Source organism: Elgaria multicarinata, chromosome 5 (assembly GCF_023053635.1).
Source record: "Elgaria multicarinata webbii isolate HBS135686 ecotype San Diego chromosome 5, rElgMul1.1.pri, whole genome shotgun sequence".
NCBI lineage: Eukaryota > Metazoa > Chordata > Lepidosauria > Squamata > Anguidae > Elgaria > Elgaria multicarinata.
This window is the reverse complement of record NC_086175.1, coordinates 127,912,506-127,984,594: the sequence shown is the minus strand read 5'-3', so window position 1 is coordinate 127,984,594 and position 72,089 is coordinate 127,912,506.

The following is a 72,089-nucleotide window of genomic DNA, read 5'->3' as shown; positions in this document are numbered from 1 at the left end:
TTTTAAATGGATACTGTTGTTTTTATGTTTCTGATGGTATTAAAATTTTGTATATTTTAAATATTTACTGTTTTTAACTTTTGTAAACTGCCCTGAGAGCTTTGGCTATGGGGCGGAATATAAATTTAATAATAAAAATAATAATAATACTGTAACATCTTGTTATTTGGCCCACTGGCACATGCTAATAGCAAACTCAGGTGCTGAGTTCTGATGACTATAAAGACCAAACAAAGCTACTGAGAAATAAGAGGGAGGTATCAGCATGTTTAATTAATGGAAGAATTAATTTTATTTGAGCTGATTTGGATGAGAAATGAATTGGTTGGCTTTGCCTTTTGTGAAATTTAAATACATTCTAATAGTAATGTCAAATTTGCCTATAAATTAGCACATAGATTTTTTAATGCGGATTTGCATCCTTTTGGCTTGGGTCCCGTGTGGCGCAGAGTGGTAAGCGGCAGTTACTGCAGCCGAAACTCTCTCCACAGTCTGAGTTCGATCCCAGCGGAAGCTGGTTCTCAGGCAGCGAGCTCAGGTCCACTCAACCTTCCATCCTTCCGAGGTAAAATGAGTACTCAGCTAGCTGGGGGAAAGGTAACTGCGACTGGGGAAGGCAATGGCAAACCACCCCACTACAAAGTCTGCCAAGAAAATGTCAGCGAAAGCAGGCGTCCCTCTAGGAGTCAGCAATGACTCAAGTGCTTGCACGAGAGGTTCCTTTCCTTTTCCTTTTTTCCTGGCTTGGGTCCCATATGTTTTAAGTGCCTAGCAATGCTTCCAAAAGTATACAGCATTAGAAAAATTATAACACTCAAAAGGAGCACTCTGTACTGCGACATTTTGTCGCACGTCCAGCTGGTTTTTCTAAAATGGCCAATAGCAATTTGGTTCTCTAGAGATGGGGAAATTCTGAGTGGCATATATATATATATATATATATATATATATTGTCAGATTTTTTTTTTAACATGGAGCCAGATAATGTGTCTTCGATTCCCACAGCTTACTGCTTGAATGCCACTCCAAAGTTCTCTAGAAACCCATGAACGCTATGAATTTTAATGCAAGCTGCAACCACCCCTGTGTCATCCCGAGCTGTGTACGGCAGAAACAGTTTTCTGGCTGTTATTTTCACAGATTTTTCTTTGCTTGAATAGATTATAACAGGATTAAGAGCTTTTCGCATCCCGGTCAACTATTTATGAGCTTGGAAATGCAGAGAATAGATTTCCTTACAAGTTTGCACAAATGCCTTTCAAGATGTAATTCGACAAATCTCGGAGGTCGGGCAGGAGAAAGACAAAATTGGCATCAAATTCAACCCAAATGGAAGTACCTCAACACGTCCAGTGGAGACACCAGAAATTTTTTTAGGGTGGGCACAGAAGGGGCAAAGCATATTTCTAGGTGGGCAGGCTGTATCCCACATGTTCAGATCTCTGAAAGAAAAATAATGGTATATCTCACACTAAAACTGCTATCTCCTCGACTACAAGGGCTGGTTTAGGGTCAGCAAGTTCCTCCCTCACCCATCTCACTACTGTATGAACCAAGATCCCATGATTTCCACCACCCCAGAGGGGTGCAGTTAAGTAATGCGAGATTACATTGGGAAGAAAAACCAGTCATCGTAGCTACAGTGGCCTTCCAGAAACTCTCAATCCGAGGGCGAAAAAAAGCCATGAATTCATTCACACAATGAGAACAGGATATTGATTTATTAAAGGTTTTTATATATTGCTGTATAGACTGACCTCACAAAGCAGTTTACATGACATTTTTAAAGCAATGAAATCAATAAAATGGTGCAATAATAATAATAATAATAATAATAATAATAATAATAATAAAAAGTCGAACAACTCTTTGTCTTGGAAAAGCTGATTCTGTTTCTTCTCTACTCAGGGCAAGATGGGACTCTGCATGCCAGTGCTGCCACTCTCCACTGGGTCTTGGGTACTGGTGTAGGTCTACAGGGCCCATAAGGTGCCTCATCAGGACACAATCCCTGTGGCTCATTGAGCCTGCAATGGCTCAGAGAGAGGTCTTAACCCCACACATGTCCTTCGAACAACCTGTGCCAGAGGAGTGAAAAAGGCTATGTCACATCAAATTGGAAGCCCTGCAACTTATTTTAATGGGCAAGGTGGTTAACTCCGCCCCTGCTGGAAGTCCCATCCCATCGCTGGAAGTCCCACTTCCGGAGTCCTGCCCCGGAAGGAGGGATCACTGGATGGGGGTCATATGACTCCTAGATGAAGTCATCATACCTCCATGGACCAATAGGATGGGGATGGAGACCCCTGCTGTACATGTGGGGGACTGGAAGTGACCCTATAGGGGCCATTTTCAACCCCATGTCCAGAAGTCCAACCCTGGAGGAAGGGATCACCTGATGAGGTCATGTGACCTTCCTACAAACTCATCCTGCCACCTCGTCGTCTTCAGCCACCATAGCATGAGGAGTTTGTAGAGGGGTCACACGATCTCATTAGGTAAACACTCCATCCAGGCCAGGACTTTTGAAACTGGGAATTCTTGGGATGGGTTGGAAATGATCCCGCGTCTGCTAAGAAAGGCATCGGCAGCGACCACTCACTGAGGCGGCTCTTTGTTTGGGAAGCCTCAACCTGGCCTGCTTGGCACGTGCTCGCCCTCCTCTTCCTCACTCACTCCTTCCTAACCTTCCCACCCTGCTCTACCTCTTTCTAAAACAAGCCACAATTAATCTCCATGACAACGAGGCCTCGAAGCCCCCAGAACTGGCTTGGAAGCAGAACAACCGCTCATCCTCACTGCCACTGTCTTCTTGGCTGTCCCAGAATGCCCCAGCTCCTTGTTTGGGGGGGGCACTTGCCCCCCTCCACCCCGCCCCCCCAGTGCCGCCACTGAACATGTCAGAGGGTTGTCAAGGGAGGCATATTCTTGCAGGAACATTTCCTGGTAGGTGTCATTAATGGCCTGCTGTTGTTGACATGCAGTAGAACCATGGTTTTCAAACATCCTGTATCAGCCTTTTCCAACGTGATGTCCTCCAGATGAGTTAGACTGCAACTCCCATAATTTCTAGCCAGTGGGCATGCCGGCTAGGAATTGTGGGAATTGGAGTCCAGTACATCTGGGAGCCATCAGGTTTGTTTGTTTGTTTATTAAATTTATATCCCGCCCCTTAGCCGAAGCTCTCTGGGCGGTTTACGGAAGTTAAAAACAGTGAACATTAAAAGTATACAAAATTTAAAACCATCAAAAATATAAAAAACAACAGTATAAAACAACGGTATCCATTTAAACAACAACAGTTCTGGGGTCCATTAAAAAACAAGCAAACTTAGCATATGTTGTGAAATGCTGTTAAATGCCTGGGAGAAGAGAAAAAACTTGACCTGGTGCTGAAAAGATAACAATGTTGGTGCCAGGCGAGCCTCATCGGGGAGATCATTCCAAAATTGGGGGGCCACCACTGAAAAGGCCCTCTCCCTTGGGGAAGACGATTTTATAAGAACTGGTGTCTTTTCCACTTTGCCTATTTGCTCTTCCAACATGGTGAGAAGAAGACTTAGAACCTAATGGGTCCAGGTTAATTAGTCCCATTCTGCTATTTGACTGGAGGATGTGAACCGTTTTTTTTGTGAACCGCCCAGAGAGCTTTGGCTATCGGGTGGTATAAAAATGAAATAAATAAATAAAGTATTTTATGAGCCAGTGGTTATGACTAAGTATGTATTCCTGTTATAACTCTGGTTTTATGGTGAGTATATCTAGAGTGAGAATGGGATGAGTGAAAGGAGGAATGGTGGATTTGCATATGCGAGATGATTGGTGTGGGTGGCCGTCCTGGTTTTGTCCCGGCTCCTCGTGAGTAAACGCGAAGAGCCAGGAACTGTGCACAGAGCTCTTCAGGTGCTCCGTGCCCATCGGGGGTGGAGTGGGGTGAGCGGGTTTTTTTTTAAAAAAAAACTGACCTTTTCGTTGTGCTCATCTTCAGTAAAAAAAAAACCCAAAAAACAAAATGGCGGGTGCGAGGTCCTCCTTCCTTCTTGGATGTCACGCGCTGCGTGTGGACAAAGGGGAGGCTCTCGTGATCAGCATATCATGAGATCCTTCCTCCTTCCCTCCCCAGTGAAGACATGCCCTTAGTTGTTGGCAATAAGAGCTTTAAGGGAAAATATGTTGGTATTTTGGCTACATCCCTTTTTCCTTCGATCCCGCCCCCCTCTGGAACGTGACCCCCCTCTCCGAGAGCGCCTCTGAAACTGAATTAAGCCCTTTGGACTAAAAGAGGTTGGTTGGGCACCGCTGCTTCTAATTTCTTTGACCCAGAGGGTTTTCCGAGCATCTGGGCCTCACAAGAAAACTTATCTTCGACAGCTAAAGTCTTTCAAAAGTCATTCAAAGTCCTGCCCCGTCTCCCGCGGTAAAAAACCGTCTCAAAGGAACACTTGACAAATTAAAACCCAGCTCAACACAGCGGATCGAGGCTGTGTGTTTACACAGCGTATCTCTTGCCTTTTGCACGACGCAGCAGAAAAAACAAAAAACCACACAAAAAAAGGTTCTTTGTGCATCTGTGTGCCAACACTGGGCTTGAGGAAAGTGTGCTTGAAATCCTACGGGAAGCCCGCCTGGATCCACTCATCCTTGTCAAAACATATGAGCTTCTAACCTACGGTCTGCTGTGGTTTACCTCAGCAACATTTGCCAACTTTACCCTAATTTTTTTTCTGCAACGGTACTAGATGTTCAGGGCACGTTCAAAACTCAAATGTGAATGCATTTTGTCCCCAAGTTTTTTAATCATCTAAAGCAAGTGCTAATTTGGGCTGCATTAATAGAAGTATAGCTTCCAAATCACGTGAGGTACTGGTTCCTCTCTATTCGGCCCTGGTTAGGCCTCATCTGGAGTATTGCGTCCAGTTCTGGGCTCCACAATTCAAGAAGGACGCAGACAAGCTGGAGCGTGTTCAGAGGAGGGCAACCAGGATGATCAGGGGTCTGGAAACAAAGCCCTATGAGGAGAGACTGAAAGAACTGGGTCCGTTTAGCCTGGAGAAGAGAAGACTGAAGGGAGACATGATAGCACTCTTCAATACTTGAAAGGTTGTCACACAGAGGAGGGCCAGGATCTCTTCTCGATCATCTCAGATGGCCAGACATGGAATAATGGGCTCAAGTTACAGGAAGACAGATTCTTGGCTGGACATCAGGAAAAACTTCCTGACTGTAAGAGCAGTACGACAATGGAACCAATGACCTAGGGAGGTTGTGGGCTCTCCCACCCTAGAGGCCTTCAAGAGGCAGCTGGACAGCCATCTGTCAGGGATGTTTTAAAGTGGATTCTTGTATGGAGCAGGGGGTTGGACATGATGGCCTTATAGGCCCCTTCTAATTCTACTATTGTGTGATTCTATGATTCATTTAATGTAGCATGTAGTTTAGCCCTAAATAAGCTATGTTCTTGTTTCTTTTATTTTGGATGTTTATTGATTTTTGCAAGCAACAAAGAATCTCTCATGGAAGCTTAAATGTAGGGTGACCATATGACCTGATTTGACTGGATCTGTCCGGGTTTTTGATCACAAACCCGGGAGGGGGAGGGGAAATCCGGATTTTTCCAAAGAGCAGCTCTAATGGGAATTAACAAAAATGCTCATAACTCCATCATTTTTTAAGATAAAGACATGAAACTTGGCACGATGGTAGCGCTTAGGAAGGGCTTTAGTCATACCAAATTTGAAACAGATCCGTTCATCCATTGATTTTTTATGATTTTTTTTAAAATTGAGGTTTTAAAATTATTATTTTTAAAATCGTCATTTTTAAAGATAAAGAGCTGAAAGTTGGCACCATGAAAGCTTTTAGGTAGAGCTTTAGCCATACCAAATTTGAAGCAGATCTGTTCATCCATTGATTTTTAGGAATTTTTTAAAATTTGAGTATTTAATTTTTAAAAAAAAATATTTTTAAAGATAAAGAGATGAAACTTGGCACCGTGATTGCTCTTAACAAGGACTTTAGCTATGCCAAGTTTGAAACAGATCTGTCCATCCATTGAGTTTTAGGTGTTTTTTTTAAAGTTTGAGGTTTTAAAATTATTATTTTTAAATGACATTTTTAAAAGATAAAGGGCTGAAAGTTGGCACCATGATAGCTCTTAAGGAGAGATTTAGCCATGCCAGGTTTGAATCAGATCTGTTCATCCATTTTTTTAAAGGATTTTTTTAAAAGTTCAAAGTTTTAAAATTATTGTGTTTTAAAACTGCTGGAGCCATATCCTTCAAACTCAGGTTATCAAACCTCTTCTTTGGGGTTTTGCATATTGAGCAGTTTCAGCCCTTGGCATTAAGGGGATCTCCAGTCTTTAGGTAAACTGCCACAACACCCACCCTAATGTTAGAGGAAAGAAACTTGTGACAATTATAAACAAGCTTTTTAAAAAAATTGAAATTAACAAAAGCCAGCCATCCGGCCGGCCAGTAACAAACCCTGTGAACAACAACAGCAGCTTGCAATGAGTGAAGATACAGTCAGAAAAGATATTTGAGGGAAGGGGAGACTGTATCACACAAAGCATAGCAAAAGCTTGAAAGTACAGTAAAACCTACAAAAGTAGGAGTGAGTGAAGTTAATTTCAGATACATTGAATCTCTCACTTGTTCTTTATTTCAGTGATTTTAACATTAAGATGCTATGTAGAACAGATTTGTCTTAAATGTGTGCTGTAAAATCAGACATGTGACCAAGGTTATGTTCGGGTGGGCACGCCCCCTTGGTGTTGGACACGCCCCCTTGGGGGCGACCATGTTGTCCTCCTTTTTGGTTTCCAAAATATGGTCACCCTATTTAAATGGAACAATGAGGTGAGGTATGAGCCTACCCTTCAGTGCCCCAATTCCCTTTCCTCGTTAGGGCACAATGATTGCAGTGTTAATGGCCTTGCCCATCTCCCATTTGCAAAGCGCATCTAATTGCTAGCTTCTATTTCCTCTGGGAAATGAAAGAGCCATCCCAGGCTAATGGGATTCATTGAGCCTCCTTCTGATCGGATCGATAGGGGCTGTTCGCCATTGATCTGGCCATGGATATGAAACAGTAGCCAGGGTGGCTAATTTATAATAATGCCCTGCTAAAAAAACGGGCTGAAAGACCTTCGGTGCAAATGACAGGTTGCAGGGGGAGGTGGGCGGAGGCTGCCATATGCAGCTGGACAACCATCTGTCAGGAATGCTTTAGGGTGGATTCCTGCATTGAGCAGGGGGTTGGACTCGATGGCCTTGTAGGCCCCTTCCAACTCTGCTATTCTATGATTCTATGCTAATCAGCAAGACGGAGTCCCATGTTTCATATTGGCGAAAGGGAGCATCACTTTTCAAGAGGGATCATGCCTTACTGGTAGTGCAGTTAAAACAATCGAGTAGCCAGGCTTGGCCCTAGGATAATTAGTGCTCTGGGCGAGGAGTTCCTTTGGTGCTCCCCCTTCATAGTCAGTCACTACTAGTCCTGATGGCTATGCACTACCTCCAGTATCAGAGGCAGTAAGTCTATATACACCAGTTGCTGGGGAACATGCACTTCCCCAGCAACTGGGAGGGTGGGAGGGTGCACTGTATCCTGTTGGTGGATCCCTGGTTGACAGCTGGTTGGCCACTGTGTGAACAGAGTCCTGGACTAGATGGACCCTTGGTCTGATCTTGGTCAAACTGGGGAGAGGCAACGAGTGGGGTGCCGCAGGGCTCAGTCCTGGGCCCAGTGCTCTTCAACATTTTTATTAATGATTTGGACGACAAGGTGCAGGGAACGCTTATCAAATTTGCAGATGACACAAAATTGGGTGGGATACCTAATACCCTGGAAGACAGAAACAAACTTCAAAGTGATCTTGGTAGGCTGGAGTGCTGGGCTGAAAACAACAGGATGAAATTTAATAGGGATAAATGCCAAGTTCTACATTTAGGAAATAGAAACCAAAGGCACAGTTACAAGATGGGGGATACTTGACTCAGCAATACTACAAACAAGAAAGATCTTGGAATTGTTGTAGATCACAAGCTGAATATGAGCCAACAGTGCGATATGGCTGCAAGAAAGGCCAATGCTATTTTGGGCTGCATTAATAGAAGTATAGCTTCCAAATCACGTGAGGTACTGGTTCCTCTTTATTCGGCCCTGGTTAGGCTCCCCCCTTATTTTATTTTTCACTTTGTAATTTGTTGTACCCTCACAACTTTTGGGATTCCCTGCCTTTTTGGCTACTATTCGGTTAGGCCTCATCTAGAGTATTGCATCCAGTTCTGGGCTCCATAATTCAAGAAGGACACAGACAAGCTGGAGTGTGTTCAGAGGAGGGCAACCAGGATGATCAGGAGTCTGGAAACAAAGCCCTATGAAGAGAGACTGAAAGAACTGGGCCTGTTTAGGCTGGAGAAGAGAAGATTGAGGGGAGACATGGGAGCACTCTTCAAAGACTTAAAAGGTTGTCACACAGAGGAGGGCCAGGATCTCTTCTCGATCCTCCCAGAGTGCAGGACACGGAATAACGGAATAACTTGGCTCAAGTTAAAGGAAGCCAGATTCCAGCTGGACATCAGGAAAAACTTCCTGACTGTTAGAGCAGTACGACAATGGAGCCAGTTCCCTAGGGAGGTTGTGGGCTCTCCCACACTAGAGGCCTTCAAGAGACAGCTGGACAAGCATCTGTCAGGGATGCTGTAGGGTGGATTCCTGCATTGAGCTGGGGGTTGGACTGGATGGCCTTGTAGGCCCCTTCCAGCTCTACTATTCTATGATTCTACAACATCAAGACATTAGTTGGAAAGACAGCGGTCTCAACCAACTAGCAGCCAGAAATTAGTGTCCATTTTTCCCTATATTTATTGAAATTTACTCTGCTATTCTATGATTCTATGATCCAGCATGGTTCTCTCATGTTCTTATGTTCAGTTTTGCAGGGACACCCAGGGGATTTATGGGGCCTGGTGCAAGTGTGATGTCCATGAAGAATGTCTTTGCTCAAAACCTTGATTTCTCAGCCATTGTGCCAGAATTTGCACAAGCCAAATCATGCAAATTCTAGCACAATTTGCACAATACTCCCGTTGGGCGGGAGGGTGCTGCTGCAATTCCCATCAGCTGCAGTCAGTACAGGCCACGGGGAGAAACATCTGAAAACAGGGCTGTGCAAGGACCCCCTGATCCACCTTGGAGGCCGATCTGGAGCCCCCAAAACAGACCCGATCCACCTCGGGGCTGCCTCGGGGGTTCCCGACCTGACTCGGCACCAAAGCTGAGGCAAAATTCGGGCCCTCTGAGGCGACTCGGGAGTTTTCTGGGTGCCGGGCTGTGCAGCCCGGCACCCAGAAAACTGTCCCCACTTACCTGCTCTGCCGTCCGCTGCTGCCGCGGTCTTTGCATCTGGCAGCTTCCACTGCCACTGCCGCATAAGTCCGGAAGTAGGCCGTGCCCTTCAGCTTGGCTTGCCTACCCCTAAGGCCGGCCCTGCAAGTAGTAAGTGAAAGGAAAACCCTCTGAACTTGGAATCCTGGTGAGCTGTTAGCGATATAACAGAAGAACATAAGACGAGCCTTGCTGGGCCAGATCTACACTACTGCTTTAAAGCGCTTTATAACAGTTTTAAAGCAGAAGTGTAGATCCGGCCCAGGATCAGACCAAAGGTCCATCTAATCCAACTTCCATTTTTTCCCCAGTGGCCAGCAGTGGTGTGGTGGATGCAGGGCTCACAAGGATGCAGGGCAGGGGTTTTTTGATTAGCAGAGATGATGACATAGGCTTCCTTCTGAGCTCAGCAGCAATTAGCTGGGGCTGGGGTGGGGGTTAATTTTCCCAGTAGCATTATATTGATGCCTGTTGATTGCCTGTAGAATGACCAGATACAAAAGAGGGCAGGGTTCCTGCAGCTTTAACTGTTGCGACGAAGAGGGAATTCCACCAGATGCTGCATGCATACAAATGACGCCTGCTGAAATTCCCTTTTCTATACAACTGTTCAAGATACAGGGGCCCTGTCCTCCTTTTCATAGGGTCACCCTCATTTAGATATGGTCATAGAAATGTATGGGCTTTTTTTTTATTATTCTGCTCTCTTAATTAATTGCCTTTCCCTGTAAATTAACATGAAAGAAGCAGTTGCTTATCGCAAAGTGAATGGAGAGTGAGGAGCGAAGAGATAATCACGCTGATGGGTAAAATTCGTTTTGAGTCTTTGCCAGATGGCAAGTGTTGAAACCAATCCCAAAATAAGGACCGTTCTCTTCATCTTGTCATTCTGACAAGTCGGTTGAATTAACTTCCTGCACTGGGGTGTCAGGTGGTATCCTGCCCACCGTGTTTCCACTTCTTTTCTACTAATCTATTCCTTTCTTCAAGGAGGTTTGCTTGTTTAATTGAGCTACACCTGTCTTTCGTTTCTAAGGCACCATCCTCAAATGCAACGCCTGCGTAAAAATACGACCTGTTTTCAATGTTGCCAAATCTAATCTAATTGGCCCATGTTTCTTTACACACTTACCCAGGAGTAAGTCTTGCTGAATTCAGTAGGCATTTACTTACTTCTGAGTAAGGCATGCACAGCATTGCACTGTAACACTGAAATCCTATGCACACCCACCTGGGGGTAAATGGTTTTAATTCAGTGGAAGAGGGAGGCGGGCAGGTTACTTCTCAGTAGACTGGACAGGATTGCATTGCAAAATCACAAAGAACCTACTGAAATTTCCTCTTCATCACAACAGTTAAAGCTGCAGGTGCCCTGCCCTCTTTTGTATCTGGTCACTCTAGTATAGCTCCTGCAGCTTTAACTGTGGTGATGAAGAGGGAATTTCACCAGGTTCTCCATATATACAAATGACACCTGCTGAAATTCCCTTTTCTATGCAACTGTTAAAGATACACGAGCCCAGGCCTCCTTTTCATAGGGTCACCCTACCCTGAATACATGCCTCCATTTTTTTGTACACAATTTTGGCTCCCATAAACTAGAACCCAGGGTCATCCCATGAAGCTGATTGGTGGGAGATTCAGGAAAAACACTTCTTCACACCATCCATACTTAAACTATGGAATTCACTACCACAAGGTGTAGTGATGGCGACCAATTTGGATGGCTTTAAAGGAAGATGGGGCAAATTCCTGGCGGAGAAGGCTATCCATGGCTACTAGTCCTCATGGCTATGTGGTACCTCCAGGATCAGAATAAGTCGCAGAGAAATTTATTATTTATCAAATAAATGTTATAAACATTATTCACGGACCCGAGCAAGGCCGGGCATATCAGTTGTCTACACGCATGATTAGCACCAAGAGCATTTTTTCAAATGTTATGTTGCTCTCTCGCCCAAGAGTCTCTGTCTCTCTTGCCCGGCTTCGCCCATTCTCTCTGGCTGCCCTGTTTACTTGCAGTGCTCTTCCAGAGCATCTACGTACCACGAGTTCCATTGTAGATTTTAAAACGCATTTGAAAACTCATTTGTTTTCAATAGCTTTTGGTATTTTAGCTTGATTTACTGTTCTTATTACTATGATTATTCTCTTATTTCTGTTTTGTGAACCCCTTCCCCCCCTTCATATGTTTTAATGTGATTTTAGGTTGTAAGCCTCTAGGTAGGGTATCACTGCTTTATTTGTATATTTTGTACAGCACCAAGTACATTGTTGGTGCTACATAAATAAATAAATAATCATAATCATAATCATAATCATAATAAGGTTATAAAATTGGGCTTAGATTTGCAGGGCCTTAAACTGGTAGTTCAAATCCTACTTCCATAGAGTGACCATATGAAAAGGAGAACAGGGCTCCTGTATCTTTAACAGCTATATTGAAAGGGGAATTTCAGCAGGCATCATCTGTATGCATGCAACACCTGGTGAAATTCCCTCTTTATCACAACAGTTAAAACTGCAGGAGCCCTGCCCTCTTTTGTATCTGATCAAGAGGGCAGGGCTACTGCAGCTTTAGCTGTTGTGATGAAGGGGGAATTTCCCCAGGTGCTGCATGCATACAAATGACACCTGCTGAAATTCCTATTTCATAGAATCATAGAACCATAGAATAGCAGAGTTGGAAGGGGCCTACAAGTCCATCGAGTCCAACCCCCTGCTCAATGCAGGAATCCACCTGTTAAAGATACAGGAGCCCTGTCCTCCTTTCTATGTGGTCACCCTAACTTCCATCAATATCTTGTTGTTAATGGTGAAACACCTATTTCTTGGACATGTGTCATGAAATCAGAAAGTGTTACTGCAAAATCTTTTTTCTTTTTTCTAAAGTGCGGAAAATCCTAAAAAAAAAAGAGCTCAGCCTTCTGGGAATTGCTACCATCAGCACAAGTCAGCTAATGCTTTGTTCAATTTCCTGCCCATTGTGCAATTCGTATGAAGTGTTGGTGCTCTCATTAAAAAAATGTCACATTTCATCAACCCAAGTCTCCTGTGCGGTACATGCATTCGATTCTTGATACGGCTTAAAAGTCCCTTTGGGACTTTGGATGTCGGAATTTTTTGTTTTTGTTTGTTTTTGTTTCAAATGCTGAATTGGTAACTGCAAATTTTATATGACCGTTTCATGGCATGGTATTAAAACACAGGGATGCTTAAGCAATTTCTCACACTCGATAACGGAACTTGCCTGTAAAGAAAACACTTGACTTTGGACCAAAGTAGATGTCATGCAGGAGGTAGATCTGTGATTAGGAACGTCTGTCATTTGGCGTGTGTATGTTTGCGTGTGAAATAATTAGCAGTCCCAGGTAGGGTTGCCATATTCTGAATCCACAAAACTGGGACAATGGTTTTTTTTTGGGGGGGGGGCTTTTCTTTTATTTCTCCCCTCTCTCCTTTCCTCTCCTTCACCCCCTCTCCTCCCACTCACCCCCCAAAACTCTCTTTCTTCCCCCACAAATAACCCAGCAGCTCTGCCCGGCGCGTACCCTAAAGCTGTGACCGCAACCAGCCAAGCTCACCAAACTCCTTTGCATTGCATGGGACTCCCGCAGGCAGCCTGAGGAGAGCACGTGCGCCTTTCCTCACTGTTGCTGTTCTTCTACGCAGCCGCAGGCGCAAAAAGGTGAGTCGCAGTGAGTGACTTGACTGAGCCTGAAGAGGAGCGGGGGCGCTCTGGAAAAGGCGCCAGATTGATGCCTATTTTTCTCTGCTGCTGCCACTCCACTGAGCAGGCTCAAGGCACCATTTCGGAGGTTGGGATTTCTCTGGCCGGCTGGACCACGAATCCGGGATTCTTAATTGACTGGTCGGGACATTTTGGAAATGCTTGGAAACTGTGACATTCCCAGTTTTCTGGGATGTATGGCAACCCTAGAGCTTTATCACACCAGCGTTATACTGTGCAATCACTGCAAATTGCATGCAAAGGACTCAGAGGTTTTCCACCTTATAATCTGCTTCGATTGTGAAGTACTCCCATGCATCCTGCCTTAATTGTGCTATAAAGCAAAAAGATTCGCCGTATTTACCCGCTACTTTTTGAGCGTATTTTCCGAGCCGCCGCTGGGGTGCAGGAGCAGGATTTTAAACAAATGCTTACATCTGTGTAAGCTTTAAAGATAAAGACACCAAAATTGGCACAGTAATAGATATTAGGGAGAGCTTTAAGCATACCAAATTTGAATTGAATTTGGTCATCCGTTGATTTTTTATGATTTTTTTATATTTCCCCCCTTAAAGTCACTTCCTGGTATGCAAAGGATCGCTGTTGCCCGGTAGCAAAAAATACAACAAGCACGAAAGCTTAGCGCTACGGGGATAATCCAAGGGAAGCAAGTATGTGGGATGAAGCTTGTAGTCCCAGGTTGCTAGTTTGAAGATTAGGAAAGAGTAGCCCTCAGAAAAGCATTTAAATCTTTCTGCCTTTACCCATTATAAATTGCCCAAGCCCCACCCACAGCTGCTGCTTGCCCCACAGAGGAAAAGAAAAAGGACTGGAACAGCATCTGTACTAGGGTGACCATATGATGGAAAGGAGGACAGGGCTCCTGTATCTTTAACAGTTGTGTAGAAAAGGGAATTTCAGCAGGTGTCCTTGGTATGCATGCAGCACCTGGTGAAATGCCCTCTTCATCACAACAGTTAAAACTGCAGGAACCCTGCCCTCTTTTGTATCTGGTCACTCTAATATAGCTCCTGAGACTTTAACGGTTGTGATGAAGCAGGAATTTCACCAGGTGCTGCATGCATACAAACGACACCTGCTGAAATTCCCCTTTCAATACAACTGTTAAAGATACAGGAGCCCTGCCCTCCTTTCCATAGGGTCACCCTAATCTGTACCTGTCTTTCCCCCTGCACAAATTAGTAAAAGCTTTAAGCCTGCAATCTTATACATGCTTACTTTGGAGTAAGCTCCATTGAACCCATGGTCACTTACTTCTGAGCATACATGTTTAGGATTGCATGGTTAGGCCCTTTCTATAACTAAGGGTGCAGAGGGACACAGGGGAGATGTTCCCTGGATTTCTGGCTTCGTTGCCCTGTGTCCAGACGGCCGCTTGATGTCCCAGAAGTGTAGAGGGACGTCGTGCCCATTGTGGCCGCCATTTTTTTTTAAAAAAAGCACAGGAGCTGGAGTGTACTTGCACTCTAGTGCAAAAGTGAGTAAACCAACCAACCAACCAACCCCCACCCCCACTCCCCACCCTACCTCTGATGCCCCTGGAGTTCCCCCGGCCTGGCTCCTTCACTTTGCTGACCCGCACTATGCAAAAACAAGAATTCGGAGAGGGAGAGGCAGCAGATGATGTCATCATCCCTTCTAACCAACCCCTACCCCACTGCTTTGACCCTACAAGACCCAACTTTACTATTCCTGACTGTAACACACTCATTCACCCATCCTGCACACAATACAGACTTATTCAGTCCAGTAGTTGCATCAATTTTCTTGACCATTCCCAACTTGGGACCAGGAAACCCGAGAGATTGCCTTTCCTCTTACAAACCTGCCCACCTGCTGATGTAATCTGAGGGCATGTTCCTGATGGTTCCACATAGACCTGTAGTCTGATTGGAGTCCACCAGGAGAAGAGCCTTCACTGTGGTGGCCCCCTTCCTATGGGATTCCCTGCCATTGGTGGTCAGTCAGGCACCAACGATGTGTTGCTTCTGGTGCTTCTTGAAAAAGTCATTGTTTCAGGAAGCTTTCCTTGAATAACCAGCCATGGTTATACCAGAACTTGGGTTTTACCAGAAAAAATGGTTACTTTCAAAAATAGTGATTTTAATATCATGTTTTTATTCTTTTATTCTATCTGTTGTTCACTGCTTCGAAATCTTTTAGATGTGGAGCATTATATAAACATTGTAAAAAACAAATAAATAAACATCCAGGAGTAAAGTATGAAATGGAAACTTGAAAAAGTTCTAGACACTTTTAAGAGGAAAAAACACACACAAGAAATAAAGGCACAGTCATTCACTGTTCAGATTTATAGAGATGGAGCCTGTACTCTGAAATCCACAGGGACTGGCAAACATCAACTCTGTAACCTAAATTGTAAGGGCAGCTTCTAAATAATTGAATGGCAAAGAAAGCCAGACAATCTCATGCTCCCAAGTTTTGTTTTGTTTTTTGTCAGGTAAGACAAGTTAGCACCAAATTCAACCCTGGTAGAAGTAGATGCAAATCCATTAACCTCAATAATTCAAAGATCTTGACTGTTCTCTGTGAAATAACCTTTTTAGCCTAACGTTCATCTCCTGGACTGGGAGCCAATCAGTCAAAAGTATCACAGGAGAGCAAAGCCATGGAGCGCTGGCATAGTGAGTTGAAGAAGTCCCCAGTTCAAATCCTACCACACCCATTCTCTCTCTCAATTTCCCTTTCTCCTTATCTGCAGGTTAAAGAATAAGGTTGGGTGTGGTCAAGGAGATAGTTTATAATCACTTCACTGGCTGCCAATTCGTTTCCGGGCGAAGTATAAAGTATTGGTTATTACCTTTAAAGCCCTACATGGTTTAGGTCTAGGTTACCTGCGGGATCACCTTCTCCCATACAATCCACCCTGCACACTCAGGTCCTCTGGGAAGGGTTTATTCCAGTCAGCCACAACTAGGCTGACAACTGTTACCCACAGGACCATGTCTTCTGCCGCCCCCAGACCGTGGCATGGCCTGCCAGAGGAGATTCGTCAGCGTAATGCTCTCTCTGACTTTAAGACAGCCGTAAAGACTAGTCTCTTCTGGTAGGCCTATCCAGATGAAATTTAAACCTAAGCATTTTAAGATGCTGTGATTGTTATTTTAATATTGTATTGGTTTTATATGCTCTTTTAACTAGTTTTATGTATTATATTGTATTTAATGTTGTTCCCCGCCTCGATCTAGAGGGAGAGGCGGGTAAGCAATAATAATAATAATAATGATAATAATAATAATAATAGTTATTATTAGTGTTGTGGCAGAAAACTCAGGAGAAACACAACTGACCATGTCTTTCTTAGGCTGCTAAACTTTGGTTATACTAGGGTGACGATATGAAAAGGAGGACAGGGCTTCTATATCTTTAACAGTTGCATAGAAAAGGGAATTTCAGCAGGTGTCATTTGTATATATGGAGAACCTGGTGAAATTCCCTCTTTGTTACAACAGTTAAAGTGCAGGAGCTATACTTAAGTGACCAGATTTAAAAGAGGGCAGGGCACCTGCAGCTTTAACTGTTGTGATGAAGAGGAAATTCTACAGGGTTCTCCATATATACAAATGACACCTGCTGAAATTCCCTTTTCTATTCAACTGTTAAAGATAAAGGAGCCCTGTCCTCCTTTCCATATGGTCACCCTAGCAGAAAATTGCTCCCATCTGGTTGTCTATTTCCTGCCAAAGTGCTGTTTACTGCTAACAGTACCTTCAGGGGCAAACAGCAACCAGGTGTGATTTTTCAGTTGGAGCAACTAATTTTTCTCAAAACTAAAAGTGGACAGGATTGGCACACTAACTCAGTCCTGAGACTAACATAATGTGTTGTCTCTCCCTGAGTCTCCATGATTGTCTTCTACCCCCCCTTTAAAGCCATCCATGCCACTGCCCATCGCCACATCTTGTGGCAGTGAAATCCCACAAACGAATGATGTGTCACGTGAAGAACAGCAGATACCTGCCCTGAATCTCCTGTCAATTGTCAATTTCACTGGATGATCCTGAGATCTTGACAATGTCTGAGAACCCCTGAGATGATAGGATGAGATCTACTGCGTGCTTTTGCACGATCATCTTAAATTATATAAATGCATGAAGCAAGTCCTTTTCCGAGGCTCATCTTGAATCACATAAAGGCACAGAGCGTGTTCTTTTTAAGAAGTCAGTGCTGGGTCTGCGGCTCTCAAAACATGCCCATGGCTGAAAGCTGCCTGGTTCATTCTCCTTGTCTCCGGAGTGGATGTTCTAAACACAGACTTTAGCTCAAAGGTCTCTCCCACTCTTTCCTGGCAGAGATTCCTCCCAGTCATGCGCTTCGCTCCGTTGTCTGATCAATGAACTCCCTATCCGTTAAATCTGGCCTCTGCCCATTGACCCCTTAGCTAGGATGTCAAAATCCTTCTGACATTTATCTTCGGCAAATATTTCAAAGTGGTGAAACACTGACTTGAAGAAACCTTGCCTTTGGTCCTCTCTGCAGCTACGGTTCTCTCAATAACGATTCCCTGCGCCCCGGATCTCATTTACGTTGCCTTGATCCCAGAATGCTGCTTTTATCGGCACAGCAGCAGGAACTATGACTCAGCCAAAGCTAAGCATTTTTAAATCCCATTGATTTCAAGGGGAGAGTTCAGCACATGCTTAAGACTCCAGTCCTGTACTCCAGGGTTGTGGAAACTCAGGCCTGCAGGCCAAATCTGGATCAATTGTGGTCTCAGTCTGACCTTCTGGGATGCCCCCAATAGCCATGCTCCCTTCTCTGGGCCTTTCCCCTGACCACTGAATATTCATTGGTTTTCTGCCCCCCCACCCCATTCAAAAAGGTTGGCTAAAAAATATGCTGGTCCTTTTGTTGAAAATACTTCCTGACTGTTAGAGCAGTACGACAATGGAACCAATGACCTAGGGAGGCCTTCCCACACTAGAGGCCTTCAAGAGGCAGCTGGACAGCCATCTGTCAGGGATGCTTTAAGGTGGATTCCTGCATGGAGCAGGGGGTGTTGGACTCGTTGGCCTTGTAGGCCCCTTCCAACTCTACCAGTCTATGGTTATTATTATTATTATTATTATTATTATTATTTATATAGCACCATCAATGTACATGGTGCTGTACAGCGTAAAACAGTAAATAGCGAGACCCTGCCGCATAGGCTTACATTCTACTAAAATCATAGTAAATCAATAAGGAGGGGAAGAGAATGCAAACAGGCACTGGGTAGGGTAAACAGGCACAGGGTAGGGTAAAACTAACAGTATAAAGTCCGAGCAACATCAAGTTTTAAAAGCTTTAGGAAAAAGAAAAGTTTTTAGCTGAGCTTTAAAAGCTGTGATTGAGCTTGTAGATCTCAAATGTCCTGGAAGAGCGTTCCAGGCGTAAGGGGCAGCAGAAGAGAAGGGACGAAGCCGAGCAAGGGAAGTAGAGACCCTTGGGCAGGCGAGAAACATGGCATCAGAGGAGCGAAGAGCACGAGGGGGGCAATAGTATGAGATGAGAGAGGAGAGATAGGAAGGAGCTAGACCGTGAAATGCTTTGAAGGTCAACAGGAGAAGTTTATATTGGATTCTGAAGTGGATTGGAAGCCAATGAAGAAATTTCAGAAGTGGAGTGACATGGTCAGAGCGGCGAGCCAAGAAGATGATCTTAGCGGCAGAGTGGTGGACAGAGACCAACGGACTGATGTGAGAAGAAGGAAGGCCAGAGAGAAGAAGGTTGCAGTAGTCCAACCGTGAAATAACCAGTTCTATGATCCCTCCTGTTGCACCCATGTAACTAGGAATAGCTCCCCTTGAATTTTGTGGGATTGTGATGTCTGAGTAGACATGTATAAGATGGCATTGTAAAAACCTCTCCCATGGAAAGCAAGAAAGTTGAATTTGACTTGCGGGTGGGAACTTCACTTTCATAGGCCTTTTGAACCACCAAAAAAGAGGAAATGCACCCCCTCAAAAGGACACAAGTGAATAGCAATTTGCAGTGAACGTGCACATGATGCGTGTAGATGCAAATTTTGAAATAAGTATGATAATTTAAATAGAAATACAGTTCATCTCACCGCAGTGCAGAAGACTGTGACCAGGGCTAGATCTACACTACTGATAACTGTTGGGGCTCATTAGAGCTTCTCTAAAAGAGCGATTTATTGTATGCTCTTGATTGGCCATTCATGGAAGTTTGCAGGTCCATTGCATGACATCATCTACCGCCAGGTTGACTCTCACACTTTCCCCCAGAAATATCACTAACCCCCCTCCAGAGATAATCTAGTATCTAAAATAATAACGGGATTAATTCTGCCACTAGATGGTGCTGTTTCATTGAGCTTTCATTGGCTAGAGTGGAAGGTTTCAATTACAAATCACATTGTCAGGTCTAAAGAAGCCCATAGTGAACGTGGAGAGGCACAAGGGGGAAAAAAGGCCTGGTAAAGGGGCGTTCTCTCCCCCCCCTTAATGTAGAGACACTCTCACACATTCTATATACTGCTATCATAGTGTTATTTCCTGATTTCTATTCCACATTATCCAAAATGCCACAACAAATGTCATTGTGTGACCTACAAGGTATAAATGCACAAGAGGGATAAAGCGTTGCCATCATGAGATTGTAATGATATGACAAAAGGTGTACATTTGGCCCAGGTGACTTGTATGTCCATGTTGAGGAAATGAGTGAATGGTCTATTTTATCTGTGCCCACTCTGTTTTGATGTAAGCCCCTTCTATTAGAAATTAAGTTCTATAGCAATTTGATCCACACTGTAACTGAAAATATATTGAGTAACACTTGCTCAACTAACAAGAAGTGTTGACACATTAGTCAGAGTGTGAGCCTCCCGGAGAGGACAGGAAGAGTAGCAACCACAAAGGAACAGATGTTCCAGGATTGCAATACCCATCTACGTATTGTTTTTCTAGTCTTAGAATTATCTGCACTCTGCACATGCATAAATGCCTTATCTGTCATTGGTTACTGTATTACAAAACTGTATTATGATTAGTTTATTATATGAGGAAGTTCTGTTGTTGCTTCTGAGGATGTTACCCTATAAGTACGTCAGCTTTGCCTGCAACTAGTGGGCAGTCCTTCAGATCCTCTAGGGTTTGCCACTTTGCAGCACTGTAGGCTGCTCATAATAAAACTTTTCCAAGATGAGAGAAATTGTGTCTTGAGAGTCTTTGACCGCTACTCAGCGAACCAAGAGAACTCGCCCTTTCGGGTTCCACCACACCCACCTGTGGCAACAGTTAATGGGCAACTGTTCTTTATCTTTAAACCAGATTTAGATGAGACTGCCTTTCAAATAGAGGATGCCTTCAAATAGAGGATTGTCCTCTTAAAAGGAGACACACAGTCACCTTAAATAGGCAAGGTAAATAGAGGTGGTTCTTGTCACTTCTTGCCTGAGTGGAGATTGCAGATGGGCAGGCATAAACAGTGAGGAGGAGGAGGAGGAGGAGGAGGACAAGGAGGAGGAGGACAAGGAGGAGGAGGAGAAGGGGGAGGAAGACGAGGAGGAGAAGGAGGAGAAGGAGGAGGAGGAGGAGAAGGAGGAGAAGGACGACAAGGAGGAGGAGGAGGAGGAGGAGGAGGAGGACAAGGACGAGGAGGACAAGGAGGAGGAGGAGGACAAGAAGGAGGAGGACAAGGAGGAGGACAAAGAGGAGGAGGACAAGGAGGAGAAGGAGGAGGACAAGGAGGAGGAGGAGGACAAGGAGGAGGAGGACAAGGAGGAGGAGGAGGAGGAGGAGTAGAAGGAGGAGGAGAAGTAGAAGGAGGAAGAGGAGGACGAGGAGGACAAGAAGGAGGAGGACAAGGAGGAGGAAGAGTAGAAGGAGGAGGAGGAGGAGGAGGAGGAGGAGGAGGAGGAGGAGGAGGAGAGATCTCTGTGTGTGTGTTTGTGTGTCAAATGTGTCCCCCCTCAATTGGGGTGTGGGCCTTAACTTGATGACTCCAAGCTCAGATGAAGACTCTGGCAGGATGCTTTCACCTGGACACAACCTATGAATTGCATCCTTGGCCAATGCGCATCCCATGCCTACTGCTGAGATCTCCCTGAGACACCTTTTAGAAATTCTTCCCACTGAAACTCTGTACGGACGCGAGGATCAGGAAAGGAGCTGGCAGCAAGTTGTCTCCTTTTTGTTCTTGCATTTTGAGAACCCCTGCTAAGGAGGAAAAGAGACACACACACACACATGAAAGAGATAAAACCAGCAGGCTGCAAGCAGCATGTGAAGGGAAGTGGAAAATGCAATTTGGCATCGTTGTTTTTCCCTCTATCCTTTAATTCATTCTTGTTACCTTCAGGTTTTTGGAATGTCAAAAAGGAACAAAACTAAAGAATAACCAACAGACAAAACAGAAGAAAAAAATACTCTCTAGTCTCTTTAAAAAAATTATTGGAGGGTACATAATTTTCTTTATATCTACACAAATACTGGCATATGCCTTCTTTCTGCCTGTCCCCAGGTCTAGGGAAGGGCATTAGCGGCCATGGGAGATCCACATGGCCTATAAAAGAAGACGCACCGTCCTATGAAACCAGCTTGCACTGAGTCAGGCAATCAGTCCATCTAAATACTTAGGAATTGCCCAAAAAAGAGGAAATGCATCACCAAAAACGTGGACAAAAGAGGACACCATTTTTTAAAAAAGGATTGGGGCATGGAATCCAGGAAATTAGAGGCCAGTTAGCTTAATGTCTGTTCACGGTAAATTGATTGAAAACATTATTAAAGATAATATCAGAAGCATATAGAAGGACAAGCCCTGCTGAAAAAGAATCAACATGGCTTCCACAAAGGCAAGTCCTGCGTCACTATCCTTTTAGAGTTCTTTGAGAGTGTCAATAAACATGTGGTCAGAGTGATCCAGTAGACATTGTTTACTTGGACTTCCAAAAGTCTTTTGACAAAGTCCCCCACCAAAGGCTCCTGGGCAAACTTATACAAAAGAGAGGGAAAAAAGCACCACTGAACCAAGAGAAAAAAAGACAGCCATGTATTTTACCTTTTGATCCAGTCACCATCAAAGAACTACAAATGCATATACGCTCAAATTGGCATCTGCTTCAGAATCTACCAGGCCTGACTATGAAACCCGTGGTGATATTTAAGAGAACAAAACTTTTTAAAGGTTGGATATCCACACAAATTATACTAGGCATAATAATCAACAAACAAATGTGTTTATCGTAATCAACAAATGTGTTTATTGTGAATTGACCCAAAAAAGGTGCCCTCATTCACTCATCTGATCAGTGGCAAATCCACATGGATCGTAGATTTTCTGAGCTGTAACACCCATGATCACCTGTCCCTGCAATAGGATTTATGTAGGAAAAACATCAAGACCACTGAAGATGAGGATAGGTGAACATTTACACAATTTAAGACATAAAAAAAAAGGGGGGGGCACCGTTGGTAAAACATTTTTTGGACAAAATCCTTGGTGTTTGGGGCAATAGAAAAAGTGAGAGGGGACAAGGCCTTACTCAATGCAAGAGAACTGTTCTGGATTCTTTTCTTAAAAAGCCTGGAACCCAGGGGATTGAACGATTCTTTGGACCTGACCTCATATAAACAATAAAAGAATCTAAAACAAGTTTGCAGCACTGGGAGTAGTAGAAAAGTTGAATCTCCTCGCCCCCCCCAAAAAGCCCCCTAAAAATAGTAAAATATAGTTTAAAAATATAGTGGAAATAGAAAACAACACTTGAAATGATAATGACGTGCAGCTACAGCTAAGTGTTGACAGGATCAGCCAGAGACAAGGCAAATAAGGCTGCTGGCTGTTTATGGATTAACATAAATTGCTCCCAACTGACCCTGGTTTCCCAGTAGAAGGAGGAGAGTTTTGAGATACTACAGACCTTGGCAGGGACGCCTAACAAGCCAAGAGATGCTTTCTTTGCATTTAGGTTTTATTGTTTTTAATATTGTACTAAGATTTGTGAAATCACAGTCAAGTGCTTTCTCCCCTCAGGTTAGTTCATTCGTTGTGTTTCCGGGTGAATGGGTTAATTTTAAGTTTTTTTTGTGTTTGATGTTAGCAACGGATTTTAAAAAGGTCATTTATCTGCTATGGCTGTTGTTTAGTGTTTTGTCATTAAGTTGTTGCATGTCTAATTTGTAGTTATACTTGTTTTACATGTAGCTCCTGATGAAGGGTGTGTTTCCAAAATGCGTAGAGCAGATTGAAGAAATCATTCTTCAATGATTTGAAGAATCAATGATTTGAAGAATCATTGAAGATTCATTGAAGAATCATTGAATCATTGAATCATTGAATCATTTGAAGATTGAAGAAACCCTTCCTATCTCTCCTCTTCCTTCCTATCTCTCCTCTCTCATCTCACACTATTGCCCCGCTCGTGCTCTTCGCTCCTCTGATGCCATGTTTCTCGCCTGCCCAAGGGCCTCTACTTCCCTTGCTCGGCTTCGTCCATTTTCGTCTGCTGCCCCTTACGCCTGGAACGCTCTTCCAGAACATTTGAGAACTACAAGTTCAACCACAGCTTTTAAAGCTCAACTAAAAACTTTTCTTTTTCCTAAAGCTTTTAAAACTTGATGTTGTGCAGACTTCTACTGTTACTTTCTACTGTTAGTTTTTCCCTACCCTGTGCCTGCTTACCCTTCCCTGTACCTGTTGGCATTCTCTTCCCCTCCTTATTGTTTTACTATGATTTTATTAGATTGTAAGCCTATGCGGCTGGGTCTTGCTATTTACTGTTTTACTCTGTACAGCACCATGTACATTGATGGTGCTATATAAATAAATAATAATAATAATAATAATAATCATTAAAGATGAAAGAAAAAGATAGTTTCATAGCACCAGAGCTTGGCTCTCTCCTTTTTTTCCCCCTCCTGAGCAAGCTTAGCAATAATGGAACGAGAAGAGAGGTCCTCTTTTGGATCAGTAACTGGTTAATGAACCAAAAGGAATAAAGTTGGAATAAATGGTAAATTCTCCCAACAGAGGGATGCAAACAGTGGGGTCCCACAGGGCTCTGTATTGGGACCAATGCTTTCCAACTTGTTCATAAATGATCTGGTATGAGGAGGGAGTAGTGTAAAATTTGGCGAAGTCTTCTGATGGCATCAAATTATTTAAGGTGGTTAAAACAAAAAGGGATTGTAAAGACTTCCAAAAGCATATCTCAGAATTGGGACGATGGGTATCAAAATGGCAAATGCAGTTCAATGTAAGCAAATACAATGTGATGAATTTTGGAGCAAAAAGACCTTACTTCAAGTATAAGCTGACGGGATCTGAGTTAACCGTGACTGACCAAGAATCATAGAATAGCAGAGTTGGAAGGGGCCTACAAGGCCATCGAGTCCAACACCCTGCTCAATGCAGGAATCCAGCCTAAAGCATCCCTGACAGATGGTTGTCCAGCTGCCTCTTGAAGGCCTCTAGTGTGAGAGAGCCCACAACCTCCCTAGGTAACTGATTCCATAGTCATACTGCTCAAACAGTCAGGAAGTTTTTCCTGATGTCCAGCTGGAATCTGGCTTCTTTTAACTTGAGCCCGTTATTCCATGTCCTGCACTCTGGGAGGATCGAGAAGAGATCCTGGCCCTCCTTTGTGTGACAACCTTTTGAGTCTTTGAAGAGTGCTATCATGTCTCCCCTCCATCTTCTCTTCTCCAGGCTAAACATGCCCAGTTCTTTCATTCTCTCTTCATAGGGCTTTGTTTCCAGAGCCCTGATCATCCTGGTTGCCCTCCTCTGAACACGCTCCAGCTTGATTGGTTGCCCTCCAGAAAGAGATCTTGGGGTTGTGGTGGACAGTTCGATGAAAATGTTGACTGTCAGTGTACAGTTTCTGAGAAGAGGACAAATGCCATTTTAGGCATAATTAGGAAAGGAACTGAAAAGCCAAGTGCCCATGGTCTCCTTATTCAAATCTATGGTGCAACCGAATTTAGAATACTGTATACAGTTCTGATCACTGCACCTAAAAAAGAACATTGTAGAGTTGGAAAAAGGGCAACTGAAATGATTGAGGGGCTGGAGCATCTCCCCTATGAGGAAACAACAACTGGGACTGTTTTGCTTACAAAAAGGTGAGTAAGGGGAGACATGTTTGAAGTGTACAAAATTATGCACGGTGTGGAGAAAGTGGATAGAGAGACATTTTTCTTCCGCTCCCATGATACCAGAACCCAATGGGGTCATCCCATGAAGCTCATTGGGTGGAAAATACAGGGCAGATCAAAGGAAGCAGTTCTTTGCACAGTGCATTGTTAAACTATGGAATTTTCTTCTACGATATGTAAAGATGGCCACCACTTGGGATAGTTTGGGAATGGACAAATTCCTGGAGGAGGAGGCTATCGATGGCTACCAGTCCTGATGGATATGTGCTACCTCCACTATCAGAGGCAGTAAGCCTCTATGCACCAATTGCTGGGGAAGATGGGTGGGAGGGTGCTGCTGCACTTTTGTCCTGCTTGTGGGTTCCTGGTCATCAGCTGATTGGCCACTGTGTGAACAGAGTGCTGGACTAGATGGACCCTTGGTCTGATCCAGCAGGGCTCTTCTTATGTTCTTAGAGTTCCTTTGAAGTTCTTTAAGATATCAGTCATAGTTTTCTCCCACTCTCCTACTGCTGTGATTTTTTTAAAAATTTAATTGCAAGGAACCAGAGACTGAACTTACGTTGGCACGAAAGCCACAATGCTGGCCAGGGTTGTTTAGAGGGGGAGGAAGAGAAACCCTCCTAATCTCTCTGATGACCCAGAAGCACTCAATAGTGTTTTTTCTGTGTAGTGATGCCCATTAGGGTCTCTGGGAGAAGGCATAAATTTCCCTCTCCCTCAGTGACCCCCGCAAGCAACCCCCCCAGCCTCTTGTGTGTGTACAAGCCTGTGTGTGCACAGCTGCAGACCCCAGTCATCTAGTACACTACTCTCTCACTATTTGGGAAAGTGAGCAGCATGGGACATTATCATCACCATCATCAGTATTATTATTCACTACTGTGGTGTAGTGGCTAAAGTGTTGGACTGGGAGTCAGGTGATCTGGGTTCTGGTCCCCACTCAACTATGGAAGCTCACTGGGTGACTTTGGGCCAGTCACAGACCCTCAGCTCGGCCTACCTCACAGAGTTGTTGTTGTGAGGATAAAATGGAGAGGAGGAGGAGGAGGAGGAGGAGGAGGAGGATTATGTGCGCCACTTTGGGTTCCTTGGAGGAAAAAAAGGAAGGATATAAAGGCAATACATAATAATAATAATAATAATAATGATTATAAATAGCAACAGGAAACTAGTATGCATGCATGCACAAGCATAAATAAATGAGATGTTGCACCAGATGTGTAAGGTTTTATGGCTGACATTCCGGCTCCTTCTTCGCTTTCTTCTATATGTTGCTCTTATTCTGGACTGTTGGACAACGTCAGATATTATAAACTACAATCAAATCAGGCCTACTTGGCCCTTTTACATCACACACAGCGTTGATGTAAGAAAAGATTGCAAAGGTCTTGGCTGCGTCTGTGTACTTGTCTTTTGTTAGGTAAGTTGAAAATCTTCGGGTGCCATTTTTGTTGCTGCAAAAGAAAATGTAAGAAACCAACTGAATGAAAAATTATAACCTGCATATGTGGGATTATGTAGCCAGGAACAGGCCCAATGAACACCTACCTACCACCCAGCCACCTACCTATTTCATCCCATGCCTCATTTTTATTAAAATATGGCCATTTCAGTCACAGTTAAAAGTCATCTCTTACTCAATTCAGCTTCTGTAAGATTTTTGTTTAAAGCCACTTTAATTTCATTAGCAAAGAGGAACATATTAACAAGCAAAACACCACAGGCATAAGCAGCTTATTTTGTTAAAATCTGAAAAAATAATGGGGATGGAACAGCTTTTTGCACGGTTGACGAGTATATTCCACAGGGCCTGATTAATCTTTGTAAATCACAATGGTGCTTCACTTTCGGTTCTGACTTTTACCGTTCTGAGCTTCTTTCCCCCTTTTATATATTGCCTTCACTGTGGGTAACAGATCAACCCAACACAAGAGATAATTTCCCCCCAGGGAATGGCAATTGTGTTTGCTTTTACCTAATTATTATAAATTACCAGATACTAATCATTTTTCATAAACACAGTTGGTGGCTCAAAGCTTTCAAGCCTATTGTGGGTTTTTTTAGGCTTTTGGAGATTATGATTCAGAATTTTCCAGAAGGACTTCAAAATAAGCACCTTTAAAGTCATTCTAATTGCAAACAGGAATCACTGGGTGTGTAGGCAGAGGTAGCATTGCCTACATTATTATTATTATTATTATTATTATTATTATTATTATTATTATTATTATTTACATTTATATACCACCCCGTAACCGAAGCTCTCTGGGCGCTTTACAAAAGTTAAAAACAGTGAACATTAAAAAGAAATATACAAAATTTAAAACCATAAAAAACAAACAGAAACAGACAATATCCATTTAAAAGCAACTGTTTCCGTGGATTGCCCCCAATTTGAATATCTGAAAATACTTACAGTTTTTGCCTTTTCTAGGATGCATGCTAAAGCAACAGCTCTGTTGATGGGAGAAGTTCTTCTGGAAAATTCTGGAACATGCTCTTCAGAGCAGTTGTGGGAGGTATGAGAAAGGCGTGGAAGCATTTATGAGCAGTTTGACAGTGGAAAAGTCAAACTTTTGCTACCTTCGCTGGAGGTATTTAAGCAGAAACTGGACTGCCATTAGCCCCAGTTAGCATGGCCAATAGTTAGGGACTATTGTATGCGTGTTGTAGTCCAAAATATCTGGAGTGTACCAGTTTGGGGCAGGATGGACTAGATGACCTTCATGGTCCCTTCCAACTCAATGTGTCTGTTCAGACGACATGCTAAACCTTGCTGGTTAACCAAATTTGGGGTTTAGTGTGTTGTGTGCAATGTGTTTGTGTAACCGTGGTCCATTTGTAACCACATTCGAACCATCCTCACCATGTGCTGCAATAGGGTTAGAGCCAGTGTGGCGTAGTGGCTAAAGTGTTGGACTGGGAGTCGGGAGATCTGGGTTCTAGTCCCCACTCAGCCATGGAAACCCACTGGGTGACTTTGGGCCAGTCGCAGACTCTCAGCCCAACCCACCTCACAGGGTTGTTGTTGTGAGGATAAACATGGACAGGAGGAGGATTATGTATGCCGCCTTGGGTTCCTTGGAGGAAAAAAGGCAGGCTATAAAAGCAATAATAAAATAAATAAATAAAAAAATAGCGTCCCTAACTGTGGCTTATCATGTCATATGTGATTCCCCCCCTGTGGTTTAGAGTCCTAAATCTCCACGGCAAGAGCAGCCGAAATTAGCTAGGTTTTGCTAACTATAGTCCCTGAAATGCCGTCTGAACAGGCCCAATGATTCAATGACACGTTAAGCCACCATGATGAAGCTTTTTGAGCAAAACATGATGGCTTTGAGTGTCATGTGAACAATGACTTCTTGTGTTTTATGAACCATTCCTAACCATAGTGGCTACATAACCACAGTTTAAACACACTCACTAATCATTTGCTGCAACAGGGTTAGCAGCCTAACCATGGCTTAGCATGTTGTCTGAGCAAGCCCAAAGAATATCTTATGACTTTGACCCTAGTTCTTAAGTTTTGCTTTTCCTATTACAGGCTGGATCTACACTGCTGCTTTAAAGCGCTTTATAACAGTTTTGTAGCACTTTAAAGCAGTTAAAGCGCTTCATAACTGTTATAAAGCGCTTTAAAGCAGTAGTGTAGATCCAGCCACAGTCAACAAGACTGTTTTCTCTGCCTTTCCTAAATCCTTTGTTAATGCCACTAATGGTATTATGGGGCCTGGATTAATGACATTTTGCCACAATCAATCACTTCATTTAAAAGGATGAGTAGAACTCAACTGTGACATGAATGGTCAAAACTAGATTTTTGGAAAATCTGCCAGGCTGGATCTCACTCAATGTAAACAAAGCAGTTGTTGACCGAGTGCTTCTTTGGACAATTTGTCTTTTAACTAGGGGTGTGCACGGCCCCCCCCGCTCCGCGGGCTGATCTGAAAATTTTGGATTGGCCTGCGCTGCTCCGCCCATACTCCGCTCCTCTTCGCCGCAGAGCTCCGGCTCCGAATCGGAGCTCCGCAGTGGAGGGGAGTGGTGCCAGGTAAGGCTGGGAGGGGGGGTGTTACCGGGCCCTGCCGCCGTCACTGCCCATGCGGTGACGGCGGCAGAGCCCGGTGAGGGACCAAGGGGGAGGGGGGGCCTTACCTGCCTCTGTCCGTGGTCCGTCGGCTTCTTCAATTGAGCCCACAGTTCAGCCAGGAAGTCTGGGCCGCAAGCGTGGCCTAGACTTCCTGGTTGAACTGGGGGGCTCAATTGAAGAAGCCAAGGGACTGCGGACGGAGGCAGGTAAGGGAGAGGAGGGGTTTTTTTTACCGGACCCTGCCGCTGTCGCCACATGGGCGACAGCGGCAGGGCCCGGTAAACCCCACTTACCTTTCTGGCGGAGCTCCGGATCGAGGCGAAGGATCCGCCTTCACCTCGAACCTCTTCGCCATGCTCCGCCGGCCCCCCAATCCTCTTCGCCTCCGCCTTAAGGGGAGGCGAAGCACCCCGCTCCGCTTCTAATTCGCCGGTCCGATTAGAAGCGGAGCACATCCCTACTTTTAACTTTCTACACAAGTCATGCTATACGAGGAAACATAATTGTATTGAGCTGTCTGGGAAGCTGAACTGTTAAGTGGAAAAGTTTGCTAAAAACTGGACTGGAACTTCCCCTTTAACCCCTTTTGCAAGGTTAACCAGAGTTCATTCTAACAAAAGGTTTCTTCAGTTTGAACTCAGGACACAGCTTCATATTGATCTGCTTCGCACATAATGGCAAATTTTGGTTTTTCAGTTTCTCTTTTCATTTTGGCATTGTATTTTCAGTCTTTGGACTGCTGCTAGATTCTGTTTGGTTATTATTTTTATACAGTAGTTTTTGAACTTTTATATTTTGATGCAGTATTTTATAATCTTTTATTTTATGGCTTTAATTGTTGTGAACTGCCCAGAGATCTTCAGCTATTGGGCAGTATAAAAATTGGTTTTTGCTAGGTGCAGATCCAGAACTATGGGTCGTTAACCACAAATAACTCACAAAGAGAAATCATGGCTTGCTATTGGGTTCAGAACTGTGTATTGTTTAAACCATGAGTTATCATTACATGCAAACCCAGAATCATGGGTTGTTTATGGGGTGTTTTGTCAGGCTATAGAGGCAGTGGGCAAGAGTGGGCCAAAAAAACGCTAGTACTGCAGCACTGCAAAGGCATCTGGGAGACAGGGAGGGAGCAGGTGAAGGAGGGGAACAAACAACACAGGCTGAGAAAACAAACCATGGTTTGCTTGACCATCTGCCAGAGGAACTCTAGTTAGGGCAGAAAACCATGGTTTAAATAAACCATGGGTTAGCATTCATAAATGATTTGGAATTAGGAGTGAGCAGTGAAGTGGCCAAGTTTGCCGATGACACCAAATTATTTAAGGTTGTTAAAACACAAAGGGTATGTGAAGAGCTCCAAAGGGATCTCTCCAAGATGGAAGAGCGAGCATCCAAATGGTAGATGCGGTTCAATGTAAACAAGTGTAAGGTGATGCACGTTGGGGCAAAAAAACCCAACTTCAAGTATAACCTAATGGGATCTGAGCTGGTGGTGACCGAACAAGAAAGAGATCTTGGGATTGTGGTGGACAGCTCGATGAAAATGTCCATCCAGTGTGCGCCTGCTGTAAAGAAGGCAAACTCCATGTTAGGCATTATAAGAAAAGGAATTGAGAATAAAACAGCCAGTATCGTACTGCCTTTATACAAATCTATGGTGCGACCACACTTAGAATACTGTGTACAATTCTGGTCACCACACCTAAAAAAGATATTATGGAGCTGGAAAAAGTGCAGGAAAGGACAACTCAAATGATTAAGGGGCTGGAACATCTCCCCAATGAAGGAAGGTTACATTAACTGGGATTGTTTAGCTTGGAAAAAGGAGGCTAAGGGGAGACATGATAGAGGTGTACAAAATGATGCATGGTATGGAGAATGTGGATATTTATTTATTTATTTAAATAAATAAATATTTTATTTAAATATGAAATATTTATTTATTTAAATAAATAAATATTTTATTTAAATATGAAATATTTATATAGGGAGACATTTTTCTGAAGTCCCTTCCCCTATGAGGATTCCTGAGTTCCCACAGACTCTGAGGGCAAATCTACACCAAGCAGGATATTCCTCTGATGGAAGGAGTTATTAATGTTTTCACTGATAAGGTCCAGTAAAGATTCATCCCAGGCAGGTGAAGAGCATGGGAGAATCACCTCCCCTACTACCTGTGTAAGCTGGGACATTTCTAGTCCTGTTTCTTAAGCTTCAGAATCTGATTCTGATTGATCGCCTGAAACTCCTTCCCCCACATCAAGGGGAACAGGAATGACCATGACAACGCCAGAGGCATTTGGTGACCACAACAAGTATTCAGCACAAGCTCAATGTTTATTATTTATTTATTTATTTATTTATTTATTTATTTATTTATTTATTACATTTCTATACTGCCCAATAGCCGGAGCTCTCTGGGCGGTTCACAAAAATTAAAAACATTCAAAGTATAAAACAACAGTATGAATGTTACCATGGAAGAACAGAAACGTCTTCAACCGGCAACCGAATGACATCAGTGAAAGTGCCTGTTGAGTCTCCTTGGGGAGAGACCTCTACACATGAGATGGCACCGCTGAGAAGGCCCTTTCCCCAGATGCCTCCTGCCATATCTCCCAACTTCAGGGAAACCAGATGGAGGGGCTCTAAAGATGGTCTCAGTGTACAAGCAGCCCTAACGTTTATGATTCGAGAATTGCAAATTCTCAGCATGACTTCAGAAAAGTACCAAATGTTATATCTGGTCCAGCCATTAATAAAAACCCAGGAGCAGAAAGATACAACTTTTTACAATGTTAAGTGGAAAGTTTTTCTTGACCCAGTTACTTTGGTTACTTGAGGTAAAGCTGAGGTTGTCGAAGGACTGAACTGCAGAACGGAAGGAAAACAGCTTGCACTGACCACTAGAGGCTTCACGGGTCAGGAAAAGAAGCGTAAAAAAGAAATAAATCAGGCCACAGCTCCTGAGGGAGAACTACAGGACTGGGATATCAGACTGTGTGAGAAAATCCAAGCAACTCCATCCTGTTCTTGCAAAAAATATCTTTTGTGCAGACACATTTCATCAGCCTCGCCTGTACGTATTTCATTTGTCGGTGAGGAAAAACTGGTACTTCAGTCAGGAACGAATATCAGAAGCATAGTCTTAATGTCATTGCTGGAGATCATTGGGTGGAGTCCTGTTATTTAGCAACAACAAAGATTACTTTCCCCGTTGTGGCAGGAAATCTCGAGTTGGAGTCAACTTCACTGTTGGGAGTCACGGAAACGACACCGCTGGCAGAACGGGACTTCTGCGTCTTCTCCTCCACCCTGCAGCCCCTGGCTTGCCTTCAAAATCTCCTCTGGAGGGACCCTCAACCCTCTGGAGTGGATTTGGAGGGCAAGAGGGGTTTTGCTGCGTGGAGGAGAAGAAGAGTGGGAAGTCCAACCAGTGGTCTCTGTTTTACAGGTGGGAGGATGAAGTTGGAATCGGCTCTAAGTTTGTCTCTTTCCCAAACCTTAAAACAAGACAACTTTAGGATACCCAAGGCCTATTTTTGCCCTGGACCTCCTCACCCCCTGACAGTCACACTCCATAGGACACCATGCAGTCTGCGTGGCACCCCCAAAAAGAGAAGGGGAAAAAAGAGAAATTACTGATTTCCTCCAAATTTTGGCAGTGAACTACTCTGCAGCACAACAAATGTCGTAGCCTGGCATCTAAGAAAAATGAAATAAAATAAAATGGAAACAAAGTGGGAAGATCTGGAGTTGTGCCACTGGTGAAATGGAAGGTGGATTCCTGCATTGAGCAGGGGGTTGGACTTGATGGCCTTATTAACCCCTTCCAACTCTACTATTCTATGAAAGTAAAGCAGGAGGCAGGATCAAAGAGCAGGCAAGACATCAGGACTGAAGAACACCAAGGACATCAGAACACACCGGAGCATGGAAGACAGTGCAACAGGAAGTTCCTACATGTCCAGGAGGATCCAATGTCCATCTGTGGTGGGTGGAATCAGTCCATGGTCAGAGTGTACTTAACTGAGAAGTTGCCACCTGCAGTTCATTGGCTCACCACACGGAGCAGCTGTCTGCAGATCCCAGCAGATCCCATCACAAGTACATAGAGGCTGATTTAAGGGCGGGTGTGACCCCAAGCCCTGAGCTATTTCTTTTCAGTACAGAACATTTGTTCATATTCTGGAAGGAGGCAGGACATCCTTCCCAATGGTTTGGGTTATTTATTTATTTATTTAATGAATAAATAACCCAAACAAACAAATCCAGCTGTCCCCCCTCCCCCATGCATTCTGGGTATAATGGACATATGGATCTTTGCTCTCTGCAAGGGATTCCACATTCTTCTTTTTTTAGTTTATATACATTTATTTTAATGAGGTTTATGTAGTTTAAAGTTTATACATTGAAGCAAAGGCATTTAATGGGCTTTTAATATAGGGGAAACGATCCTAAATCCAAATAATGTTGCATTCAAAGAGGAGAAACAACTAAAATATTTCTGCAGTTATATTGTGTTTGTATTTTTTTTATTACATTGATTCATAAATAAAAATATTAACAAAGAAGATCTATCAACTTAATCAAACTCATGCCAATCAAATAGTGTCCTATACTAAACACAGTTGTATTGAATCCTTAACTTTCTCATTCTGCTGTAAAACCAATCAATCAATCACTTTATTACGGTCCAAGACCAGCACAACATTCTGCTGTAAAATATAGAGACTCCATTTGTTCTACAATGGAATGATTTACTTACTGTTTTCAGACTCTAATTATAGAAGGGAGCAATTCTATGGACCCTAGGCAGCATCTGAGGGAGTCATAAGTTAGGTTGGATTCCCTGATTGGAGATGAGAGACATCACTCTAACTTCTGAGGGGGGCGGGATTGGAGAATGCCCCCACCCACCCAATCTCAGCTCCCTTGCAGCTAGCATGGAAAGAACCACATGGTCTGTCCTCCAAGGTCAGGAAAGAAACCGAATCCGAATGCACAGTTACAAGATGGGGAATACTTGGCTCAGCAATACTACAAATGAGAAGGATCTTGGGATTGTTGTAGATCACAAGCTGAACATGAGCCAACAGTGTGATGTGGCTGCAAAAAAAACAAGTGCTATTTGGGCTGCATTAATAGAAGTATAGCTTCCAAATCATGCGAGTTATTGGGTCCCCTCTATTTGGCACTGGTCAGGCCTCATCCAGAGAATTGCATCCAGTTCTGGGCTCCACAATTCAAGAAGGATGCAGACAAGCTGGAGCATGTTCAGAGGAGGGCAGTGAGGATAATCAGGGGTCTGGAAACAAAGCCCTATGAAGAGAGACTGAAAGAACAGGCCATGTTGAGCTTGGAGAAGAGAAGATCGAGGGGAGACATGATAGCACTCTTCAAGTACTTGAAAGGTTGTCACACAGAGGAGGGCCAGGATCTCTTCTAGATCATCCCAAAGTGCAGGACACAAAATAAAGGGCTGAAGTTACAGCAAGCCAGATTCTGGCTGGACTTCAGGAAAAAACTTCCTGACTGTTAGAGCAGTACGACAATGGAACCAGTGCCCTAGGGAGGTTGTGGGCTCTCCCACACTAGAGGCCTTCAAGAGGCAACTGGACAACCATCTGTCAGGGATGCTTTAGGGTGGATTCCTGCATTGAGCAGGGGGTTGGACTCGATGGCCTTAGAGGCCCCTTCCAACTCTACTATTCTATGATTCTATGAACCCCTGAGAGAGGTAAATTTTGGTGACCAGGAAAGGGAGGAAACTGTAGAGGGCAGGGTATGAGTTATGCTGAGGTCTGTTCAGCATTCTCCACCCGCCTCTGGAATGCCCCAACTAGACTGGCAAAATAGCTCATCCAGCGAAAAATGCAGGGTTGGGAGGGCAGGGAGGCAGACCCATAGAATTGCACCCTTAGTTAATTTAATCATAGAGGTCATATCCCAAACCCTCATGCAGCAATTGTCAGTTGTTGGAAGGTTTGCTCTCTTCCAGCTATAGCTTATTGCCATACAGGCAGCTGCCAGTAAATGAATAGTTCTTTTCATAACATAAATTGGAATTATATTCTTAATATATACATATAATAATACCAGTGGGTCTAAAGAGAGCTCGACACATACAATTTTCATCATTTCATCCTTTTGCCATCCTCCAAAAAACATGAACTATACTGGGTCTCCTGGAACTGTGCCTCTTATGCGTTAGAATGAGTGGATCCAATCTAGGCATGCGTCCTTTTGTGCACATGAATGCATTTCGTTTTTAAAAAATGGATAAAGACTTAATCTCAAGAGGTCGCATTGGAGCAAAGCTATCAGGCAGCACCTGCTTAGGGGAAGGCAGTTCCATATTCCTGGCCACCGGTACATCCATGGGAATAATGATAAAACATTCTGTTTGTAGAGAACGCTCTCGTTTCATGGCCAGCGTGGTGCATTTGAGGTTAATGGAATGGATCAGAACTTTTCTCTGGAGAGTCTACAGTTTTTGGTCTCATGCTGTAATGCTCCGTGCATAAACTCATTTGCCTGTAGAGTGAGAACGTGGCTGAAAAAAGAAATGTTACAGTCCATAGAGTTGTGTAGTTTTATCCTCTACACAACCAAAGAGGCTGTCCTGTGTGCCACATTAGAACTACCCTGCTCTAATGTCATGGGCCAGGAACCTGAACCATCATTCTCAGGAGGCTCCTTGTCTTCAGAATGGATTCCAGAGTTAATGGGTCAGGGAGAAAATGTGGTCCCAGAAAGGCATCATGAGATTCCCACCTCCCCAGCACCAAGTTCTCCAGAAAGATCCTAGGGGTTCACTTTCTGGTATCCAGAGATGGTCACCTTTTCATCCCAAGATTCTGACCATGAGGACACTAGGCATATGACAGCCATTCTCATGTCACTGAACCCTGAGGCTGTTAAAACAAGGTAGGTCCCTTTTAGAAATAAAGCCTCAGCCAATGTAGATGTGGGGCCAACCAGCCGAAAGGAAGCCAAATTCCTACTTAAGGCAAAGTCTTGATTTGATGCTTGTTGGAGCAATATACAGACAACCCTGACTGGCATCTAGCCCCAACATCACTCAGAGCTTTCTATGGAGTTGATCTATTGCTTCCCTGTGAAGCTTGACCTACTCTGCTAAAGATCTGACCTATAATGGAATACTACAAAACCAAGGCTACAGCAACACCAGCAATATGAACCTCTCACCACAACTGAGACAACACAGGGGATTGGCAAGTCCCACATCCTGAAATAGTACAACTATGCATATTGACAAATTCTTCCCCATCCAAATCCATGGGTTGATTCCAGACTTAGTCATACTTTGAGCTGAAGCTTTGAAATAAATGAGGGTTGTTAATCATGACTAATTTAAGTGCCATTGATTTCAATGAGTCTACTCCAAGTATGAATAAGTCTGAAACCAACCACATATTTGCTAGGTGAAAGAAACAACAAACTTTCCTAAGCTGACTATTCGGAAAGCTTATTTTAAAATTATATTTTATTGAATTTTAGTTACAGCTGTTAAGAGTGAACATTCAACAGAAATCAATTGACATGAGAAGGAATTAAAACCAACCATAGTCCACTTCCAAATCTAGCTGTAAATCTAAAAAAAGACATTATGGGGATTATTATGAAAAGAATTGAAAATAAAATTTCATAATGGCTTTATACAAAGCTATGACTACACTTGCAATAATGTGTAGAGTTCTGGTCAACGCTCTTCAAAAAGGATGTTGTACCTCCAGAAAAGAGCAACCAAATTGATCAAGGTGCTGGAGTAACGCCCATATGAGGAAAGGTTACAACATTTGAGGAATTTTTTTTAGCTTAGAAAAAAGGTGACACAATAGAGGCATATAAATTATGCATATGTGAAAGAAGTAGACAGGGTGATGTTTTTCTCCTATCTCATAATACTAGAACTTGGGGTCATCCAAGGTGGGAGATTCTGGACAGTCAAAAAGTAATATTTCACACACCCCAACTTGAACAGCTTTAAAAGGAGATAAAACAACATCCGTGGAGGGTATGTCTATCAATGGCTATTGGGTAGAATGGCTACACATTATCTCCAGTATCAGAGGTAATGTCTCTCAATACTAGTTTCTAGGGAACACACATGGGGTAGGCTATTGTGTTCATGTCCTGCTTGTGGGTTTCAAAGACATATCTTGTTGGCAAGGAATGCTGGTAGTTATCATTTAAAACATCTGGGGAGGGGCACTAGGTTGGGAAAGGCTGGTCCTGGATGTTCCAACCTATAGTACCAGTAGCTTACTTCATGGGGCAGCTGTGAACAAAGCTAAAAGCACCTTGTTCTAGTTCCAGTAGTGCCTGTCATCCAAAAAATTGTGTGAAAATTGGATATGCATGTTGTTCTCCAAGCTCAGCCTCCAAGCTCAGAAGACTCTGAGAGGAAGGAGTCTTCATCCAGTAACACATCCAGTAACAATACCAGAAACTGGTATTGAAAGACTATTTGAGAACTTCTAGGCCAGAAGACATGACTTTATGAGACTCCTCAGTCTTAGACAGCACCCCTCCAACACAGTCCTCACTGCCTCCACAGTATAGGAGCCAGCAACTTTAGAATTGGACAATGGTTCTTTAAGAAGGAGACAGCTTCCCAAAGTGGGTGGAGTTAACATCAGGTCCAGGCTTCAGAAGGCCCCTGCATGTTGCTGAGACAACAATTCTTCTTGTGTGGGTTCCAGCCTGCAAGGATCTGCCCAAGGTGCTGAAAGACGTTGCTTTCCCATCCTGCATAGCTTGATAGCTGTATTTACTGTTATAGTATTATAACAGTATTATTACTGTATTACAGTATTATTACTGTATTATAGTAAATACAGACACTTCTGATTGGCTGAGCTAGATAGGACAGTTCATTATATGCTGGTCAGCTTCTTCCATTAATGGATCTGCCATACTGAGGACATTCTGGGTTGCATTTGTGTAAGTCCAGCAAAGCTACAGCCCATAAATACAAAGTATCAATTTCTGTACCCTATCTCTAAATACCAGGGCTAAAATCAAGTGCCTATTTAGCATATTGTCCCCAACAGAAGACAGAAGCAGCTGTAGTGCACAGTAATTTTTAAAAGAAAAAACAAAACTGAAATGAGCAGGGTTTTTTTTATATAAATAGCCCAAGGGATTTCAAACTGGCACCTGACAAGTGTGCAACATGGCAGGATAGCAATTTCCTCTTTATGATGAACATAAATTAATGGGAATAGAACTGAGAACAGACAGGTCGCAGCACCTAGCCAAAAAACACCTGGGCAGAGAAATAAGCACAGTATGAATGGAGGTGACGTGCAGACGGAGAGGCAGGCATTTCTCATGCTGTTACTTTGCCATCCTCATCAGACGCTCATTGGAAAGCCACACGGCAACCTATTAGGCTTCCTGGACCACATTGCCATGGCAATGGAACAATTAATTTGCCAACTCTTCCTCGTTGTGGAGGTGAGGGGCTTTCAAGATGCTTGACAGTTTAAGGACATCCTTTTCCACCATAAACTCCAAGATGGATCTAGAACACATTGTATGTGGGACACTAGAATAGTTCAACTAAGGTAAAACTAGGAGGAACATGAAAGACCATTGTTTTCATTTCGAGATTCCATTCATGTTCATTAGTGAAACCGCTTGTCAATTTTTAAAAGAGAGCCAAAGATTTGCTCACAGACTCCTGCAATCTTGGCTGGATTTGGCCTTTACCTTCTAGTTGGGCTCTTGTTATAAATGGTAATAAACGAAATGTAAACTGTAAAAAGAAACACCGTATCAATCTAATACCCCGGAAGACAGAAACAAACTTCAAAGTGGTCTTGATAGGCTGGAGTGCTGGGCTCAAAACAACAGAATGAAATTTAATAGGGATAAAGGCCAAGTTCTACATTTGGGAAATAGAAACCAAAGGCACAGTTACAAGATAGGGGATACTTGGCTCAGCAATACTACAAACGAGAAGGATCTTGGAATTGTTGTAGATCGCAAACTGAATATGAGCCAACAGTGTGATATGGCTGCAAGAAAGGCAAATGCTATTTTGGGCTGCATTAATAGAAGTATAGCTTCCAAATCACGTGAGGTACTGGTTCCTCTCTATTCAGCCCTGGTTAGGCCTCATTTAGAGTATTGCGTCTAGTTCTGGGCTCCACAATTCAAGAAGGATGCAGACAAGCTGGAGCGTGTTCAGAGGAGGGCAACCAGGATGATCAGGGGTCTGGAAACAAAGTCCTATGAGGAGAGACTGAAAGAACTGGGCATGTTTAGCCTGGAGAAGAGAAGATTGAGGGGAGACATGATAGCACTTTTCAAATACTTAAAAGGTTGTCACACAGAGGAGGGCCAGGATCTCTTCTCAATCCTCTCAGAGTGCAGGACACGGAATAATGGGCTCAAGATAAAGGAAGCCAGATTCCAGCTGGACATCAGGAAAAACTTCTTGACTGTTAGAGCAGTATGACAATGGAATCTGCTATTCTATGATTCTATGAATCAGCGCTTAAGTGAAATTGACAAAGTCTACAAGGCTTCTGCATATTGCTGAGACAAAAGCTCTTCTTGTGCAGGTTCTAGCCTGCATGGACCTCTCCAAGGTCCTGAAAGTCCTTGCTTTCCCATGCTGCATAGCTGGATTTGTCTCTGCTTTGCCCTTCTGGTAAGTACAACCAGTTCAGATTGGCTGAGCTCGGTAGGACAATGCATTATGCCAGTCATCTTCTTCCATGAATGGATCTGCCATGCTGAGGACATTTTGGGTTGCATTTGTGTAAGTCCACCAAAGCTACAGTCCATAAATACAAAGTATTTATCATTTTCTGTACCCTGTCTCAACATACCAGGGCTTTTGCTATTAATGGTAATAAATGAAATGCAGACTATAAAAAGAAACACCGTAACTATCAGCGGGCAAGTGAAATTGACAAAGCCTTCTGAGTAAAAGGTGAACTGAATCAAGAAGAGTGTGAGGGGAGAGTCTATAAACATAGGAATGGTTGAAAGAACTGGGTGTGTTGTTTAGCTTCCCTTAATAAATAGTTCTTAGCTGCCAGTTTCTCCTAGTTCTCTGCTCTCCCACAGACACAAACATAGAATCATAGAATAGCAGAGTTGGAAGGGGCCTACAAGGCCATCGAGTCCAACCCCCTGCTCAATGCAGGAATCCACCCTAAAGCATCCCTGACAGAGGGTTGTCCAGCTGCCTCTTGAAGGCCTCTAGTGTGGGAGAGGAAATAACCTGTATCGTCGTCAACAATCGTTTATCCAAAAATTGTAGAATCTCTTTTGCTGTACTATCCTCAGAAGGACTGTTTAAACTGTAAAAGATACTAACTATGTAACTCAAGGATAAATGGCTACTACTTATCTCAGATAAGAGCGTGGGCTGACTAGCCAGAATGTCAAATAGGGTAGTGATCGTGTTATCACTCATATTAAGCCCCTGAGATCTCACTCTTTAATTACATTCTAAATTAAACTTTCAACAGATATACATCCAGTTATACCATAAATTTTGTCCTAATGCATGTGGAACGATGAAAATTACAGACACAATAAATCTCTTGCTCTGTTGTTACTTGTCCTAATGATGTGGCATGCAGTTGTCAATTCAGCTGGGTACACACCAGTCAAGTGTTTCATTCAATCCTCCTGGAATTAACGATTTCAAAGTTAAGATCCAGTGAATTTCCCTTCTACTGAGAAGGGGTTCTCCTCTTGGCACTTTTTCTATTGCTCAGAAAGTAATGGACAGGTATAGATTAGGCCTAGATAACCCTTGAGGTCCCTCTATGTTTTATTAATCGTTCTTTATCGTTTGTAGCCAATGGCCATCACAACATCATAAAACATTAAAACATTAAAACATTAAAACATTAATCTGATTAAAACTGCTGAAACGGTAGGACAAGTTAACACATTAAGCAAAATAGAGCAGCAATAAAACACGTTATCTTAAATCAATGCCATACTCTTCGTTTTATTATCTACCTTACCCAAAGTCAGAATCCAGACCTGCCACAAAAGCTTTCCTTAACTTTAATGCTGCTAGGGCAAATAGGGCCACCCTGTAGCTTACAAAGTTGTCTGTGTCTGCCAACAACCACCTGATTTTGAACTCTTCCGTGTGGCCTTCAAGGAAGTTTAGAAAGGGGAAGATGAATTTGGTCCGTGGTCCCTCTATGATTCTACCAGTCTTTTCTCACAGGAACTGCATGTAGTATTGAGAAGAGCAATTGTATTCAAGGGACTCTTTGGAAGGTTGTATGGATAAGTACAAATATTCCACCCGCCACCAATCACCCTCATTGTTAAGAGCTACTGCCTGACTTCTAGTCTGAATATGAAGCATTTCACCACTCAGATTTCATTATCCACTTACTTGCTATTTAAAGAGCTTCACTGCAAAAGAGAAAGTTGTACAAGGAAAATGGCTCCGGTTGCTACGAGTGCCATAACCTTGATGATAACCTTTCAGTCGGCTCAAAAATCCTCAAATGCCACAGAACAGGTGCCCTTTAAGGTGCTCAAGGTAGTGAGCTATTGAGACTGATCGTGCAAAAAAAATATCTGCCACTTGGAGCAAAGGAAGAAACCAGAACTTTTCTTTTAGTGATGAAAGACAGGTGGAATTTATAGATTTTTAAAAACACACACATACCCCGCACAACTTTCTGAACAAATAGAGTTGGATCTAGGATCTGCCTTCTATGAGAGAAAGTGCTTTCCATCTGGGGCTTTATAGGACATAATTGAATTGGGCCCAGAAATAAATGGAAAGCCAGTTCAGTTGGTTCAAGATTGGTGACATATGATCTCTAAAGTGCATGCCAAATAGGGGTGTGCACGGACCCCCCACTCTGCCCTGCGGGCCGATCCGGAAATTTCAGATCGGCTCGTTCCGCTCCGCTCCGCCCATACTCCGCTCCCCTTCGCCGCGGAGCTCCGGCTCCGAATCGGAGCTCCGCAGTGGAGGGGAGTGGTGCCAGGTAAGGCCGGGAGAGGAGGGCGGGGGGGGTTACCGGGCCCTGTCGCTGTCTCCGCCCATGCGGCGACGGCGGCAGAGCCCGGTAAGGGACCAAGGGGGAGGGGGGCCTTACCTGCCTCTGTCCGCGGTCCGTCGGCTTCTTCAATTGAGCCCGTGGTTCAGCCAGGAAGTCTGGGCCGCAAGTGCGGCCCAGACTTCCTGGTTGAACCGCGGGCTCAATTGAAGAACCCGAGGGACCGCGGACAGAGGCAGGTAAGGGAGAGGAGGGGGGGGGGTTTACTGGGCCCTGCCACTGTCGCCGCATGGGCAACAGCGACAGCGGCAGGGCCCGGTAAACCCCACTTACCTTTCCGGCGGAGCTCCGGATCGAGGCGAAGGATCTGCCTTCACCTCGATCCTCTTCGCCATGCTCCGCCGGCCCCCCAATCCTCTTCGCCTCCACCTTAAGGGGAGGCGAAGCACCCCGCTCCGCTTCTAATTCGCCGGTCCGATTAGAAGCGGAGCACATCCCTAATGCCAAACATTTTTCAAGGGCAGCCCCATGCAGAGTGCATTACAGTAGTCAAATCAAGAAGTGATTAAGGCAAGGATCACCATGGCCAGAGCGGCCTTCCCTCAGCTTTATCTTCGCAACAACCCTATGAGGTCAATTAGGTTGAGAACTTCGTTACTCAATGACCAGAGTAAGGATTTGTCTCTTGGACCTTTTCCAACACTTTATGAAATGGCACATTATGACGATTGGGTGTGTTTACCTACTTTCTACTTGCGGATCTGCACCTGCCAGCTTAGAGAAATCTGGACTGCCCTTGTGAGAAGAGTGCTGACTGGGAATGAATAGATTTTGTAAAATCCGTTCCTTCTGCATTTCATGGATTGTCAGGTGCTTTTTGTTCCATCATCCACTCATTGAAGGAAACAGATTTTCCCACAATTTCCTGAATTTGTGCAAATTCACACTTGCAAAAATGCACATTTGCAAAAATGCGCAAATCCTCCCCATGTACAAATCCTCCTGCAGTGCACAAATCTCCCAAAATACACATTTTCATACTTTAGCCTATTTTCAGCTGTTTTTTTTATTTTGCATAAAGTTCTGGAAACATTTTTAAAAAGTGTCTACAGGTCCTTGGAATCCACGTGACTCAGGAAAATCCAGTCCACTATGGAATCCGTGGGTCAGATTCATAGAAATCCAATCTAATTTGATTTTGTTGCAGATTTCTCAGACTACTTCTTAGTATGAATGGCTGAGAAATTCATTTCCGTTGCTTTTTGACCAGAATTTAGCCCAGTTCGCACCACCCGGAATGGATGCAGACCTGACTGCAGTCTGATTTCAAGGTCTGTGCATTTCTGTGCTTGTGATGTGATTCACACAACAACAACAACAACAACAACAACTTGAATTAAAAACATACATTTGAAAAATGTGCACACACAAAAAGGCATACTTTTGAAAAATGCACCCAAAGATTCTAATCAATGGGAGAAAAATGGGAACAATAGCTATGTACATTTGGAAAAATGCACGCAGAAATGCAGATGGATTTTTTTTTTTTTTGTGGAAGGAAAAAAAGCCAAAGCTTGCAATCTGATCTGAACATGCATCAGAACAAGTGTTGAGGTAGAATTTGGAGGATCTCAGCAAGCTCAAGTTTTGCTGATTCTCACATCCCTGCTTCTTAAACTTCAGAAGCGAATTTATATTTTCTTTCATTTAATTCTCATTCCCAAACCTGCTTGTCACTATTTCTTGGAAATGGTTCTTCCTGAAGTTAAGTGTAGCTAGGCTTGAAAGGAAATGCTTTGTGTGGAATAACTAGGTCACCTCTCATGCTATGTTCTTATGGGAACAAATGAGCAAATGATTAATAACCCTGCCAATGTGAGTGGGAGAAGCTGGCAGGAAAACTCTTAGCCATTAAGAATGCTGCCAGAGCCCAGCCTTTGACTTAGTAGGAGGCTTAACTGCTCATGCGACCAAAAAGTAAGAGCAGAGAAATGAAAAGTGGAGCACTGGAGAATAGGTTGGCTTGACTACCCATTTTGACTGGGAAGTTCAACTCATATCCCACCACCTTCCTGGCAGATCACCCCTAGAACTTAAGGAGACTTCAGAGGCGAAGAAAGATCTCATCACTGGAAGAACCATAGCACCTGGAGTGGTCCCATTCCCCTCCTCCATTCCTAGCAGGACTCCAGGAACATCTCCAGGACTCAAGGAACAAAGTCTGGACAGAAGCCCAGAGCTGGAGATGCAGTGTCTGTCTGGCAGTGCATCAAATATTCTTGAGTCATATTCATGAGGAGGAAGCATGCTAATGATTGGGCGCCTAATAACAAGCCAGGAAGAGCTGGGGGCACCAGCATCCTGTATAAAGCTGCTCAGTCGGAATCTAGTCCTTGCTGAATCAACATCTCTTTTACTGTTTGCTCTGCTGGACAGATCCCATGGTAGTCCGACCTTTATGATCCTTGAACCACAGGACTGCTTCTGATAAGGCAGAATTGACTTTCATTTCAGGGATCACAGAAATGGGACACTAGATGAGACACAGCTGATCAGGTCAAATTCAAGTTTGAACGTCTCCAATCAGAATCATCTATTGACATGGAGAAGGGAATGGCTCGTCCACCTGTTATTCAGGTAGTGGGATGTCTTGAGATTGTAAATGCCAAACCTTTCTCCAGTTCTAATTAAATTAAGGTGTCACTGTACTACCCTATTGAATTGGCCACTGAGAGTCCTGTGAAGCAAAGGGTGCTATAGAAGGCTTATAAGGGGCTGGAGCAAATTCCCCTATAAGGAAAGGTTGCAACATTTGGCATTTCTAGTTTAGGAAAGAGGTAAGTAGGGGGAGACATTATGGAGGTGTACAAAATTATGCACAGTGTGGAGAAAGTGGATAGGGAGACATTTTCCCACCCTCCCATAATACTGGAACCTAATGTGGGTCATCCCATGAAGCTGATCGGTGGGAGATTCATGACAGATAAAAGGAAGCAGTTCTTCCCATAGAGGTAATCAATCTATTGACTTCTCTATCACAAGACGTAGAGAGGGCCGCCACTTTGGATGGCTTTAAAAGGGCATTGGACAGATTCATAGAATCATAGAATCATAGAATAGCAGAGTTGGAAGGGGCCTACAAGGCCATCGAGTCCAACCCCCTGCTCAATGCAGGAATCCACCCTAAAGCATCCCTGACAGATGGTTGTCCAGCTGCCTCTTGAAGGCCTCTAGTGTGGGAGAGCCCACAACCTCCCTAGGTAACTGGTTCCACTGTCAAACTGCTCTGACAGTCAGGAAGTTTTTCCTGATGTCCTCATGGAGGAAAAGGATGTCAATGGCTACTAGTCCTGATGTTTCTATGCTACCTCTAGTATCAGAGACAGTAAAGCTATATTCAACAGTTGCTGGGGAACATGGGCAGGAGGTGCTTTTGTGCTCATGTTTGTGGGTTTCCCATGGGCAGCTAGTTGACCACTGTGTGAACAGAAAGCTGGACTAGATCGTCCCTTGGTCTGATCCAGCAGGGCTCTTCTTATGTCCTTCAATCCCACTGTGACCTATAAACCTCCCCTGTTATGAACAGGGGAATCATTTCTCTTCTGTTCTTTTCAAAAGCACCCCTCCATGGCCAGCCCATTATTTTCTAAGCCTTTCAGCAGCCCAATATATAACTGTTTTGGAACATGGGAATCTCCTGGAGTCTCCCCTGAACCCCTTTTCTTGCATGCCTTCTTTGCAGAGCTGTTCCTCCTTCCTAAACCTCTTCCTCCCTGTTGCCAGAGTTCCTGAGTCCTATGCCCAGAGCTCCTGGTTGGGTATTCATCCTTGCACCCTTGGATCATTGCTTCCTTTCTGCTGAGAAATGGGAAGAACAGGCTGAAAATATGGACATTTGGTCTGATGCAACAATGTCCGCTCTTATTATTGGCCAAAGGTTCTACTATTGCTGCATTGTCACTTGGACTCGTGGGAAGATACATTAGGCCAGGGATGGAGAAACTGTGGCCCACCAGATGTTGTTGGTCTACAACATCCTTGATGATTGCCCATGCTGGATGGGGTTGATGGGAGCTGGAGTCCAAAGAACTGGACTCATAGCACCGTGCCTGGGTCCAGCTCCAGCTGAGAGCCCCCTCCGTCCTGCTACCTACTGTCTCTGCAGAGGCCACCAGTGAGGGAGGAAGCAGCAGCCAGGCACCTCTCCACCGTGCCTGGGTCCAGCTCCAGCTGAGAGCCCCCTCCCTCCTGCTACCAACTGTCTCTGCAGAGGCCACCAGTGAGGGAGGAAGCAGCAGCCAGGCACCTCTCCACCGTGCCTGGGTTCAGCTCCAGCTGAGAGCCCCCTCCCTCCTGCTACCAACTGTCTCGGCAGAGGCCACCAGTGAGGGAGGAAGCAGCAGCCAGGCACCTCTCCACCGTGCCTGGGTCCAGCCCCAGCTGAGAGCCCTCTCCCTCCTGCTACCAACTGTCTCTGCAGAGGCCACCAGTGAGGGAGGAAGCAGCAGCCAGGCACCTCTCCACCGTGCCTGGGTTCAGCTCCAGCTGAGAGCCCCCTCCCTCCTGCTACCAACTGTCTCGGCAGAGGCCACCAGTGAGGGAGGAAGCAGCAGCCAGGCACCTCTCCACCATGCCTGGGTCCAGCTCCAGCTGAGAGCCCTCTCCTTCCTGCTGTCAACTGTCTCTGCAGAGGCCACCAGTGAGGGAGGAAGCAGCAGCCAGGCACCTCTCCACCGTGCCTGGGTCCAGCTCTAGCTGAGAGCCCCCTCCCTCCTGCTACCAACTGTAACTGCTGAACTTTGCAACTAAGATTGTAGTGCCTGAATTTTCTTTCCTTTTCCCCCTCCTCCTCCTCCCTCCCAATCCCCTTTCCTTTTGTGTCATGTCTTTTAGATTGTAAGCCTGTGGGCAGGGACTGTCAAGAAATACTTTTGTAAGCTGCCGTGAGAGCCTTTTTTGGCTGAATGGCGGCATAAAAATGCTTAAATAAAATAAAATAAAATAAAATAAAATAAATAAATAAATAAATAAATAAATAAATAAATAAATAAAAGAACTGTGTTCTTTTCCCAAAGAACAAAACCCTGAACTCACACAAAGGAAGAAAATGAAAACTTTTAAGGGTTAATGTGTGTGAAACATCAAAGTAACTATATGACATTCTTTGTACCTGACTTGCTCAGGTTGAAAATACCTCAGAACCCTGCAAATATAGCAGAAAGTCCCCGAAGGCAAATAGCAAAATGAAAATGTCAAATAGCATTTTGCTTGGCCTTTAACATCAACATTTTCTCTGTCTTTGTGTCGCATGGTTTTTCTTTTCCCGTTTCCCTTTTTGGGGTGGGTGGGGTGGGGGCTATGTTTTAGCTTTGAGGAGAGAAACACAGCCAACTGGGTGTTTGCATGGAATCATACCAATATTTCAGAACGTTTAGATTTAGAGCTGAAAATTGTAATGCCTTTAGAGGAAGGATCATACCATATGTTTTGTGAAAAATCAGCTCATATTCTGGTTTTAAGAAGTGCACCATTAGGTCAATGTCCTATTACCCATGGTGACCAACCAGATGCCTCTGGGAAGCCCCCAAGAGTCACGTGAGGATTATAGCACACTCTTGTTATTTCACAAATTAATTAAACACTCTGTAAAGATGTCCTTTCTTTTATCTGTCCTGAACATCCCATCATTCCACTGTTCTGGATAACCTTGAGTTCTACATCTTATTATCAAATTTATTTCTTCGTTTTTCCCTCTTGCAAGGGACCCAAAGCAACATACATAGCCCTCCTCCTCTCCATTTGATCATCACCTGCTCTGGGCCGCTTGCACTGGCTGCCTATATGTTTCCGAGCCCAATTCAAGGTGCTGGTTTTGACCTATAAAGCCTTACATGGCTTGGGACCACAATACTTGATGGAACACCTCTCCAGATGTGAATATACCCAGTCACTATGTTCAACATCGAAGGTCCTCCTCCGGGTGCCTACTCCAAGAGAGGCTTAGAGTATGGCAACGAGGGACAGGGCCTTTTCGGTGGTGGCCCCCAGTCTATGGAACAATCTCCCTGACGAGGCTCGCCTGGAGCCAACGCTGCTATCTTTCCAGCGCCAGGTTAAGACTTTCCTCTTTGCCCAGGCATATCTTAATTACCCACATGTTTAGTTTTTTAACCGTTTTTAATGCTTTATGTGTGTATGTTCTGTGTTTTAGAATTTTAAATTTTGTATACTTGTTTTTATCTCAATTTTAGAATTTCTGTAAACCGCCCAGAGAGCCCTGGCTATGGGAGCGGTATATAAGTGTAATAAATAAAAATAAATAAATAAATAAATAAATGAATGAATAAATCACAACAACCCTGTGAGGCAGGTTAGGCTGCGAGTCAGTGAATCTGTACTCCATGCCTGAGTGGGGACTAGGACCTGGATCTCCTGATTCCCATTTTAACACTCTAACCACTACGCCACACTAGCCCTCTGGTCTTATAAGAAAGGAGATATATATATATATATATATATATATATATATATATATATATATTCCTCTTTCTCCAAACCATGCTTATGTTTTTCAGTATGTCCCATTATGTCCCATTCAGTACGTTCTGTCTGTGCAATGATTGTTTTTCTCTATAAATAAGGCACCAAAATTGATTTGTTGCTATTTGCTTCATTGGGCGGTATAAAAATGTAATAAATAAATAAATAAATAAATAAATTTTGTCGCTTATGTATTGCGCAATTGTTTATGGGCTGCTGGGAATTGTAGGATTTTTTTCTGTCTAAACATGCATAAAACTTCACTCTTAGCATATTTGTTGTTGTACTTTAGAAACTTCTCTGGGAATGAGGAGAAGTTGCTTTGCAACTGGCACAAAGGCCACCCAATCAGCATGGTGTACAGCAATGAACGTCCAATCAGCATTATTCACATCAATGAACATCCAATCAGTATGGTGCGTAGCAATGAATATTCAGTCAGCACTCTGCACAGCCCTGCTCCGAGGAGAGAGAGACATTGAGCTCCTTTAGACAAGGGAAAATCCTGTTCCCTTACGGTGGCTCTGCTTCCTGCTTCTCTTCTACATTTGCAATGAGCTGTAATTATATGACCATGTGGCTTGTACAGCTCAATGCAGTTGAATGGGACAGTGCCCTCTAGTGGGCATGTTAGAGCACAACTTTGCCTGCACACGGCAGGAAACCCCCAACAAATATCGATATATCCCAGAAGAATCAAATTTTCTGGGATTTATTTTTTAGCGCTAAAGCTGGAAAATGGAGGGGGAGATGCACAGGAAGCTGACAGTGTTGTCAGAATGACCTGCGTGTTATAAAATGCTAGTTTAAAGAAGCCCAATGTGGTACTGTCACACTGACACTAGCGGGTTAGCTACTCAGTGCTGTGCAAATCTAGTTTTGTGCCGAAAGCCAGAAGAACACATTTTACCCAAGTTTTATCCAAAGGTGGAGGCAGTATGTGAAGTTACACATCTGTATATTGAGTCTATGGTGAAAGTTACGTATTCCTGTTATATCTTTGTCTTTTATAGTGAGTATTTCTATGGATGAGATGAAATGAGTGACGGGAAGAATGGTGGATTTGCATATGAGTGATGATTGGCTGAGTGAGTGAGGGGGTGAAGTCTCTGTGTTATATAAACTGCATGCTGTGCTGTGTGAGTCAGATAAGATAGAAACATGGACTGGCACTGAGGGATAAGATCAGAGTTACGATTTGTGATGAGACAGAGATAGGGATGAGATAGGATTTTAGGATTGAGAACAGAGAGAGAGAGAGAGAGAGAGAGAGAGAGAGGGAGGGAGGGAGGGAGGGAGGGAGGGACGTCTGTGGTGATTGCAAAATGGTTGGTTAAGAGTAGGGTCTAGAGCAGAGCTTTCCAAACTGTGTGTCGCGACATGTTAGTGTGTCGGCTGCAGTGTGTAGGTGTGTCACGCGAACGTAACGAGAAACCTCTGAGTCTATGTGAAATAAGCAATACCAACTTGCATGCATTTTTACGCAGCAAAGGTGTCGATTAGTGTGGTGCACTAATATATTCCCCTTCCGTCGTATCCGCGTATGCACACCACGGTCAAGGGATCATACAGGTACTGTGCATGCGCAGTATGCATAATCGGGTCGAAACAGCTGATTCCACGTCACTTCCAGTGACGTGGCTGCACCTGAAGCGATGCATTCAAGAAATTCCATGGGTCCAGTTTTTTGATAGAACACGTCTCAAACACAGCTCGACAAAATTGGTTCAATGTGAAAAGTCTTGCAAATCATATTTTTTAAAAAAATATAAATGAAAGGTTTTCATGAGATATGTTGTGTCCCCATACATTTCATTATTACAATTTATGTATGTGTCAGTATCTCTTATAAGGGGTTAGTTTAACCTCCGGTTTGCTAGTAAAACTGAATTATTGTGTCACGAAATGATGCGTGTCTAAAAAGTGTGTCATCAACATGAAAAGTTTGGAAAGCTCTGGTCTAGAGAATGGAATAGAATTGAATATTTATTTCTTACCCGCCTCTCCCTCTGAATCGAGGCGGTGAACAACATTAAATAAAAACCACCATGAAATGCATAAAACTAGTTAAAAACATATAAAACTGATACAATATTAAAATAACAATTGGACATGTTAAAAAACATCTGGGTAGGCCAGCTGGAAGAACTCAGTCTTTATGGCTTTCTTAAATTCCAAAAGACTCTTAAGTTGACAAATGTCTCCCGGCTGGCCAATCCACAGTCTGGGGGTGGCAGAAGAAAAGGTCCTCTGGGTATTAGTTGTCACTAGGGGTGTGCACGGACCCCCCGCTCCGCCCCGCGGGCCGATCCGAAAATTTCGGATCGGCCCGCTCCGCGCCGCTCCGTCCATAGTCCGCTCCTCTTCGCCACAGAGCTCCGGCTCTGAATTGGAGCTCCGCAGTGGAGGGGAGTGGCGCCAGGTAAGGCCCCCCTCCCTCCTCTTCCTTACCTGCGTCTGTCCACGGTCCCTCGGCTTCTTCAATTGAGACTTCACTAGACTTCCTGGTTGAAGAAACCGAGGGACCGTGGATGGACACAGGTAAGGGAGAGGAGGGTTTACCGGGTCCCGCCGCCGCCGCCCGTGCGACGACGGCGGCAGAGCCCGGTAAGGGACCAAGGGGGAGGGGGGCCTTACCTGCGTCCATCCGCGGTCCATCAACTTCTTCAATTGAGCCCGTGGCTCAACCAGGAAGTCTAGGTGCGGCCAAGGGAAGAAGCCAAGGGACCGCGGACAGATGCAGGTAAGGGAGAGGAGGGAGGGAGGGTTTACCGGGCCCTGCCGCTGTCGCCGCATGGGCAACAGTGACAGCGGCAGGACCAGGTAAACCCCACTTACCTTTCTTGCAGAGCTCCGGATCGAGGCAAAGGATCCGCCTTCACCTCGATCCTCTTCGCAACGCTCCACCGGCCCCCCAATCCTCTTCGCCTCCGCTTTAAGGGGAAGCGAGGCACCCTGCTCCGCTTCTAATTTGCCGGTCCGATTAGAAGCGGAGCACATCCCTACTTGTCACTCAGTATGGTATATGCAATAATATAGAGCTAATAAGAATTACTCACTTATTAATCAACAACTTATAACTGTAATTAATAATGCTTTCTTTGTTTATTAAATCCTATGCTTTATGCTCTTGTCTCCGTAAGAGGGAGGGAATGTTACAAGGTAATAGAATAAAGTCTGTGTGTCCTCACAGATAGAGAGTATGTCTTGGGCCTGAGCTAGGCATGTTGCGAATGCCCGAAATGGAGGTGGAGTCTGACAGACTCCACCTCGCTTGGTGTCTGTAATGCTGCTCGTTGAACTGCCAGGCACTCATGCTCAGCCGTAAAGGACCATTTCTGCAACATTAGTGGCATAAAGGGGCCCTCTATGTCTCTAATGTTGCAGAAATGACCTTGTACGGCCGCCATTTTGTGCAATATTAAAAATACGCAAATTACAGAGTTGCTGTCTTGCATAAAAATGGCAGCTTGCATTGAGGTAGAGGAGCATGTGGGGGCACTCCCAGATCTCTTGCTGAGCTCTCCAGGGGCTCATTATTAATATTTATTATTATTATTTATTTATATAGCACCATCAATGTACATGGTGCTGTACAGAGTAAAACAGTAAATAGCAAGACCCTGCCGCATAGGCTTACATTCTACTAAAATCATAGTAAAACAATAAGGACGGGAAGAGAATGCAAACAGGTACAGGGTAGGGTAAGCAGGCACAGGGTAGGGTAAAACTAACAGTAGAAAGTAACAGTAGAAGTCTGCACAACATCAAGTTTTAAAAGCTTTAGGAAAAAGAAAGGTTTTTAGTTGAGCTTTAAAAGCTGCGGTTGAACTTGTAGTTCTCAAATGTTCTGGAAGAGCGTTCCAGGCGTAAGGGGCAGCAGAAGAAAATGGATGAAGCCGAGCAAGGGAAGTAGAGACCCTTGGGCAGGCGAGAAAGATGGCATCAGAGGAGCGAAGAGCACGAGCGGGGGCGATAGTGTGAGATGAGAGAGGAGAGATAGGAAGGAGCTAGACCGTGAAAAGCTTTGAAGGTTAACAGGAGAAGTTTATATTGGATTCTGAAGTGAATTGGAAGCCAATGAAGAGATTTCAGAAGCGGAGTAACATGGTCGGAGTAGCGAGCCAAGAAGATGATCTTTGCGGCAGAGTGGTGAACAGAAACCAACGGACTGATGTGAGAAGAAGGAAGGCCAGAGAGAAGAAGGTTGCAGTAGTCCAACCGTGAAATAACCAGTGCATGAACAAGCGTCTTGGCAGAAGAGGCAGACAAAAATGATCGAATCCTGGCAATATTATACAGGAAAAATCGACAAGATTTAGCTACTGCTTCAATATGAGGAATAAAGGAGAGCGAGGAGTCGAAGATAAAGCCAAGGCTACGAGCTTCCTTGACCGGAGAAAGCGTAACATCATTGACAGTAAGAGAGAATGAGAGATGAGGAGAAGGTTTAGGAGGAAAAACAAGCAATTCAGTCTTTGCCATGTTAAGTTTCAAGCGACGATGAAGCAGCCAAGCTGAGATATCTGAAAGACATGCCGAGATACGATCGTGAACATCAGGAGATGACAGATATAGTTGTGTATCATCGGCGTACAGATGATATTGGAGGCCATGAGATTGAATAAGCCTGCCCAAGGGCAACATGTATAAGGAAAACAACAACGGGCCAAGCACCGAGCCTTGCGGAACCCCTACTGAAAGGGGAAAGGAGGAAGACAAGCTGCCATTAGCCAACACGCTGAAAGAGCGACCCGCTAGATAGGAGGCAAACCAGTTATAGACAGAGCCACAAAATCCAAGATCATGAAGGGAATCTAAGAGAAGATCATGATCAACCGTGTCAAAGGCTGCAGTTAGATCAAGGAGAATAAGAACGGAATAATGGCCTTTAGACTTGGCAGTAAGGAGATCATTGGTGATCTTAGTAAGGGCTGTTTCGGTGGAATGCAGAGGACGGAATCCAGATTGAAATGGATCCAAAGCAGAGTTACTAGAAAGAAAGTCAAGACAGCGAGAGTAGACCGCCCGCTCCAGGATCTTTGAAACAAACGGCAACAAAGAGACAGGTCGGTAGTTAGACAGAGATAGCCTATCAAGAGTAGGTTTCTTGAGAATGGGAGAGACTGTAGCATGTTTAAAAGCAGAAGGAAATGAACCAGAGGACAGAGAAAGATATCGCCTGGCGAGCAGCAGAGGATGGCAGTGGTGACTCAGCGGTGGGTATGTCCAATCACCTCAAACTTGAGCCTTAAAGGTCCTGGTGGCAGTGAAACCAAGTGTGTCTGTGCTAAAGTGTTTCCTGTTTGGAGTGAGTAAAGCCTCAGAGAAGGCGAATTCTCAGCAGGAGAAGGCACGAATGCCACATTGTACTGCAATCCAAAAATGTGCTGAATACACTTCCACAGGGGGCTCACTACTGAAATCACATATATCTGGATGTACCATTCAAGCATTAAAGGTGAGGTGCCATCTTAGCAGAGGCGTTCCTAGAACATTTTGACCATGACAGGGAGATCTGGATGTAACTAGAATTGTTCGGGCTCATCTTCTTGGTTTTTCTGAGTGGCACTGAAAAGTGTTTGGTTTTTTGGGGTGTGTGTGTGTGTTTTTCTTTTTAAGGTGGTAGAATTAATTAGATTTCAGCAATGTCACAGTGACCTAGTTTGGCATTAAAATACCCAAGAAAACTTCCTGGTTGCCTCTTGAATTTTTGTAACTGGAGCGTTCACTGTACATAGTTGAACAGGAGAAAGTTAATAATGCTGTAGCCTGTCAAGAAGTGATTACATGCCAAAATCGGGTGCTGAATATAAACAAGCATATACGTTAAGAAGAAATGTATGTATAGGTTAGGTGGCTTCCTGCTCCCATACTAAAATTGGGAATTGGAAGCTTAAATTCCAAAATTCAGCAGATGCCAACGCATTGCTCATCTACACCAAGCAGGATATTGCACTATGAAAGTGGTATGAATGTGTTATATAAAAGGCAGGAGCCACACGACTGCTTTATAGTGGTATTGAAGTGCACTGACAACTGTTGGGGCCCATAGACACAGACCATATACCGCTTTCATAGTCTTATATCTTGCTTGATGTAGATGCGTCATGGGACCCAACAGTTGTCAGTGCACTTCAGTACCACTATAAAGCAGTAGTGAAGATCCTGCAGTGCACTTCAATACCGCCATAAAGCAATAGTGTGGCTTCTGCTTTTTATATACCACTTTATATATATATGGCGGAATATCCTGTTGGTGTATATGAGCCTTTAGCTTTATACAAGCAGCTCCAGGCAACAGAGTTGTCTGGTTAGGCCTCAGCTAGAGTATTGCATCCAGTTCTGGGCTCCACAATTCAAGAAGGACCCATGGCCTTGCTAGACCTACCTGATAATCTGTCTGGGAGGCAGGCCGCCGGCGCGCTACAGCTAGCGTGCGCCGTCGCCCTTTTCCAGATGTCAGCATGCGACGGGGCAAGGGAAAGCCCCGTCGCGCGCTCTGTGTTTTCCCCCCTTAAAGGGCCATGTGCGCAGGAGCGCACCGCCGAAACGGTAAGTACGCTCCCCCTGCCCCTGATTCCCCCCACAATGCCTGATGCCCCCCTGCCTGCTCGCTCACCCATCCTCCCCCTTCCCCAATGCCCTGTCCCCCGTCCTTCCCCCCTCCCCGATGCCCACTCACTCGCCTGTCCTTCTTTCCCCCCGTCCCCGATGCCCACTCACTCGGCAGTCCTTCTTTCTCCCATCCCCCATCCCCGATGCCCAATGCCCACTCGCTCGCCTGTCCTTCTTCTCCCCCTCCCTGATGCCCACTCACTTGCCTGTCCTTCTTTCTCCCATCCCCCCTCCCCGATGCCCACTCGCTCGCCAGTCCTTCTTTCCCCCGTCCCCAATGCCCACTCGCTCGCCCGTCCTTCTTCTCCCCCTCCCCGATGCCCACTCGCTCGCCCGTCCTTCTTCTCCCCCTCCCCGATGCCCACTCGCTCGCCCCTCCTTCTTTCTCCCATCCCCCATCCCCGATGCACGATGCCCACTCGATCGCCCGTCCTTCTTCCCCCCTCCCCGATGCCCACTCGCTCGCCCGTCCTTCTCCCCCCTCCCCGATGCCCACTCGCTCGCCCCTCCTTCTTTCTCCCATCCCCCATCCCCGATGCACGATGCCCACTCGCTCGCCCGTCCTTCTTCCCCCCTCCCCGATGCCCACTCGCTCGCCCGTCCTTCCTCTCCCCCCCCTGATGCCCACTCGCTCACCCCTCCTTCTTTCTCCCATCCCCTATCCCCGATGCACGATGCCCACTCGCTTGCCTGTCCTTCTTCCCCCCTCCCCGATGCCCACTCGCTCGCCCGTCCTTCTTCTCCCCCTCCCCGATGCCCACTCGCTCGCCCCTCCTTCTTTCTCCCATCCCCCATCCCTGATGCACGATGCCCACTCACTCGCCCGTCCTTCTTCGCCCTTCCCCAATACCCACTCGCTCGCCTGTCCTTCTTTCTCCCATCCCCGATGCCCGATGACCTGTCCCCGTCCTTCTTCCCCCCTCCCCGATGCCCACTCGCTCGCCCGTCCTCCTTTCCCCCCTCCCCGATGCCTGTGCCCATGCCCGTCCTTCTTCCCCCCCCTCCTGCTGGGTCCGGCCTTTCCCCCGGCCCCTATCCCCCCCTGTGATTCCCCCCCCCGGCCTGATGTGCACAGCACTTGTATGAGCGCTGTACCCAGTCCGTGGCTTCTCCTGGCTACTCACAAGTAAGCAAGCAGCCGGGAAAAGCCATGGAACTTGCTAGACCTTCCGCAGCCCCGGCCTGAGGCTGGGGCTGTGGAAGAACCAGGCCATAAGCGAATCCGCTTATGCCGGTTCAAGTGAAGTCTTAACCCAGCCTGACCCCGGAATTCCCTGTGCATCATCTGGATGCACAGGAGGGAGACCGGGCCTCACACCGCGCTAAGGCCTCGTCTAGCAACGGCCCCAGACAACCTGGAGCGTGTTCAGAGGAGGGCAACCAGGATGATGAGGGGTCTGGAAACACAGCCCTATGAGGAGAGACTGAAACAGCTGGGCATGTTTAGCCTGGAGAAGAGAAGATTGAGGGGAGACATGATAGCACTCTTCAAATACTTAAAAGGTTGTCACACAGAGGAGGGCCAGGATCTCTTCTCGATCCTCCCAGAGTGCAGGACATGGAATAATGGGCTCAAGTTAAAGGAAGCCAGTTTCCGGCTGGACATCAGGAAAAACTTCCTGACTGTTAGAGCAGTACGACAATGGAACCAGTTACCTAGGGAGGTTGTGGGCTCTCCCACACTAGAGGCATTCAAGAGGCAGCTGGACAACCATCTGTCAGGGATGCTTTAGGGTGGATTCCTGCACTGAGCAGGGGGTTGGACTTGATGGCCTTATAGGCCCCTTCCAACTCTACTATTCTATGATTCTATGATTCTAAGTATCCAAGTTTATCCTCACAACAACCCTGCAAAGTAGGTTGGATTGAGAAATGCATAACATATTCTGAACCAAGCAGACCTTTCTCCCAGATAAAACCTTGATGGTCCCAACTCCTTGGCTGAATTGAACAGGAAAGACAGAGCATCTCCAAATTACATACTTATCTAGTATCAGTTGCTGGCTCCAGCTGAGCTTAAACAGGTTGCCTTATTTGTGATGGCGGGCATCCCGTAGCTTTCAAATATCTAAGAGGAAGAAGCGGTAGACTCCTTCATGATAAACAATGAATGTACACATCGATCCAGTGACTGAACTGCTTGCTGAAGACAAATCGCCTGGTTGCCTTTCAACAGTTTTTGAATGTTTGCAGATCAAATCCATGCCAAAAGAGCAGTTTGCCTTCTTGGTCAGGAACAGGCGCTTGCTTTTCATCAGGATTTCTTTTCTAGTTCTGAAGAAGAGAACATGTTCTGGATTGGCTTTGATCTACAAATGCCATCTCTGCCAGAGGTTTCTCAAATTTTGCCCTAACGGGGACTGATTCACACAACACTATGCTTGAGCATTTCAACAGTTGAACACTGTGCAGGACACGGAATAATGGGCTCAAGTTACAGGAAGCCAGATTCCGGCTGGACACCAGGAAAAACTTCCTGAGTGTTAGAGCAGTATGACAATGGAACCAGTTACCTAGGGAGGTTGTGGGCTCTCCCACACTAGAGGCCTTCAAGAGGAAGCTGGACAACCACCTGTCAGGGATGCTTTAGGGTGGATTCCTGCATTGAGCAGGGGATTGGACTCGATGGCCTTGTAGGCCTCTTCCAAGTCTACTATTCTATGATTCTATGTATGTAGAATTAGTGTTTACTTGGAGAAAGTTAGGAAGGAAACAGGGAGGCAAGTTAGGTTTCTTTCATATTAGCGTATCTCTGGAATTCTCATCCTATATGTTCCCTTGCTTTTATGAAGGAGTCAAATTTCATCATTATCAGCCTGCATCATTCTGCGTGTTTCCCGTTTTGACACACACGTTTGGAGTGATTTTTTTTTTGTTTGCTAATAAAATGCAATTGAAGCCTGTCTAGTGAGGAAAAGCTTTATTTAGGCTTTTAAGGGCTTCTTTGACTTTAATAAAATAATTCTTATTTGCAGGTCCAGCTCATCTTATTGTTTGACAAATTGTTCCAGTGTTAGTTTCTGTTCCCTATGGTGGGTGGGGAAATTTTAATTTCTAGTTGATAGTGTTTTATTATTATTTTATTATTTCTCTCATTTCTTTCTTCATTTTTATTGCAAAATAGCACTATTCTATTACAAAAATGGAAAGGAAAAGAAAAGGCCAGTAATGAGAACTTCACCCACCTCTGTGGGAACAGGAACTGACATTGGAATTGTGCGGCACAGTTCCCCATCCATTGTAGGATACATACATGGAAAGCTGCTTTTACATATAGCACTTAGTCAGTTTTGGGTGTAGGTTCACAAGAAACATTGTCTCCCAGATATATTTTTTGCATTATCACCTCCAGATGATTTGGACTTCAATTCCCATCAGCCCTAGCCAGGATGGTCAGAGATCCTTGCAGCTGAATTCCAAATCCATTAGAGTGCACCAAGTAGGTGAAGGGTGGTATAGTGCTTATTTTCATTTTCGTAGCATTTCTGATGAGCTGAGCATATGAGCTACTTGAAATGGTTTCCTAAAAACACATTTTGATGAGTCTCATTAATGTATTTCTTTTTATAGCTATGCCTGTAGTATAGAAAAGCTGACACCCTCACCATGTTTTGATTAGTTTGTAAAAAATACACAACCCTGTACATTTTGAATTTTATTGTAAACTCCGCTATTCATATTTATAGCACCTGTAATTTTATGCACATAACCATTTGCCTGATTGGTTTCCCTATAGCATCCTGTGGTGATCTGCCGAAGGTGTTGTTACGAACTTTTTGAAATGCCCAGGATAGAAAACAAATTTGCCTGCAGGTGGGGTTCCCCTCCCCCCCCCCCCCCCCATGTTCCTGCCATATCTCCAGAAATTCCTTTAGGATTCCACAGCTTTGACAAGGTTGCTTAAAAAAAAAAAAATCACATTTCCACACGGATAAGCTAGCTCATGCATGAATAGTGATCTGCTTTCCACAGCAGAACCCCCCTCCCCACAATTCTATGCCCACTGTCTACTCACCCTCTTTCATAATAATAGTACCAGCCAATTTGTTGCAGCTACATCAAAAGGAAGCCCTAGAGCTCCCCAGAGTCAAAGCTAATAAGGATTCTAATCGTTTGCCGTTACATGATTGTCTGATCTAAAGGGACTCCATTACTTAGCTTGGAGCTAGTGTGTGGTCTGCAGAAGCAGTCATTTGAACACCTGGAGAGAGTAATTGGGCTAGGCTAGTTTCGTTCTTAATCGACCCAGTGTGGTTGGCCGAAATTGCAAGGATGTAAATTCCTTGTAACCGCCAGCTGATGTTTTCAAAGGTTGGCAATGGCTTCTCTGCAAAATTTCGCTCCACGGGGACCTCATTTGTGCACCAGACACTTGTAAATGTTGCACAGCAGGCAAACAGTACCTGATTTAGCATAATGTCTGAAGCTTCTGAAACATGGGGCCTTGCTAGACCAGGGGTTAGCGCGGTGCGAGGCCTGTGCTCGTCCCTGTGCATCCAGATGACGCACAGGGGATCCCGGCCTCAGCCAGGCCTTGAACCGCCTGGCACTGCGCTAACGGGAACCACTTTTAGCGCGGTTCTTCCTGCGGTCCCGGCCTCAGGTCGGGCTGAGGCTGGGACCGCAGGCGTGTAGCCAGGTCTGCTGCTTTTCCCGGCTATCGGATTTACTTCCGAGTAGCGGGGAAAAGCGGTGGACGGGGGGGGGGGGGCGGGAAACGGAGGCTGGGGAGATTGGGGGGGATCGTGGCCCAGGGGACATTGGGGGGGAATTACGGTCGGGGGAACATCGGGCGGGGGATCGGACATTGTGGGCGGGTGGGGAAAGGAGAATGAGGCCAGGGGGACTGGGCAGGGGGTCGGACATCACGGGTGGGGGGGCAGGCGGGGGAAGGAGAACGGGGCCGGGGGGGAGATCGCAGATTGGGGGAAGGAGAATTAACCCCCCCAAAGAACCCTACTTACCTTTCCTGCCTCTTGCCGCTTTAAAAATAAAAAAAATGGCGGCTGTGACGGCTCTCCTCCAGAGCTTGTCACAGCTCACGTCTGAATAAGGGCGAGATCTTGCGTTAGTCATAACGCGAGGTCTCCCCTCCTCTCCCCCGGATTCTCACTTAGGTCTAGCAAGGCCCCTGGTAGACATGTTATAAGTATTCTTTTTTTTTTTTAATTGCATTTATGTTGTACCTTTCTTTCATTGTGGAATTCAAAGCGGCTACAGGTGATTCACAGGTGGTTGCCCCTCCAAGCGCTGACCAGACCCAGACCTGCTTAGCTTCAGCAAAGGGGCTGCCTCACGTACTCATGGGCAACCCTTCCACACAGTGGAGGCAGGTGGCTCCAATTTCGGTGGGGCTGTGAATCCATTCTGGGTTTTAGTCAGAACCAGTCAGAATTCTAAAGGAGCGAACCAAGGTGCTCCTTTGGCATTCTGAATATGTACAAATCCATGTGCGTATCATTTTAAAAAGGGTGTTTGTTTTTGTAAAAAAAAGTTTTTGATTCCGCTCAACTTTTCTAGCTCATCTCAGATCAATCTGACGTTTGTTTGTTTTGTTACTGGCAAGCTTGGCTACTGCAGAACAGGAGGACTGACATCCCCAAATGTATCAGAGTGTTTTGAAAGGGATGTGTTGACAGACCACCATCCCAAGCGACATCCAGAGTGACATCCCAACTATTTTTAGCTGATAGGGGATTTTATTTTGTCAAAAAAGCAAAAGCAAAAAGCAAAGCTGCTATGCTGCGATTCTGTCCGCTCAGACTTGTCATATTGCTGTCACAGAAACACAACATACATTTGGGCCCTGGATATAGTGACCTCACTGTGTGTGTGTGTGTGTGTGTGTGTGTGTGTGTGTGTAGGGTTGAATGAATTCACCAAGCTGCTAGCTTTTTGCTTAAGTACAGAAGTAAAGGACGTTGCATGACCATGATCAGGGGTCTGGAAACAAAGCCCTATGAAGAGAGACTGAAAGAACTGGGCATGTTTAGCCTTGAGAGGAGAAGACGGAGGGGAGACATGATAGCACTCTTCAAACACTTAAAAGATTGTCACACAGAGGAGGGCCAGGATCTCTTCTCGATCCTCCCAGAGTGCAGGACATGGAATAACGGGCTCAAGTTAAAGGAAGCCAGATTCCAGCTGGATATTAGGAAAAACTTCCTGACTGATAGAGCAGTATGACAATGGAACCAACGACTCAGGGAGGTCATGGGCTCTCCCACACTAGAGGCCTTCTAGAGGCAGCTAGACAGCCATCTGACTGGAATCCTTTACGGCGGATTCCTGCATTGAGCAGGGGGTTGGACTTGATGGCCTTATAGGCCCCTTCCAACTCTACTATTCTGTTATTCTATTAATGAACAGAACTGCCCTACAGTTTTGTATAGAGATTGGTTTGGATTTAATGTTGTGTGATTGTGAATGAACAGAACTGTACTTTTTTTTTTGGTATACTATTTGGTTTGGATATGATCCAGGTGTTCACCTGGGCAGGATCTACACTACTGTTTTAATACAGTTTATAAAAGTAGTGACAACTGTTGGGGCCCAGGACACACACCCTATACAGTTTTCAAAACGTTTTCGAAGTGTCATATCCTGCTTGGTGTCGCTCTGGCCCCTGCTCACATATAGGGATGAAGTGGAGATGGGGGTATTCGTTGCCTAACTTCCACATCTATTCACAGAGATTGGAAATACCATGGTTTGAACAATCCTGACTTTGGTTCCCAATGTTATATCTTTACTTTTAAGGATTTCCCCCAGATCTCTCATAGCCTCCCTTTCCAAACTTAACCTTCTTCTGATTTCTTGGCCATTCTCTCCATTTTGTTTAATAATTTAATTAATTTATTTTATTCATTTATTAAATTTATATACCGCCCCATAGCCGAAGCTCCCTGGATGGTTTACAAAAGTCAAAACAGTGAACATTAAAAAGTATACAAATTTAAAACTATCAAAAATATAAAAACAACAGTGTAAAACAGTATCCATTTTAAACAGCGACAGTTCTGGGGCCCATTAAAAAACAAACAAACTTAGTATATGTTGTTAAATGCTGTTAAATGCTTGGGAGAAGAGAAAGGTGTTGACCTGGTGCTGAAAAGATGACAATGTTGGTGCCAGGCAAGCCTCATCGGGGAGATCATTCCAAAATTGGGGGGCCACCACGGAAAAGGCCCTCTCCCTTGTTGCCATCCTCCGAGCTTCCCTCGGAGTAGGCACTTGGAGGAGGATCTTAGATGTTGAGCGCAGTGTGCCAAGATATTGATAATCCTAGACTAGTTTGATTTCCTTATTTTCAACTTTAAAATTATGCAAGTGGGTCTTCACGAAGTATGATTAAATCTGGATCCACCTCCTTGCAATGGAATCTATTGATTTGGCTCCTGACCTCTGTAGCACCAGGCAACAAATGATCCCCATTATTGATAGGACGACCCTTCACGTATTTGAAGATAGCTATCATGGTGCAGTGGTCAGAGTGTTGGACTGGCAGTCAGGAGATTCGGATTCCAGTCTCCACTCAGCCCTGGAAGCTCAATGGGCGACTTTGGGCCAGTCATAGACTCTCAGCCCAACCTACCTCACAAGGCTGTTGTTGTGAGGATAAAATGGAGAGGAGGAAGATTATATATGCTGCCTTGGGTTCCTTGGAGGAAAAGAAAGGCAGATTAAAAATGCAAAAAATTAATAAACCTCTCCACACTAAACATACTAGACCCATATTAAACCAGTTTATGGCTGCCGTGTAGAACAGAGGAAGTATCCTACAACCAAGTGCATTAATATGGAATTTCATAATTATTTTAGCCCTGATGCAGCTGCAGCAGCCTCTTTTATTTATTTATTTATTTATTTATTGCATTTTTATACCTCCCAATAGCCGAAACTCCCTGGGCAGTTCACAGGACCTCTAGAAGAGATTAAAAGAAGGTCTCTAGACCATTAGCTCAAATTAGGAGCACAACCATGCACACTCCCTTTCTTGTACACGGCCCACAAAGAAGCCATTAACTATTAGGGATGTGCTCCGCTCCGATTAGGAGCGTAGAAGCAGTAGCGGATTGGCCTGCTCCGCCTTACCCAGAGGCGGAGTAGGAGCGGACCGTGGACCCCCTAGAAGCAAGGCGAAGAGAAGCGACCATTTTTCGGAGCTCCGAGTTCAGGCGGAGCGCTCCGGTCGCCATCTTGAAAACATGTCGCCATAGGATTGCATTGCGGCAAATAATCGCGCATAACTACGATGTTTCTGAAGCTATCGCTCTGGAAATTCTTGTGCTCAGAGAGTCGTGGATGGGGGTCATTTTGAGACCACTCTCACCTCTCTGCATTGTCCGTGTCGCGTGCTATATTTTTTTGAAAATCGGGTCAACCGCGCGGCTCAAACTGCGTTTCGGCTTTTCGCCCATAGGATTGCATTGAGGGAAAGAATCGGGGATAACTGGGGGGGGGTTTAAGCTATCATTCTGAAAATTCTTGTGCACAGAGAGTCGTGGATGGGGGTCATTTTGAGACTACTCTCAACTTTCTGCGTGCTGTGGTTCACGTGCAATATTTTGTTAAAAATCGGGGTTTGGGTTTTTTTTTATTTTTTTTTTTATTTTTTTGGAAGCGATGACAGGCACATTCAACTCCCAATCCTGATGAGAATTTATCTCCTCAGAAAGCATCCTCCTCCAATCCCAGCGTTGGAGGGGGGACTAAGGCAGACCCACCCTGAGAACTTTCTGTTTTGTGTCTCTTTGTGGGTTGGCGTTCGTGGAGGGAACACTTAGTTAGTTAGTGCTCCTGCTTTGGACTTTGGAGATAGATTAGGATAGGTTTAGTTTGGCGCGTGTGTGTGTTTGTTTGCTTCTTTCTGACTTGTAGCTTAGTTTGCCCTGTGTTTTCCCCTTACTTTGATTTAATATAAACTTTATTTTTGAATTTTGGAGTGTGTGGTTGGGTTGGTTGCCCCCCCCCTCCCTGTATTAAAGCCTGACTGTTCTGCTTTTGTGAAAGCTTTCTTTTGAAAGCATACACACACTTTTTGTCCCATTTCCCTACATTTATATTCTTAAACATATTTTATTATATTCTTTCACATAGTCTATTAGTATATATTCTCATACATATTATATTAGTAGTATTCATATTTTGTTCTTCTTATAGTAGTGGTTGGTTCTTTTCCCCCCTCCCCTCTCTTAAATCCTGATTGTGTTTCCTTCTATCTTCTATATACCAAATATACCAAAAAAATTTGATTCTCTTTTTCTTCTCTGTGTAACTTGGACGGAGTGGGCTGCTTTTGTCAAGTTCAACAGGCAGCCACAGATTGAGCATTTTGGGGAAAGCATACGCACACCATTTCCCTATTCTTAAACATATTATATTATATTCTTTTACATAGTCTTAGTAGTCTATTAGTATACATTCTCATACATATTAGTAGTAGTATTCATATTTTGTTCTTCTTATAGTAGTGGTTGGTTCTTTTCCCCCCTCCCCTCTCTTAAATCCTGATTGTGTTTCCTTCTATCTTCTATATACCAAAATATACCAAAAAAATTTGATTCTCTTTTTCTTCTCTGTGTAACTTGGACAGAGTGGGCTGCTTTTGTGCAGCCACAGATTGAGCATTTTGGGGAAAGCATACGCACACCATTTCCCTATTCTTAAACATATTATTATTATATTCTTTTACATAGTCTTAGTAGTCTGTTAGTATACATTCTCATACATATTAGTAGTAGTATTCATATTTTGTTCTTCTTATAGTAGTGGTTGTCCCATTTCTTGTCCCATTTCCCTACATTTATTAGTAATATTCTTAAACATATTATTATATTCTTGTAGATATTCTTAGTAGTATATATATATATATATATATATATATATATTAGTATATTCTCATACATATTAGTAGTAGTATATTTTATTCTTCTTGTCCCATTTCCCTACATTTAAACATATTATATTCTTCTTATACATATTCTTAGTAGTACCTTATACATAGTATTAGTAGTATTAATATTTTGTTAGTCATCATGAAAAGAGGAAGCAGGCGTGCTGAAAGCAGCAAGGCTCAGGCTGCCAGCAGTAAGCAGGCTTCCTCTCCTCCTGTGAAACTCAAACGGGCAACTCCTTGGCTGACTGCTCCAAAACAGAAGCAGGACAAGCAGCAGGCAGAGCCACTCTCTTCTGCAACTTGTGCCCGGCGTTCTCTTTTTGAGGGTGGGAATGGGAAAAGTGCCCGTTTGCAAGAGGCACGTGGCAGCAGTGCCATTAGAGGAGGAGGAGTATCCCCAACTCCTTCATTCTCCTTTCAGCCCACGAGCCCGCTGATGGACCTAGACGAGGTCCTCAGCACAGTGGAGGGGGGGGAGGAGGAGGAGGCGGTGGGCCTCCAGGATGTGGGGGCTGAGGAGGAGCAGCAGCAGGCCGAGGCTCTCTCCCCAGTCTCATCCCACACCCCTGTTTCTGTGGCAACACCAGAGAGCTCAGGCGGGCAATTGGTGGTGTCACCACGGAAACGAAAGACAAGCATCGTGTGGGACCACTTTGAGTTGGGAGCGGATCCCCGCTTTGCTGTCTGTCGCCACTGCAAACTCAGCCTAAGCAGAGGTTCATCGACAGGGCATTATGGAACCAGCAGCATGAAGATGCATCTTAAGAGGCAGCACCAGTCGGTCTTGCTGGGGAAAGAGGCGGGCAAGGCGACTGGTTCCAGGGGAAAGCCGAAGGCGGCTGCTGCTGCTGCTGCTGCTGCTGCTGGCACTTCCAGTCTCAGTTCTCCATCTCCCATCCCCACAAGGGTTAGGCAGGCAACCCTGCCGGAAATGGGGTGGGGGAAGTATGGAACCACAAGATGGCGTTTTCCAACGCCCTCCCAGATCACCACGTCAATCGGTGAGATGGTGGCGTTGGACGACCAGCCATTCAGCCTCGTCGACAACGCAGGCTTCAAGAGGCTGATGGCGCTTGTGGTGCCATACTATAAGCTGCCGTGTCGCACCACCCTGAGCAGGCGGGTGGTGCCTTCCCTGTACTGTTCCTGCAGGGAGTTAGTGCTGGGTCATCTGTGCCAGGCAGAGGCACGGATGGTGCACTTCACCTCGGACATTTGGTCCAGCGAGGGCGGAGTGCACGCTTACCTGTCCCTGACGGCACACTGGTGGGCAGCCGTGGGGCAGGAAGGATCCAGCACTACAGGGACTGGCAAGGAGGGCTACTGCTGGGCCCTCCTCCACACGCAAGTGATGGACCAGTCCCACACGGCAGCGGAGATTACGGAGGCCATGAACCGCATGGTGGATGGGTGGCTAGCTGGGCAGAAGGTCACCCGCGGTTACATGGTCACGGACGGGGGAGCCAACATGGTGAAGGCGGTGCGCGACGGCGGATTCGAGGGCGTCCGCTGCATCGCGCACGTCTTGAACCTGGTGGTGAGGGATGGCCTTGGGATGGGCAGCAGCAAGCCCAACCTCGGTCCCCTGTCCGGGATCCGTAACCTCCTGGAGAGCTGCAGAAAGGTGGCAGGCCATTTCCACCACAGCGTCAAGGGCAGTCGCTTGTTGCGGGAGAAGCAGGAGGAGTTGAATCTCCCGCAGCACAGGCTAGTGCAGGATGTGGTGACACGCTGGAACTCCACCTACCTGATGCTGGAGCGGATGGTGGAGCAACAGCGTGCCATCCACGACTTGTTCAGGGTCAGGGACATGGGCGTCCACCACATGGGCAAGCAGCAGTGGGACGCCATGTCCCAGCTGGTGGCGGTCCTCAAGCCGTTCCTGAACGCCACCGAGACCCTGAGCAAAAGCTCTGCCCTCCTCAGCCAGGTGATCCCTGTATGCAGGCATCTCCAGAAACAGATGGGCGACTTTCTGGAGTACAGGGATCCCGTCACCGGCAGGCGCTTCGAGCCCGAGGTCCGCGAAGCGGTGACTAGGCTGAGGGACGGCGTGACGCGGAGGCTGGAGCCCATCCAAACCGACAGGGTCCACATGTTGGCAGCCATGTGCGACCCTCGTGTGAAGGATGGGCTTTGTGGGCCAAATAGCAGGCAGCACTGGGTGGAAACGCTGGTGGGCGAAGTGCGGGCGGCATGGGCCAAGAGGGTGGGGCAGAGTGAGGCAGAGGAGCAGGCCACCCCTCCCCGCAGCAGCACCAGCAGCACCAGCAGCAGCCTCACGTGCATCCCTCCCAGCAGCAGCACAGGCGAGGGGTATTGGGAAGAGGCTCTGCACACCATGTTTGGGCAGAGACCCTCCCCAGCCACCAGCCAGGATGACGCTGCAACCACCGTGCAGCGTTACCTGTCAGAGCCCATCGAGGACTCCTCCATGGACCCCCTGGCCTACTGGTCATCCCGTTTTCAGATTTGGCCGGACCTGGCGCGGGTGGCCATGGATCGACTCAGCTGCCCACCCACCAGTGTTCCAAGCGAGAGGGTGTTCTCTATGGCGGGCGACATAGTGACCCCTCACCGCTCTCGCTTGGAGCCGGACTTGGTGGAGCAGCTGGTCTTTCTGAAGGGCAATCTCCCCCTGCTGGGATACCCCACCCTCAAGCCCTCGTGGGAGTGACAGGCAGGCTCCCTTTAATTCCACCCCTCCTTGGGTTGGCAGGCACACTACAGTTCAGGCAGGCTGGTTTTTTCTTTTTATTATTATTTTAATTATATTTTTCTTATTCTTATTCTTATTCTTATTCTTATTCTTATTATTTAGTGGCTGTGTTACAGTTCACAACATCAACTCTGAATCATTACATTCGTCTCTGTAGGCACTAGGCAGAGTTTGTCACCGTGCGTGTGTGTGACTGACTGTGAGGGCAAAGCACCGCACTTGAGTTCATTTCATTTCTGTGGCGTCCGGTACAGCTTAGTCAACTCATCCGGATAGTTTTCCACCCAGTTCCAAAAGACTCCATGATTGACTGCACGTGTTTAGGTGAGGTGCAAGCAGGGGCAAGGCAATGCCTGGCACCACCACCACTAGCCAGGCTGCCTCTCTCCAGCAGTCCACGGGTCGCCCTTTGGAGTGCCCTGGGAGTGGAAGACGTACTCCCTGATCCAGAAGTATGGTTTTTTGAGAAGCAAGCTGTCACTTGAACTCATGAGCCTCTGTGCAAAAGCTGTCCTTGTGTGTGTGGTTGTGAGTGTTACTGCAGCTGCCTGTCTCGCTGCGAAAATGAAACAGGCGAGTCCTCGCCTTTGAGAAGCAACCTTTCACTTGAACTCATGGAAGTCATTGACTTCAGCACAGCCACTACATAGAGGCTGTGGTCCTCCAGGATCTGAGTGACTCCATCAGTGTGCTGATTTTGAGAAGCAACCTTTCACTGAAACTCATTCACTTCCCCTATGTGCGGGAGGTACTCCAGCAGTCCACCGATCGCCCGTAGCACAGCCACTAGCAAAGCCACTACAGTGGATGCTCTCTTCTCTCTCTCTCCTCAGTCTCATCCTCTTCCTCTTCCCCTTCTGCTGTAACCCGTCTTTGAGAAGCAAGCTGTCACTTCAACTGACTGCATAGGGACAGTTTAAGTTTCCTCCTGAGAAGTGAGCACTCACTTCAACTCATGGACTTCCCCAATTGCGGCTGGTACTCCAACAGTCCACCGAACGCCCATAGCACAGCCACTTAGTGCATAGGGACAGTTTAAGTTTAATGAGAAGTGAGCTCTCACTTCGACTCATGACAGCCATTGACTTCCCCAATTGAGGGAGCTACTCCAGTAGTCCACCGAACTCCCATAGCACAGCCACTTAGTGCATAGGGACAGTTTAAGTTTCCTCCTGAGAAGTGAGCTTTCACTTCGACTCATGACAGCCGTTGACTTTACCAGCCACTTTGTGTGGGATGCTGTGGTCCTCCAGGATGTGGGGATAAGTAGCAGTCGCTGGTCGAGCTTCTCTCCCCAGTCTCATATGGAGCAATTTTGAGCTCTCACTTCAACTTCAAGTTCAGACACTTGAGCACAGCCCCTACGGTGGAGGCACAGCTGGCCGTGCCTCTCTCCCCAACCACTGACTGCATAGGGACAGTTTAAGTTTCCTCCTGAGAAGTGAGCACTCACTTCGACTCATGACAGCCATTGACTTCACCACAGCCACTTCTTGGTGGATGCTTTGTTCCACCAGGATGTGGGTGAGGAGGATTAGTTGCAGCAGCTGGTCGAGCGTCTCTCCCCAGTCTCGCAATTCAAGTTATCTGAGAAGTGAGCTTTCACTTCGACTCATGACAGCCATTGACTTCACCACAGCCACTTGTCGTTTTGTAGTGCGCCGAGTTGAGCACAGCCACTCCGGTGGATGCTCTGGTCCTCCAGGATGTGGGTGAGGAGGATTAGTTGCAGCAGCTGGTCGAGCGTCTCTCCCCAGTCTCGCAATTCAAGTTATCTGAGAAGTGAGCTCTCGCTTCGACTCCAAGTTCAGACACTTGAGCACAGCCCCTACGGTCGAGGCGCAGCTGGCCGTGCCTCTCTCCCCAACCACTGTCTGCATAGGGACAGTTTACGTTTCCTCCTGAGAAGTGAGCACTCACTTCAACTCATGACAGCCATTGACTTCACCACAGCCACTACTGTGGATGCTGTGGTCCTCCAGGATGTGGGTGAGGATTAGTAGCAGAAGCTGGTCCAGCTTCTCTCCCCGGTCTCGTCCCACCCCTCTTCCGCTGTAACCCTGTCTTTGAGAAGCAAGCTGTCACTTCAACTCATGGACTTCCCCTATGTGTGGGTGGTACTCCAGGTGTCCACCGATCGCCCATAGCACAGCCACTTAGTGTGTACGGACAGTTTAATTTTCCTGAGAAGTGAGCACTCACTTCAACTCATGACAGCCATTGACTTCACCACAGCCACTACTGCGGATGCTGTGGTCCTCCAGGATGTGGGTGAGGATTAGTCGCAGCAGCTGGTCCAGCTCCTCTCCCTGGTCTCGTCCCACCCCTCTTCCGCTGTAACGCCCTCTTTGAGAAGCAAGCTGTCACTGAAACTCATGAAAGCCATAGACTTCCGAAGCAACCTTTCACTTCAACTCATTGACTTCCCCTTTGAGAAAAAGCTAAGCTCCAGTAATGCACCGTTTTTCCGTGGGACAGCTTTCTTTCGAGAAGCTGCACTGCATATGCAGCAGTGCCATGGCTTTGAGAAGCCGAGACCCATCCCAGCCACCGGGAACCTGAGGAAAACTCCAGCAGTCCACGGGTCACCCTTTAGATAGCTCGGGGATCAAATGGAGTCCTTGATCTGTGTGCTGATTTTGAGAAGCAACCTTTCACTGAAACTCATTCACTTCCCCAATTGCGGCTGGTACTCCAACAGTCCACCGAACTCCCATAGCACAGCCACTTAGTGCATAGGGACAGTTTAAGTTTCCTCCTGAGAAGTGAGCACTCACTTCGACTCATGACAGCCATTGACTTCACCACAGCCACTTTGTGTGGGATGCTGTGGTCCTCCAGGATGTGGGTGAGGATTAGTAGCAGAAGCTGGTCCAGCTTCTCTCCCCGGTCTCGTCCCACCCCTCTTCCGCTGTAACCCTGTCTTTGAGAAGCAAGCTGTCACTTCAACTCATGGACTTCCCCTATGTGCGGGTGGTACTCCAGCAGTCGACCGATCGCCCATACCACAGCCACTTAGTGTGTACGGACAGTTTAATTTTCCTGAGAAGTGAGCACTCACTTCAACTCATGACAGCCATTGACTTCACCACATCCACTTTGTGTGGGATGCTGTGGTCCTCCAGGATGTGGGGATTAGTAGCAGTCACTGGTCGAGCTTCTCTCCCCGGTCTCGTCCCACCCCTCTTCCGCTGTAACCCTGTCTTTGAGAAGCAAGCTGTCACTTCAACTCATGGACTTCCCCTCAGAGAAAAAGCTAAGCTCCAGCAGTCCACCGATCTCCCGTAGCACAGCCACTACGTTTCCTGAGAAGTGAGCTCTCACTTCAACTCGTCTTGTAGTGCGCCCGCCGAGTTGAGCACAGCCACTACAGTGGAGGCGCCTGCCCGCCTGCCTGGGAGCCGTCCTTGTGAGGTAGCTGGATCTGCTGGGACTGACTCCCCCGCAGATCTATGGCTTACTTGTGCAAGGTACCAGCTTTTCTGGGCCCGCCAACCCATGCCTGCCTGCCTGTCTGCCCGCCTCCCCCGGGGTGCTGCTGTGGTGGGGCATCTGCCAGGACTGACTCCTCGCCTGCTCTGCCCGCCTGGTACCTGGGAGATGGGCTTTGCGGTTCGTGCCCAGCACCCTCCGGCACGCTTGCTCCCAGTCGTCCTCCTCTGTGCCCCTCAAGGCGTAACTGCTGGCTTAGAAAGAAAGAACCAGCCATCTTTGCCTCACTTTGCGCCCACTTATGGGTTGGTTTGCTATGCGTTAGTGCTCAAGCCATCCTTGCGGCACTACAATGCATGCTGCCTGCCTGCTTTCCCTCCCTTCTCCCCTTCCCGCCTTGCAGCGATGGTGTATGTGTCTTGCTTTGACTAAGGGGAGAAGTCCTTCCTGCGCTCACTTAGACTTTATCAAATTCAATAATCCCTT